Here is a 72089-nt window from a genome sequence, read left to right as displayed (position 1 = left end):
AGCTGCAACTCGGTTTTACAGTGAAAACTGCAGGAACTTCAAACCGGCACTAGGAAACAGACTGAGAAACCAGAGTAAAAGTTTCTCCTGCAAGCCGTTCCCTTTGTGCTAGTTGAACGAACGTCTCTCCACATGCTCAGTTCTGAGAAATAAGTGTGTGTGAAAGCCGTCCTTCACCTAGCTTGTTGGGAACACAAAGTTTCTTTTCACTTGCAAACTCCAATCCATACATATAAATGGGGAGGTACTAGCTCCAACTCGGTTTTACAGTGAAACCTGCAGGAACTTCAAAACGGCACTAGGAAACAGTCTGAGAAAACAGAGTAACAGCTTCTCCTGCAACCTGCTTCCTTTGTGCTAGATGAACGAACGTCTCTCCACATGCTCAGTTCTGAGAGATAAGTGTGTGTGAAAGCCGAACTTCACCTAGCTTATTGGGAACACAAAGTTTCTTTTCAGTTGCAAACTCCACTCCATACATATATAAGGGGAGGTACTAGCACCAATTCTGTTTTACAGTGAAAACTGCAGGAACTTCAAACCGGCACTAGGGAACAGACTGAGAAACCAGAGTAAAAGTTTCTCCTGCAACCCGTTCCCTTTGTGCTAGATGAACGAACGTCTCTCCAAATGCTCAGTTCTGAGAGATAAGTGTGTGTGAAAGCCGTCCTTCACCTAGCTTGTTGGGAACACAAAGTTTCTTTTCACTTGCAAACCCCACTCCACACATATATATGGGCAGGTACTAGCTCCAACTCGGTTTTACAGTGAAAACTGCAGGAACTTCAAACCGGCACTAGGAAACAGACTGAGAAACCAGAGTAAAAGTTTCTCCTGCAAACCGTTCCATTTGTGCTAGATGAACGAACGTCTCTCCACATGCTCAGTTCTGAGAGATAAGTGTGTGTGAAAGTCGTCCTTCAACTAGCTTGTTGGGAACACAAAGTTTGTTTTCAGTTGCAAACTCCACTCGATACATATATATGGGGAGGTACTAGCTCCAACTCGTTTTTACAGTGAAAACTGCAGGAACATCAAACACTCACTAGGAAACAGACTGAGAAACCAGAGTAAAAGTTTCTCCTGCAACCCGTTCCCTTTGTGCTTGATGAACGAACGTCTCTCCACATGCTCAGTTCTGAGAGATAATTGTGTGTGAAAGCCGAACATCACCTAACTTGTTGTGAACACAAAGTTTGTTTTCAGTGGCAAACTCCACTTAATACATATATATGGGGAGGTACTAGCTCAAACTCGGTTTTACAGTGAAAACTGCAGGAACTTCAAACCGGCACTAGGAAGGAGACTGGGAAACCAGAGTAAAAGTTTCAGCTGCAACCCGTTCCCTTTGTGCTAGATGAACGAACGTCTCTCCACATGCTCAGTTCTGAGAGATAAATGTGTGTGAATGCCGTCCTTCACCTTGCTTGTTTTGAACACAAAGTTTCTATTCAGTTGAAAACTCCACTCCATACATATATATGGGGAGGTACTTGCTCCAACTCGGTTTTACAGTGAAAACTGCAGGAACTTCAAAACGGCACTAGGAAACAGACTGAGAAACCAGAGTAAAAGTTTCTCCTGCAACCTGTTCCCTTTGTGCTAGATGAACGAACGTCTCTCCACATGCTCAGTTCTAAGAGATAAGTGTGTGTGAAAGCCGTGCTTCACTTAGCTTGTTGGGAACACAAAGTTTCTTTTCACTTGCAAACTCCACTCCATAGATATATATGGGGAGGTACAAGCTCCAACTCGGTTTTACAGTGAAAACTGCAGGAACTTCAAAGCGGCAACAGGAAACAGACTGAGAAACAAGAGTAAAAGTTTCTTCTGCAACCCGTTCCCTTTGTGCTAGATGAACGAACGTCTCTCCACATGCTCAGTTCTGAGAGATAAGTGTGTGTGAATGCCGTCCTTCACCTTGCTTGTTTTGAACACAAAGTTTCTTTTCAGTTGCAAACTCCACTCCATACATATATATGGGGAGGTACTAGCTCCAACTCGGTTTTACAGTGAAAACTGCAGGAACTTCAAACCGGCACTAGGAAACAGACTGAGAAACCAGAGTAAAAGTTTCCCCTGCAACCCGTTCCCTTTGTGCTTGATGAACGAACGTCTCTCCACATGCTCAGTTCTGAGAGATAAGTGTGTGTGAAAGCCGAACTTCACCTAGCTTATTGGGGACACAAAGTTTCTTTTCAGTTGCAAACTCCACTCCATACATATATATGGGGAGGTACTAGCTCAAACTCGGTTTTACATTGAAAACTTCAGGAACATCAAAGCGGCACTAGGAAACAGACTGAGAAAGCAGAGTAAAAGTTTCTGTTGCAACCCGTTCCCTTTGTGCTAGATGAACGAACGTCTCCCCACATGCTCAGTTCTGAGAGATAAGTGTGTGTGAAAGTCGTCCTTCAACTAGCTTGTTGGGAACACAAAGTTTGTTTTCAGTTGCAAACTCCACTCGATACATATATATGGGGAGGTACTAGCTCCAACTCGTTTTTACAGTGAAAACTGCAGGAACATCAAACACTCACTAGGAAACAGACTGAGAAACCAGAGTAAAAGTTTCTCCTGCAACCCGTTCCCTTTGTGCTTGATGAACGAACGTCTCTCCACATGCTCAGTTCTGAGAGATAATTGTGTGTGAAGCCGAACATCACCTAACTTGTTGTGAACACAAAGTTTCTTTTCACTTGTAAACTCCACTCCATACATATATATGGGGAGGTACAAGCTCCAACTCGGTTTTACAGTGAAAAGTGCAGTAACTTCAAAACGGCAGTAGGAAACAGACTGAAAACCAGAGTAAAAGTTTGTCCTGCAAACTGTTCCCTTTGTGCTAGATGAACGAACGTCTCTCCACATGCTCAGTTCTGAGAAATTAGTGTTGTGAAAGCCGTCCTTCACCTAGCTTGTTTTGGACACAAAGTTTCTTTTCAGTTGCAAACTCCACTCCATACATATATATGGGGAGGTACAAGCTCCAACTCGGTTTTACAGTGAAAACTGCAGGAACTTCAAACCGGCACTAGGAAACAGACTGAGAAACCAGAGTAAAAGTTTCTCCTGCAACCTGTTTCCTTTGTGTTAGATGAACGAACGTCTCTCCACATGCTCAGTTCTGAGAGATAAGTGTGTGTGAAAGCCGAACTTCACCTAGCTTATTGGGAACACAAAGTTTCTTTTCAGTTGCAAACTCCACTCCATACATATATAAGGGGAGGTACAAGCACCAATTCTGTTTTACAGTGAAAACTGCAGGAACTTCAAACCGGCACTAGGAAACAGACTGAGAAACCAGAGTAAAAGTTTCTCCTGCAACCCGTTCCCTTTGTGCTAGATGAACGAACGTCTCTCCACATGCTCATTTCTGAGAGATATGTGTGTGTGAAAGCCGTCCTTCACCAACCTTTGGGAACACAAAGTTTCCTTTCAGTTGCAAACTCCAATCCATACATATATATGGGGAGGTACTAGCTCCAACTCGGTTACAGTGAAAACTGCAGGAACTTCAAACCGGCACTAGGAAACAGACTGAGAAACCAGAGTAAAAGCTTCTCCTGTAACCCGTTCCCTTTGTGCTAAATGAACGAATATCTCTCCACATGCTCAGTTCTGAGAGATAAGTGTGTGTTAAAGCCGTCCTTCACCTAGCTTGTTGGGAACACAAAGTTTCTTTTCACTTGCAAACTCCACTCCATACATGTATATGGGGAGGTACTAGCTCCAACTCGGTTTTACAGTGAAAACTGCAGGAATTTCAAACCGGAACTAGGAAACAGACTGAGGAACCAGAGTAAAAGCTTCTCCTGTAACACGTTCCCTTTGTGCTAGATGAACGAACGTGTCTCCACATGCTCATTTCTGAGAGATATGTGTGTGTGAAAGCCGTCCTTCACCAACCTTTGGGAACACAAAGTTTCTTTTCAGTTGCAAACTCCAATCCATACATATATATGGGGAGGTACTAGCTCCAACTCGGTTTTACAGTGAAAACTGCAGGAACTTCAAACCGGCACTAGGAAACAGACTGAGAAACCAGAGTAAAAGTTTCTCCTGCAACCCGTTCCATTTGTGCTAGATGAACGAACGTCTCTCCACATGCTCAGTTCTGAGAAATATGTGTGTGTGAAAGTCGTCCTTCAACTAGCTTGTTGGGAACACAAAGTTTCTTTTCACTTGCAAACTCCACTCCATACATATATATGGGGAGGTACTATCTCCAACTCGGTTTTACAGTGAAAACTGCAGGAACTTCAAACCGGCACTAGGAAACAGACTGAGAAACCAGAGTAAAAGTTTCTCCTGCAACCCATTCCCTTTGTGCTAGATGAACGAACGTCTCTCTACATGCTCAGTTCTGAGAGATAAGTGTGTGTGAAAGTCGTCCTTCAACTAGCTTGTTGGGAACACAAAGTTTGTTTTCAGTTGCTAACTCCACTCGATATATATATATGGGGAGGTACTAGCTCCAACTCGTTTTTACAGTGAAAACAGCAGGAATTTCAATCCCTCACTAGGAAACTGACTGAGAAACCAGAGTAAAATTTTATCCTGCAAGCCGTTCCATTTGTGCTAGATGAACGAACGTCTCTCCACATGCTCAGATCTGAGAGATAAGTGTGTGTGAAAGTCGTCCTTCAACTAGCTTGTTGGGAAAACAAAGTTTGTTTCCAGTTGCAAACTCCAATCCATACATATAAACGGGGAGGTACTAGCTCCAATTCGGTTTTACAGTGAAAACTGCAGGAATTTCAAACCGACCCTAGGAAACAGACTGAGAAACCAGAGTAAAAGTTTATCCTGCAACCCGTTCCATTTGTGCTAGATGAACGAACGTCTCTCCACATGCTCAGTTCTGAGATATAAGTTTGTGTGAAAGCCGTCCTTCACCTAGCTTGTTGTGAACACAAAGTTTCTTTTCAATTGAAAATTTCACTCCATACATATATATGGGGAGGTACTAGCTCCAACTCGGTTTTACAGTGAAAACTGCAGGAACTTCAAAGCGGCAACAGGAAACAGAATGAGAAACCAGAGTAAAAGTTTCTCCTGCAACCCGTTCCCTTTGTGCTAGATGAACGAACGTCTCTCCACATGCTCAGTTCTGAGAGATAAGTGTGTGTGAAAGCCGTCCTTCACCTAGCTTGTTGGGAACACCAAGTTTCTTTTCAGTTGCAAACTCCACTCCATACATATATACGGGGAGGTACTAGCTCCAACTCGGTTTTAAAGTGAAAACTGCAGGAACTTCAAACCGGCACTAGGAAACAGACTGAGAAACCAGAGTAAAAGTTTCTCCTGCAACCCGTTCCTTTGTGCTAGATGAACGAACGTCTCTCCACATGCTCAGTTCTGAGAGATAAGTGAGTGTGAAAGCCGTCCTTCACCTAGCTTGTTGGGAACACAAAGTTTCTTTTCAGTTGCAAACTCCACTGCATACATATATATGGGAAGGTACAATCTCCAACACGGTTTTACAGTGAAAACTGCAGGAACTTCAAACCGGCACTAGGAAACAGACTGAGAAACCAGAGTAAAAGTTTCTCCTGCAACCCGTTCCCTTTGTGCTGGATGAACGAACGTCTCTCCACATGCTCAGTTCTGAGAGATAAATGTGTGTGAATGCCGTCCTTCACCTAGCTTGTTGGGAACACAAAGTTTCTTTTCAGTTGCAAACTCCACTGCATACATATATATGGGGAGGTAGTAGCTCCAACTCGGTTTTACATTGAAAACTGCAGGAACATCAAAGCGGCACTAGGAAACAGACTGAGAAAGCAGAGTAAAAGTTTCTGTTGCAACCCGTTCCCTTTGAGCTAGATGAACGAACGTCTCCCCACATGCTCATTTCTGAGAGATATGTGTGTGTGAAAGCCATCATTCACCTAGCATGTTGGGAACACAAAGTTTCTTTTCAGTTGCAAACTCCACTCCATACATATATATGGGGAGGTACAAGCTGCAACTCGATTTTACAGTGAAAACAGCAGGAACTTCAAACCGGCACTAGGAAACAGACTGAGAAACTAGAGTAAAAGTTTCTCCTGCAAGCCGTTCCCTTTGTGCTAGATGAACGAACGTCTCTCCACATGCTCAGTTCTGAGAAATAAGTGTGTGTGAAAGCCGTCCTTCACCTAGCTTGTTGGGAACACAAAGTTTCTTTTCACTTGCAAACTCCACTCCATACAAATATATGGGGAGGTTCTAGCTCCAACTCGGATTTACAGTGAAACCTGCAGGAACTTCAAACCGGCACTAGGAAACAGACTGAGAAACCAGAGTAAAAGTTTCTCCTGCAACCCGTTCCCTTTGTGCTAGATGAACGAACGTCTCTCCACATGCTCAGTTCTGAGAGATAAGTGTGTGTGAAAGCCGTCCTTCACTTGGCTTGTTGGGAACACAAAGTTTCTTTTCAGTTGCAAACTCCATTACATACATATACATGGGGAGGTACAAGCTCCAACTCGGTTTTACAGTGAAAACTGCTGGAACTTCAAACAGGCACTAGGAAAGAGACTGAGAAACCAGAGTAAAAGTTTCTCCTGTAACCCGTTCCCTTTGTGCTAGATGAACGAACGTCTCTCCACATGCTCAGTTCTGAGAGATAAGTGTGTGTGAAAGCCGTAATTCACCTAGCTTGTTTGGAACACAAAGTTTCCATTCACTTGCAAACTCCACTCCATACATATATATGGGGAAGTTCTAGCTCCATCTCGATTTTACAGTGAAAACTGCAGGAACTTCAAAGCGGCAACAGGAAACAGACTGAGAAACCTGAGAAATGTTTCTCCTGCAACCATTTCCCATTGTGCTAGATGAACGAACGTCTCTCCACATGCTCATTTCTGAGAGATAAGTGTGTGTGAAAGCCGTCCTTCACCTAGCTTGTTGGAACACAAAGTTTCTTTTCACTTGCAAACTCCACTCCATACAAATATATGGGGAGGTACTAGCTCCAACTCGGTTTTACAGTGAAACCTGCAGGAACTTCAAAACGGCACTAGGAAACAGACTGAGAAACCAGAGTAACAGTTTCTCCTGCAACCCGTTCCCTTTGTGCTAGATGAACGAACGTCTCTCCACATGCTCAGTTCTGAGAGATAAGTGTGTGTGAAAGCCGTCCTTCACTTGGCTTGTTGGGAACACAAAGTTTCTTTTCAGTTGCAAACTCCATTCCATACATATACATGGGGAGGTACAAGCTCCAACTCGGTTTTACAGTGAAAACTGCTGGAACTTCAAACAGGCACTAGGAAAGAGACTGAGAAACCAGAGTAAAAGTTTCTCCTGTAACCCGTTCCCTTTGTGCTAGATGAACGAACGTCTCTCCACATGCTCAGTTCTGAGAGATAAGTGTGTGTGAAAGCCGTACTTCACCTAGCTTGTTTGGAACACAAAGTTTCCATTCACTTGCAAACTCCACTCCATACATATATATGGGGAAGTTCTAGCTCCAACTCGGTTTTACAGTGAAAACTGCAGGAACTTCAAAGCGGCAACAGGAAACAGACTGAGAAACCTGAGTAAATGTTTCTCCTGCAACCATTTCCCATTGTGCTAGATGAACGAAAGTCTCTCCACATGCTCAGTTCTGAGAGATAAGTGTGTGTGAAAACAGTCCTTTACCTAGCTTGTTGGAACACAAAGTTTCTTTTCACTTGCAAACTCCAATCCATACATATATATGTGGAGGTACTAGCTCCAACTCGGTTTTACAGGGAAAACTGCAGGAACTTTAAAGCGGCAACAGGAAACAGACTGAGAAACCACAGTAAAAGTTTCTCCTGCAAACCGTTCCCTTTGTGCTAGATGAACGAACGTCTCTCCACATGCTCAGTTCTGAGAGATAAGTGTGTGTGAAAGCCGTCCTACACCTAGCTTGTTTTGAACACCAAGTTTCTTTTCAGTTGCAAACTTCACTCCATACATATATATGGGGAGGTACTAGCTCCAACTCGGTTTTACAGTGAAAACTGCAGGAACTTCAAACCGGCACTAGGAAACAGACTGAGAAACCAGAGTAAAAGCTTCTCCTGTAACCCGTTCCCTTTGTGCTAGATGAACGAACGTCTCTCCACATGCTCACTTCTGAGAGATAAGTGTGTGTTAAAGCCGTCCTTCACCTAGCTTGTTGGGAACACAAAGTTTCTTTTCACTTGCAAACTCCACTCCATACATATATATGGGGAGGTACAAGCTCCAACTCGGTTTTACAGTGAAAACTGCAGGAAATTCATACCGGCACTAGGAAACAGACTGAGAAACCAGAGTAAAAGCTTCTCCTGTAACCCGTTCCCTTTGTGCTAGATGAACGAACTTGTCTCCACATGCTCAGTTCTGAGAGATAAGTGTGTGTGAAAGCCGTCCTTCACCTAACTTGTGGGGAACACAAAGTTTCTTTTCAGTTGACAACTCCACTCCATATATATATACGGGGAGGTACTAGCTCAAACTCGGTTTTACAGTGAAAACTGCAGGAACTTCAAACCGGCACTAGGAAACAGACTGAGAAACCAGAGTAAAAGTTTCTCCTGCAACCCGTTCCCTTTGTGCTAGATTAACGAACGTCTCTCCACATGCTCAATTCTGAGAGATAAGTGTGTGTTAAAGCCGTACTTCACCTAGCTTGTTGGGAACACAAAGTTCCTTTTCACTTGCAAACTCCACTCCATACATATATACGGGGAAGTTCTAGCTCCAACTCTGATTTACAGTGAAAACTGCAGGAACTTCCAACCGGCACTAGGAAACAGACTTAGAATCCAGAGTAAAAATTTCTCCTGCAACCCGTTCCCTTTGTGCTAGATGAACGAACGTCTCTCCACATGCTCAGTTCTGAGAGATAAGTGTGTGTGAAAGCCGTCCTTCACCTAGTTTGTTGGGAACACAAAGTTTCTTTTCAGTTACAAAACCCATTCCATACATATATATCGGGAGGTACTATCTCCAACTCGGTTTTACAGTGAAAACTGCAGGAACTTCAAATCGGCACTAGGAAACATACTGAGAAACCAGAGTAAAAGCTTCTCCTGTAACCCGTTCCCTTTGTGCTAGATGAACGAACGTCTCTCCACATGCTCAGTTCTGAGAGATAAGTGTGTGTGAAAGCCGTCCTTCACCTAGCTTGTTGGGAACACAAAGTTTCTTTTCACTTGCAAACTCCACTCCATACATATATATGGGGAGGTACAAGCTCCAACTCGGTTTTACAGTGAAAACTGCAGGAAATTCATACCGGCACTAGGAAACAGACTGAGAAACCAGAGTAAAAGCTTCTCCTGTAACCTGTTCCCTTTGTGCTAGATGAACGAACTTGTCTCCACATGCTCAGTTCTGAGAGATAAGTGTGTGTGAAAGCCGTCCTTCACCTAGCTTGTGGGGAACACAAACTTTCTTTTCAGTTGCAAACTCCACTCCATATATATATACGGGGAGGTACTAGCTCAAACTCGGTTTTACAGTGAAAACTGCAGGAACTTCAAACCGGCACTAGGAAACAGACTGAGAAACCAGAGTAAACGTTTCTCCTGCAACCCGTTCCCTTTGTGCTAGATTAACGAACGTCTCTCCACATGCTCAGTTCTGAGAGATAAGTGTGTGTTAAAGCCGTCCTTCTCCTAGCTTGTTGGGAACACAAAGTTTCTTTTCACTTGCAAACTCCACTCCATACATATATACGGGGAGGTTCTAGCTCCAACTCTGATTTACAGTGAAAACTGCAGGAACTTCCAACCGGCACTTGGAAACAGACTTAGTATCCAGAGTAAAAATTTCTCCTGCAACCCGTTCCTTTTGTGCTAGATGAACGAACGTCTCTCCACATGCTCAGTTCTGAGAGACAAGTGTGTGTGAAAGCCGTCCTTCACCTAGTTTGTTGGGATCACAAAGTTTCTTTTCAGTTGCAACCTCCACTCCATACATATATATGGGGAGGTACTATCTCCAACTCGGTTTTACAGTGAAAACTGCAGGAACTTCAAACCGGCACTAGGAAACAGACTGAGAAACCAGAGTAAAAGTTTCTCCTGCAAACCGTTCACTTTGTGCTAGATGAACGAACGTCTCTCCACATGCTCAGTTCTGAGAGATAAGTGTGTGTGAAAGCCGTCCTTCACTTGGCTGGTTGGGAACACAAAGTTTCTTTTCAGTTGCAAACTCCATTCCATACATATACATGGGGAGGTACAAGCTCCAACTCGGTTTTACAGTGAAAAATGCTGGAACTTCAAACAGGCACTAGGAAAGAGACTGAGAAACCAGAGTAAAAGTTTCTCCTGTAACCCGTTCCCTTTGTGCTAGATGAAAGAACGTCTCTCCACATGCTCAGTTCTGAGAGATAAGTGTGTGTGAAAGCCGTACTTCACCTAGCTTGTTTGGAACACAAAGTTTCCATTCACTTGCAAACTCCACTCCATACATATATATGGGGAAGTTCTAGCTCCAACTCGGTTTTACAGTGAAAACTGCAGGAAATTCAAAGCGGCAACAGGAAACAGACTAATATACCTGAGTAAATGTTTCTCCTGCAACCATTTCCCATTGTGCTAGATGAACGAACGTCTCTCCACATGCTCAGTTCTGAGAGATAAGTGTGTGTGAAAGCCGTCCTTCACCTAGCTTGTTTTGAACACAAAGTTTCTTTTCAGTTGCAAACTTCACTCCATACATATATATGGGTAGGTACTAGCTCCAACTCGGTTTTACAGTGAAAACTGCAGGAACTTCAAACCGGCACTAGGAAACAGACTGAGAAACCAGAGTAAAAGCTTCTCCTGTAACCCGTTCCTTTGTGCTAGATGAACGAACGTGTCTCCACATGCTCAGTTCTGAGACATAAGTGTGTGTGAAAGCCGTCCTTCACCTAGCTTGTTGGGAACACAAAGTTTCTTTTCACTTGCAAACTCCACTCCACACATATATACGGGGAGGTTGTAGCTCCAACTCTGATTTACAGTGAAAACTGCAGGAAATTCCAACCGGCACTAGGAAACATACTTAGAATCCAGAGTAAAATTTCTCCTGCAACCCGTTCCCTTTGTGCTAGATGAACGAACGTCTCTCCACATGCTCAGTTCTGAGAGATAAGTGTGTGTGAAAGCCGTCCTTCACCTAGTTTGTTGGGAACACAAAGTTTCTTTTCAGTTGCAAACTCCACTCCATACATATATATGGGGAGGTAGTAGCTCCAACTCGATTTTACAGTGAAAACTGCAGGAACTTCAAACCGGCACTAGGAAACAGACTGAGAAACCAGAGTAAAAGTTTCTCCTGCAAACCGTTCCCTTTGTGCTAGATGAACGAACGTCTCTCCACATGCTCAGTTCTGAGAGATAAGTGTGTGTGAAAGCCGTCCTTCACCTAGCTTGTTGGGAACACAAAGTTTCTTTTCAGTTGCAAACTCCACTCCATACATATATATGGGGAGGTACTAGCTCCAACTCGGTTTTACAGTGAAAACTGCAGGAAGTTCAAACCCGCACTAGGAAACAGACTGAGAAACCAGAGTAAAAGTTTCTCCTGCAACCCGTTCCTTTTGTGCTAGATGAATGAACGTCTCTCCACATGCTCAGTTCTGAGATATAAGTGTGTGTGAAAGCCGTCCTTCACCTAGCTTGTTGGGAACACAAAGTTTCTTTTCACTTGCAAACTCCACTCCATACATATATATGGGGAGGTTCTAGCTCCAACTCGGTTTTACAGTGAAAACTGCAGAAACTTCAAAGCGGCAACAGGAAACAGACTGAGAAACCAGAGTAAATGTTTCTCCTGCAACCCTTTCCCATTTTGCTAGATGAACGAACGTTTCTCCACATGCTCAGTTCTAAGAGATAAGTGTGTGTGAAAGCCGTCCTTCACCTAGCTTGTTGGGAACACAAAGTTTCTTTTCACTTGCAAACTCCACTCCATACATATATATGGGGAGGTACTAGCTCCAACTCGATATTACAGTGAAAACTGCAGGAACTTCAAAGCCGCAACAGGAAACAGACTGAGATACCAGAGTAAAAGTTTATCCTGCAACCTGTTCCCTTTGTGCTAGATGAAAGAACGTCTCTCCACATGCTCAGTTCTGAGAGATAAGTGTGTGTGAAAGTCGTCCTTCAACTAGCTTGTTGGGAACCCAAAGTTTGTTTTCAGTAGCAAACTCCACTCGATACATATATATGGGGAGGTACTAGCTCCTACTCGGCTTTACAGTGAAAACAGCAGGAACTTCAAAGCGACAACAGGAAACACACTGAGAAACGAGAGTAAATGTTTCCCCTGCAACCCGTTCCCTTTGTTCTAGATGAACGAACGTCTCTCCACATGCTCAGTTCTGAGAGATAAGTGTGTGTGAAAACCGTCCTTCACCTAGCTTGTTGGAACACAAAGTTTCTTTTCACTTGCAAACTCCACTCCATATATATATATGGGGAGGTACTAGCTCCAACTCTGTTTTACAGTGAAAACTGCAGGAAGTTCAAAGCGGCAACATGAAACAGACTGAGAAACCAGAGTAAAAGTTTCTCCTGCAACCCGTTCCCTTTGTGCTAGATGAACGAACGTCTCTCCACATGCTCAGTTCTGAGAGATAAGTGTGTGTGAAAGCCGTCCTTCACCTAGCTTGTTGGGAACACAAAGTTTCTTTTCAGTGGCAAACTCCATTCAATACATATATATGGGGAGGTACTAGCTCCAACTCGGTTTTTCAGTGAAAACTGCAGGAACTTCAAACCGGCACTAGGAAATAGACTGAGAAACCAGAGTAAAAGTTTCTCCTGTAAACCGTTCCCTTTGTGCTAGATGAACGAAAGTCTCTCCACATGCTCAGTTCTGAGATATAAGTGTGTGTGAAAGCCGTCCTTCACATAGCTTGTTGGGAACACAAAGTATCTTTTCACTTGCAAACTCCACTCCATACATATATATGGGGAGGTTCTAGCTCCAACTCTGTTTTACAGTGAAAACTGCAGGAACTTCAATGCGGCAACAGGAAACAGACTGAGAATCCAGAGTAAATGATTCTCCTGCAACCCTTTCCCATTGTGCTAGATGAACGAACGTCTCTCCACATGCTCAGTTCTAAGAGATAAGTGTGTGTTAAAGCCGTCCTTCACCTAGCTTGTTGGGAACACAAAGTTACTTTTCACTTGCAAACTCCACTCCATACATATATATGGAGAGGTACTAGCTCCAACTCGGTTTTACAGTGAAAACTGCAGGAACTTCAAAGCAGCAACAGGAAACAGACTGAGAAACCAGAGTAAAAGTTTATCCTGCAACCTGTTCCCTTTGTGCTAGATGAACGAACGTCTCTCCACATGCTCAGTTCTGAGAGATAAGTGTGTGTGAAAGCCATCCTTCACCTAGCTTGTTGGGAACACAAAGTTTCTTTTCAGTTGCAAACTCCACTCCATACATGTATATGGGGAGGTACTAGCTCCAACTCGGTTTTACAGTGAAAACTGCAGGAACTTCAAACCCGCACTAGGAAACAGCCTGAGAAACCAGAGTAAAAGTTTCTCCTGCAACCCGTTCCATTTGTGCTAGATGAACGAACGTCTCTCCACATGCTCAGTTCTGAAGAGATAAGTGTGTGTGAAAGTCGTCCTTCAACTAGCTTGTTGGGAACACAAAGTTTGATTTCAGTTGCAAACTCCACTCGATACATATATATGGGGAGGTACTAGCTCCAACTCGGTTTTACAGTGAAAACTGCAGGAACTTCAAAGCGGCAACTTGAAACACACTGAAAAACCAGAGTGATTGTTTCTCCTGCAACCCGTTCCCTTTGTGCTAGATGAACGAACGTCTCTCCACATGCTCAGTTCTGAGAGATAATTGTGTGTGAAATCCGTCCTTCACCTAGCTTGTTGGAACACAAAGTTTCTTTTCACTTGCAAACTCCACTCCATACATATATATGGGGAAGTACTAACTCCAACTCGGTTTTACAGTGAAAACTGCAGGAACTTCAAACCGGCACTAGGAAACAGACTGAGAAAACAGAGTAAAAGTTTCTCCTGCAACTCGTTCCCTTTGTGCTAGATGAACGAACGTCTCTCCAGATGCTCATTTCTGAGAGATAAGTGTGTGTGAAAGCCGAACTTCACCTAGCTTGTTGGGAACACAAAGTTTCTTTTCAGTAGCAAACTCCACTCCATACATATATACGGGGAGGTACTAGCTCCAACTCGGTTTTACAGTGAAAACTGCAGGAACTTCCAACCGGCACTATGAAACAGACTGAGAAACCAGAGTAAAAGTTTCTCCTGCAACCCGTTCCCTTTGTGCTAGATGAACGAACGTCTCTCCACATGCTCAGTTCTGAGAGATAAGTGTGTGTGAATGTCGTCCTTCAACTAGCTTGTTGGGAACACAAAGTTTGTTTTCAGTTGCAAACTCCACTCGATACATATATATGGGGAGGTACTAGCTCCAACTCGTTTTTACAGTGAAAACTGCAGGAACTTCAAACCCTCAGTAGGAAACAGACTGAGAAACCAGAGTAAAAGTTTCTCCTGCAACCCGTTCCCTTTGTGCTAGATGAACGAACGTCTCTCCACATGCTCAGTTCTGAGAGATTAGTGTGTGTGAAAGCCGACCTTCACGTAGCTTGTTGTGAACACAAAGTTTCTTTTCACTTGCAAACTCCACTCCATACATATATATGGGGAGGTACTAGCTCCAACTCGGTTTTACAGTGAAAACTGCAGGAACTTCAAAGCAGCAACAGGAAACAGACTGAGAAACCAGAGTAAAAGTTTATCCTGCAAACAATTCCCTTTGTGCTAGATGAACGAACGTCTCTCCACATGCTCAGTTCTGAGAGATAAGTGTGTGTGAAAGCCGTCCTTCACCTAGCTTGTTGGGAACACAAAGTTTCTTTTCAGTTGCAAACTCCACTCCATACATGTATATGGGGAGGTACTAGCTCCAACTCGGTTTTACAGTGAAAACTGCAGGAACTTCAAACCGGCACTAGGAAACAGACTGAGAAACCAGAGTAAAAGTTTCTCCTGCAACCCGTTCCATTTGTGCTAGATGAACGAACGTCTCTCCACATGCTCAGTTCTGAGAGATAATTGTGTGTGAAATCCGTCCTTCACCTAGCTTGTTGGAACACAAAGTTTCTTTTCACTTGCAAACTCCACTCCATACATATATATGGGGAAGTACTAACTCCAACTCGGTTTTACAGTGAAAACTGCAGGAACTTCAAACCGGCACTAGGAAACAGACTGAGAAACCAGAGTAAAAGTTTCTCCTGCAACCTGTTCCCTTTGTGCTAGATGAACGAACGTCTCTCCACATGCTCAGTTCTGAGAGATAAATGTGTGTGAATGCCGTCCTTCACATAGCTTGTTTTGAACACAAAGTTTCTTTTCAGTTGCAAACTCCACTCCATACATATATATGGGGAGGAACTAGCTCCAACTCGGTTTTACAGTGAAAACTGCAGGAACTTCAAACCGGCACTAGGAAACAGACTGAGAAACCAGAGTAAAAGTTTCTCCTGCAACCTGTTCCATTTGTGCTAGATGAAGAAACGTCTCTCCACATGCTCAGTTCTGAGAGATAAGTGTGTGTGAAAGCCGTCCTTCACCTAGCTTGTTGGGAACACCAAGTTTCTTTTTAGTTGCAAACTTCACTCCATACATATATATGGGGAGGTACTAGCTCCAACTCGATTTTACAGTGAAAACTGCATGAACTTCAAAGCGGCAACAGGAAACAGACTGAGAAACCAGAGTAATAGTTTCACCTACAACCCGTTCCCTTTGTGCTAGATGAACGAACGTCTCTCCACATGCTCAGTTCTGAGAGAAAAGTGTGTGTGAAAGTCGTCCTTCAAATAGCTTGTTGGGAACACAAAGTTTGTTTTCAGTTGCAAACTCCACTCGACACATATATATGGGGAGGTACTATCTCCAACTCGGTTTTTCAGTGAAAACTGCAGGAACTTCAAACCGGCACTAGGAAATAGACTGAGAAACCAGAGTAAAAGTTTCTCCTGTAAACCGTTCCCTTTGTGCTAGATGAACGAAAGTCTCTCCACATGCTCAGTTCTGAGATATAAGTGTGTGTGAAAGCCGTCCTTCACCTAGCTTGTTGGGAACACAAAGTTTCTTTTCACTTGCAAACTCCACTCCATACATATATATGGGGAGGTTCTAGCTCCAACTCGGTTTTACAGTGAAAACTGCAGGAACTTCAAAGCGGCAACAGGAAACAGACTGAGAAACCAGAGTAAATGTTTCTCCTGCAACCCTTTCCCATTTTGCTAGATGAACGAACGTTTCTCCACATGCTCAGTTCTAAGAGATAAGTGTGTGTGAAAGCCGTCCTTCATCTAGCTTGTTGGGAACACAAAGTTTCTTTTCACTTGCAAACTCCACTCCATACATATATATGGGGAGGTACTAGCTCCAACTCGATATTACAGTGAAAACTGCAGGAACTTCAAAGCCGCAACCGGAAACAGACTGAGATACCAGAGTAAAAGTTTATCCTGCAACCTGTTCCCTTTGTGCTAGATGAAAGAACGTCTCTCCACATGCTCAGTTCTGAGAGATAAGTGTGTGTGAAAGTCGTCCTTCAACTAGCTTGTTGGGAACCCAAAGTTTGTTTTCAGTAGCAAACTCCACTCGATACATATATATGGGGAGGTACTAGCTCCTACTCGGCTTTACAGTGAAAACAGCAGGAACTTCAAAGCGACAACAGGAAACACACTGAGAAACGAGAGTAAATGTTTCCCCTGCAACCCGTTCCCTTTGTTCTAGATGAACGAACGTCTCTCCACATGCTCAGTTCTGAGAGATAAGTGTGTGTGAAAACCGTCCTTCACCTAGCTTGTTGGAACACAAAGTTTCTTTTCACTTGCAAACTCCACTCCATATATATATATGGGGAGGTACTAGCTCCAACTCTGTTTTACAGTGAAAACTGCAGGAAGTTCAAAGCGGCAACATGAAACAGACTGAGAAACCAGAGTAAAAGTTTCTCCTGCAACCCGTTCCCTTTGTGCTAGATGAACGAACGTCTCTCCACATGCTCAGTTCTGAGAGATAAGTGTGTGTGAAAGCCGTCCTTCACCTAGCTTGTTGGGAACACAAAGTTTCTTTTCAGTGGCAAACTCCATTCAATACATATATATGGGGAGGTACTAGCTCCAACTCGGTTTTTCAGTGAAAACTGCAGGAACTTCAAACCGGCACTAGGAAATAGACTGAGAAACCAGAGTAAAAGTTTCTCCTGTAAACCGTTCCCTTTGTGCTAGATGAACGAAAGTCTCTCCACATGCTCAGTTCTGAGATATAAGTGTGTGTGAAAGCCGTCCTTCACATAGCTTGTTGGGAACACAAAGTATCTTTTCACTTGCAAACTCCACTCCATACATATATATGGGGAGGTTCTAGCTCCAACTCTGTTTTACAGTGAAAACTGCAGGAACTTCAATGCGGCAACAGGAAACAGACTGAGAATCCAGAGTAAATGATTCTCCTGCAACCCTTTCCCATTGTGCTAGATGAACGAACGTCTCTCCACATGCTCAGTTCTAAGAGATAAGTGTGTGTTAAAGCCGTCCTTCACCTAGCTTGTTGGGAACACAAAGTTACTTTTCACTTGCAAACTCCACTCCATACATATATATGGAGAGGTACTAGCTCCAACTCGGTTTTACAGTGAAAACTGCAGGAAATTCAAAGCAGCAACAGGAAACAGACTGAGAAACCAGAGTAAAAGTTTATCCTGCAACCTGTTCCCTTTGTGCTAGATGAACGAACGTCTCTCCACATGCTCAGTTCTGAGAGATAAGTGTGTGTGAAAGCCATCCTTCACCTAGCTTGTTGGGAACACAAAGTTTCTTTTCAGTTGCAAACTCCACTCCATACATGTATATGGGGAGGTACTAGCTCCAACTCGGTTTTACAGTGAAAACTGCAGGAACTTCAAACCCGCACTAGGAAACAGCCTGAGAAACCAGAGTAAAAGTTTCTCCTGCAACCCGTTCCAGTTGTGCTAGATGAACGAACGTCTCTCCACATGCTCAGTTCTGAAGAGATAAGTGTGTGTGAAAGTCGTCCTTCAACTAGCTTGTTGGGAACACAAAGTTTGATTTCAGTTGCAAACTCCACTCGATACATATATATGGGGAGGTACTAGCTCCAACTCGGTTTTACAGTGAAAACTGCAGGAACTTCAAAGCGGCAACTTGAAACACACTGAAAAACCAGAGTGATTGTTTCCCCTGCAACCCGTTCCCTTTGTGCTAGATGAACGAACGTCTCTCCACATGCTCAGTTCTGAGAGATAATTGTGTGTGAAATCCGTCCTTCACCTAGCTTGTTGGAACACAAAGTTTCTTTTCACTTGCAAACTCCACTCCATACATATATATGGGGAAGTACTAACTCCAACTCGGTTTTACAGTGAAAACTGCAGGAACTTCAAACCGGCACTAGGAAACAGACTGAGAAAACAGAGTAAAAGTTTCTCCTGCAACTCGTTCCCTTTGTGCTAGATGAACGAACGTCTCTCCAGATGCTCATTTCTGAGAGATAAGTGTGTGTGAAAGCCGAACTTCACCTAGCTTGTTGGGAACACAAAGTTTCTTTTCAGTTGCAAACTCCACTCCATACATATATACGGGGAGGTACTAGCTCCAACTCGGTTTTACAGTGAAAACTGCAGGAACTTCAAACCGGCACTATGAAACAGACTGAGAAACCAGAGTAAAAGTTTCTCCTGCAACCCGTTCCCTTTGTGCTAGATGAACGAACGTCTCTCCACATGCTCAGTTCTGAGAGATAAGTGTGTGTGAAAGTCGTCCTTCAACTAGCTTGTTGGGAACACAAAGTTTGTTTTCAGTTGCAAACTCCACTCGATACATATATATGGGGAGGTACTAGCTCCAACTCGTTTTTACAGTGAAAACTGCAGGAACTTCAAACCCTCACTAGGAAACAGACTGAGAAACCAGAGTAAAAGTTTCTCCTGCAACCCGTTCCCTTTGTGCTAGATGAACGAACGTCTCTCCACATGCTCAGTTCTGAGAGATTAGTGTGTGTGAAAGCCGACCTTCACGTAGCTTGTTGTGAACACAAAGTTTCTTTTCACTTGCAATCTCCACTCCATACATATATATGGGGAGGTACTAGCTCCAACTCGGTTTTACAGTGAAAACTGCAGGAACTTCAAAGCAGCAACAGGAAACAGACTGAGAAACCAGAGTAAAAGTTTATCCTGCAAACAATTCCCTTTGTGCTAGATGAACGAACGTCTCTCCACATGCTCAGTTCTGAGAGATAAGTGTGTGTGAAAGCCGTCCTTCACCTAGCTTGTTGGGAACACAAAGTTTCTTTTCAGTTGCAAACTCCACTCCATACATGTATATGGGGAGGTACTAGCTCCAACTCGGTTTTACAGTGAAAACTGCAGGAACTTCAAACCGGCACTAGGAAACAGACTGAGAAACCAGAGTAAAAGTTTCTCCTGCAACCCGTTCCATTTGTGCTAGATGAACGAACGTCTCTCCACATGCTCAGTTCTGAGAGATAATTGTGTGTGAAATCCGTCCTTCACCTAGCTTGTTGGAACACAAAGTTTCTTTTCACTTGCAAACTCCACTCCATACATATATATGGGGAAGTACTAACTCCAACTCGGTTTTACAGTGAAAACTGCAGGAACTTCAAACCGGCACTAGGAAACAGACTGAGAAACCAGAGTAAAAGTTTCTCCTGCAACCTGTTCCCTTTGTGCTAGATGAACGAACGTCTCTCCACATGCTCAGTTCTGAGAGATAAATGTGTGTGAATGCCGTCCTTCACATAGCTTGTTTTGAACACAAAGTTTCTTTTCAGTTGCAAACTCCACTCCATACATATATATGGGGAGGAACTAGCTCCAACTCGGTTTTACAGTGAAAACTGCAGGAACTTCAAACCGGCACTAGGAAACAGACTGAGAAACCAGAGTAAAAGTTTCTCCTGCAACCTGTTCCATTTGTGCTAGATGAAGAAACGTCTCTCCACATGCTCAGTTCTGAGAGATAAGTGTGTGTGAAAGCCGTCCTTCACCTAGCTTGTTGGGAACACCAAGTTTCTTTTTAGTTGCAAACTTCACTCCATACATATATATGGGGAGGTACTAGCTCCAACTCGATTTTACAGTGAAAACTGCAGGAACTTCAAAGCGGCAACAGGAAACAGACTGAGAAACCAGAGTAATAGTTTCACCTACAACCCGTTCCCTTTGTGCTAGATGAACGAACGTCTCTCCACATGCTCAGTTCTGAGAGAAAAGTGTGTGTGAAAGTCGTCCTTCAAATAGCTTGTTGGGAACACAAAGTTTGTTTTCAGTTGCAAACTCCACTCGACACATATATATGGGGAGGTACTATCTCCAACTCGGTTTTACAGTGAAAACTGCAGGAACTTCAAAGCAGCAACAGGAAACAGAATGAGAAACCAGAGTAAAAGTTTATCCTGCAAACAATTCCATTTGTGCTAGATGAACGAACGTCTCTCCACATGCTCAGTTCTGAGAGATAAGTGTGTGTGAAAGCCGTCCTTCACCTAGCTTTTTGGGAACACAAAGTTTCTTTTCAGTTGCAAACTCCACTCCATACATGTATATGGGGAGGTAATAGCTCCAACTCGGTTTTACAGTGAAAACTGCAGGAACTTCAAACCGGCACTAGGAAACAGACTGAGAAACCAGAGTAAAAGTTTCTCCTGCAACCCGTTCCATTTGTGCTAGATGAACGAACGTCTCTCAACATGCTCAGTTTTGAGAGATAATTGTGTGTGAAATCCGTCCTTCACCTAGCTTGTTGGAACACAAAGTTTCTTTTCACTTGCAAACTCCACTCAATACATATATATGGGGAAGTACTAACTCCAACTCGGTTTTACAGTGAAAACTGCAGGAACTTCAAACCGGCACTAGGAAACAGACTGAGAAACCAGAGTAAAAGTTTCTCCTGCAACCTGTTCCCTTTGTGCTAGATGAACGAACGTCTCTCCACATGCTCATTTCTGAGAGATAATTGTGTGTGAATGCCGTCCTTCACATAGCTTGTTTTGAACACAAAGTTTCTTTTCAGTTGCAAACTACACTCCATACATATATATGGGGAGGAACTAGCTCCAACTCGGTTTTACAGTGAAAACTGCAGAACTTCAAACCGGCACTAGGAAACAGATTGAGAAACCAGAGTAAAAGTTTCTCCTGCAACCTGTTCCATTTGTGCTAGATGAACAAACGTCTCTCCACATGCTCAGTTCTGAGAGATAAGTGTGTGTGAAAGCCGTCCTTCACCTAGCTTGTTGGGAACAAGAAGTTTCTTTTTAGTTGCAAACTTCACTCCATACATATATATGGGGAGGTACTAGCTCCAACTCGGTTTTACAGTGAAAACTGCAGGAACTTCAAAGCGGCAACAGGAAACAGACTGAGAAACCAGAGTAATAGTTTCACCTACAACCCGTTCCCTTTGTGCTAGATGAACGAACGTCTCTCCACATGCTCAGTTCTGAGAGAAAAGTGTGTGTGAAAGTCGTCCTTCACCTAGCTTGTTTTGAACACAAAGTTTCTTTTCAGTTGCAAACTCCACTCCATAGATATATATGGGGAGGTACTAGCTCCAACTCGGTTTTACAGTGAAAACTGCAGGAACATCAAACCGGCACTAGGAATCAGACTGAGAAACCAGAGTAAAAGTTTCTGTTGCAACCCGTTCCCTTTGTGCTAGATGAACGAAAGTCTCCCCACATTCTCTGTTCTGAGAGATATTTGTGTGTGAAAGCCGTCCTTCACCTAGCTTGTTGGGAACACAAAGTTTCTTTTCACTTGCAAACTCCACTCCATACATATATATGGGGAGGTACTAGCTCCACTCGGTTTTACAGTGAAACCTGCAGGAACTTCAAAACGGCACTAGGAAACAGACTGAGAAACCAGAGTAACAGTTTCTCCTGCAAACCGTTCCCTTTGTGCTAGATGAACGAACGTCTCTCCACATGCTCAGTTCTGAGAGATAAGTGTGTGTGAAAGCCGTCCTTCACCTAGCTTGTTGGGAACACAAAGTTTCTTTTCAGTTGCAAACTCCATTCCATACATATATATGTGGAGGTACTAGCTCCAACTCGGTTTTACAGTGAAAACTGCAGGAACTTCAAACCGGCACTAGGAAAGAGACTGAGAAACCAGAGTAAAAGTTTCTCCTGTAACACGTTCCCTTTGTGCTAGATGAACGAACGTCTCTCCACATGCTCAGTTCTGAGAGATAAGTGTGTGTGAAAGCCGTCCTTCACCTAGCTTGTTGGGAACACAAAGTTTCTTTTCAGTTGCAAACTCCACTCCATACATGTATATGGGGAGGTACTAGCTCCAACTCGGTTTTACAGTGAAAACTGCAGGAACTTCAAACCGGCACTAGGAAACAGACTGAGAAACCAGAGTAAAAGTTTCTCCTGCAACCCTTTCCATTTGTGCTAGATGAACGAACGTCTCTCAACATGCTCAGTTCTGAGAGATAATTGTGTGTGAAATCCGTCCTTCACCTAGCTTGTTGGAACACAAAGTTTCTTTTCACTTGCAAACTCCACTCCATACATATATATGGGAAAGTACTAACTCCAACTCGGTTTTACAGTGAAAACTGCAGGAACTTCAAACCGGCACTAGGAAAGAGACTGAGAAACCAGAGTAAAAGTTTCTCCTGCAACCTGTTCCCTTTGTGCTAGATGAACGAACGTCTCTCCACATGCTCAGTTCTGAGAGATAAATGTGTGTGAATGCCGTCCTTCACATAGCTTGTTTTGAACACAAAGTTTCTTTTCAGTTGCAAACACCACTCCATACATATATATGGGGAGGAACTAGCTCCAACTCGGTTTTACAGTGAAAACTGCAGGAACTTCAAACCGGCACTAGGAAACAGACTGAGAAACCAGAGTAAAAGTTTCTCCTGCAACCTGTTCCATTTGTGCTAGATGAACAAACGTCTCTCCACATGCTCAGTTCTGAGAGATAAGTGTGTGTGAAAGCCGTCCTTCACCTAGCTTGTTGGGAACAAGAAGTTTCTTTTTAGTTGCAAACTTCACTCCATACATATATATGGGGAGGTAATAGCTCCAACTCGGTTTTACAGTGAAAACTGCAGGAACTTCAAAGCGGCAACAGGAAACAGACTGAGAAACCAGAGTAATAGTTTCACCTACAACCCGTTCCCTTTGTGCTAGATGAACGAACGTCTCTCCAGATGCTCAGTTCTGAGAGAAAAGTGTGTGTGAAAGTCGTCCTTCAAATAGCTTGTTGGGAACACAAAGTTTGTTTTCAGTTGCAAACTCCACTCGATACATATATATGGGGAGGTACAAGATCCAACTCGTTTTTACAGTGAAAACTGCAGGAACGTCAAACCCTCACTAGGAAACAGACTGAGAAACCAGAGTAAAAGTTTCTCCTGCAACCCGTTCCCATTGTGCTAGATGAACGTACGTCTCTCAACATGCTCAGTTCTGAGAGATAAATGTGTGTGAATTCCGTCCTTCACCTAGCTTGTTTTGAACACAAAGTTTCTTTTCAGTTGCAAACTCCACTCCATAGATATATATGGGGAGGTACTAGCTCCAACTCGGTTTTACAGTGAAAACTGCAGAAACATCAAACCGGCACTAGGAATCAGACTGAGAAACCAGAGTAAAAGTTTCTGTTGCAACCCGTTCCCTTTGTGCTAAATGAACGAACGTCTCCCCACATTCTCTGTTCTGAGAGATATTTGTGTGTGAAAGCCGTCCTTCACCTAGCTTGTTGGGAACACAAAGTTTCTTTTCACTTGCAAACTCCACTCCATACATATATATGTGGAGGTACTAGCTCCAACTCGGTTTTACAGTGAAAACTGCAGGAACTTCAAACCGGCACTAGGAAAGAGACTGAGAAACCAGAGTAAAAGTTTCTCCTGTAACACGTTCCCTTTGTGCTAGATGAACGAACGTCTCTCCACATGCTCAGTTCTGAGAGAAAAGTGTGTGTGAAAGTCGTCCTTCAAATAGCTTGTTGGGAACACAAAGTTTGTTTTCAGTTGCAAACTCCACTCGATACATATATATGGGGAGGTACAATCTCCAACTCGTTTTTACAGTGAAAACTGCAGGAACTTCAAACACTCACTAGGAAACAGACTGAGAAACCAGAGTAAAAGTTTCTCCTACAACCCGTTCCCATTGTGCTAGATGAACGAACGTCTCTCCACATGCTCAGTTCTGAGAGATAAATGTGTGTGAATTCCGTCCTTCACCTAGCTTGTTTTGAACACAAAGTTTCTTTTCAGTTGCAAACTCCACTCCATAGATATATATAGGGAGGTACTAGCTCCAACTCGGTTTTACAGTGAAAACTGCAGGAACATCAAACCGGCACTAGGAATCAGACTGAGAAACCAGAGTAAAAGTTTCTGTTGCAACCCGTTCCCTTTGTGCTAGATGAACGAACGTCTCCCCACATTCTCTGTTCTGAGAGATATTTGTGTGTGAAAGCCGTCCTTCACCTAGCTTGTTGGGAACACAAAGTTTCTTTTCACTTGCAAACTCCACTCCATACATATATATGGGGAGGTACTAGCTCCACTCGGTTTTACAGTGAAACCTGCAGGAACTTCAAAACGGCACTAGGAAACAGACTGAGAAACCAGAGTAACAGTTTCTCCTGCAACCCGTTCCCTTTGTGCTAGATGAACGAACGTCTCTCCACATGCTCAGTTCTGAGAGATAAGTGTGTGTGAAAGCCGTCCTTCACCTAGCTTGTTGGGAACACAAAGTTTCTTTTCAGTTGCAAACTCCATTCCATACATATATATGTGGAGGTACTAGCTCCAACTCGGTTTTACAGTGAAAACTGCAGGAACTTCAAACCGGCACTAGGAAAGAGACTGAGAAACCAGAGTAAAAGTTTCTCCTGTAACACGTTCCCTTTGTGCTAGATGAACGAACGTCTCTCCACATGCTCAGTTCTGAGATATAAGTGTGTGTGAAAGCCGTCCTTCACCTAGCTTGTTGGGAACACAAAGTTTCTTTTTACTTGCAAACTCCAATCCAAACATATATATGGGGAGGTTCTAGCTCCAACTCGGTTTTACAGTGAAAATTGCAGGAACTTCAAAGCGGCAACAGGAAACAGACTGAGACACCACAGTAAATGTTTCTCCTGCAACTCTTTCCCATTGTGCTAGATGAACGAACGTCTCTTCACATGCTCAGTTCTAAGAGATAAGTGTGTGTGAAAGCCGTACTTCACCTAGCTTTTTGGGAACAACAAGTTTCTTTTCACTAGCAAACTCCACTCCATACATATATATGGGGAAGTACTAGCTCCAACTCGGTTTTACAGTGAAAACTGCAGGAACTTCAAAGCGGCAACAGGTAACAGACTGAGAAACCAGAGTAAAAGTTTATTCTGCAAACTGATCCCTTTGTGCTAGATGAACGAACGTCTCTCCACATGCTCAGTTCTGAGAGATAAGTGTGTGTGAAAGCCGTCCTTCACCTAGGTTTTTGGGAACACAAAGTTTCTTTTCTGTTGCAAACTCCACTCCATACATATATATGTGGAGGTACTAGCTCCAACTCGGTTTTACAGTGAAAACTGCAGGAACTTCAAACCCGCACTAGGAAACAGACTGAGAAACCAGAGTAAAAGTTTCTCCTGCAACCCGTTCCCTTTGTGCTAGATGAACGAACGTCTATCCACATGCTCAGTTCTGAGAGATAAGTGTGTGTGAAATTCGTACTTCAACTAGCTTGTTGGGAACACAAAGTTTGTTTTCAGTTGCAAACTCCACTCGATACATATATATGGGGAAGTACTAGCTCCAACTCGAATTTAGAGTGAAAACTGCTGGAAATTCAACCCGGCACTAGGAAACAGACTGAGAAACCAGAGTAAATGTTTCTCCTGCAACCCGTTCCCTTTGTGCTAGATGAACGAACTTCTCTCCACATGCTCAGTTCTGAGAGATAAGTGTGTGTGAAAGCCTTCCTTCACCTAGCTTGTTGGGAACACAAAGTTTGTTTTCAGTTGCAAACTCCACTCCATAAATATATATGGGAAGGTACTAGCTCCAACTCGGTTTTACAGTGAAAACTGCAGGAAATTCAAACCGGCACTAGGAAACAGACTGAGAAACCAGAGTAAAAGTTTATCCTGCAACCCGTTCCATTTGTGCTAGATGAACAAACGTCTCTCCACATGCTAACTTCTGAGAGATAAGTGTGTGTGAAAGCCGTCTTTCAGCTAGCTTGTTGGGAACACAAAGTTTCTTTTTAGTTGCAAACTCCACTCCATACATATATATGGGGAGGTACTAGCTCCAACTCGGTTTTACAGTGAAAACTGCAGGAACTTCAAAGCGGCAACAGGAAACAGACTGAGAAACCAGAGTAATAGTTTCACCTGCAACCCGTTCCCTTTGTGCTAGATGAACGAACGTCTCTCCACATGCTCAGTTCTGAGAGATAAATGTGTGTGAATGCCGTCCTTAACCTAGCTTGTTTTGAACAAAAAGTTTCTTTTCAGTTGCAAACTCCACTCCATACATATATATGGGGAGGTACTAGCTCCAACTCTGTTTTACAGTGAAAACTGCAGGAACATCAAACCGGCACTAGGAAACAGACTGAGAAACCAGAGTAAAAGTTTCTGTTGCAACCCGTTCCCTTTGTGCTAGATGAACGAACATCTAACCACATGCTCTGTTCTGAGAGATATTTGTGTGTGAAAGCCGTCCTTCACCTAGCTTGTTGGGAACACAAAGTTTCTTTTCACTTGCAAACTCCACTCCATACATATATATGGGGAGGTACTAGCTCCAACTCGGTTTTACTGTGAAACCTGCAGGAACTTCAAAACGGCACTAGGAAACAGACTGAGAAACCAGAGTAACAGTTTCTCCTGCAACCCGTTCCTTTTGTGCTAGATGAACGAACGTCTCTCCACATGCTCAGTTCTGAGAGATAAGTGTGTGTGAAAGCCGTCCTTCACCTAGCTTGTTGGGAACACAAAGTTTCTTTTCAGTTGAAAACTCCATTCCATACATATATGTGGAGGTACTAGCTCCAACTCGGTTTTACAGTGAAAACTGCAGGAACTTCAAACCGGCACTAGGAAAGAGACTGAGAAACCAGAGTAAAAGTTTCTCCTGTAACACATTCCCTTTGTGCTAGATGAACGAACGTCTCTCCACATGCTCAGTTCTGAGATATAAGTGTGTGTGAAAGCCGTCCTTCACCTAGCTTGTTGGGAACACAAAGTTTCTTTTCAGTTGCAAACTCCACTCCATACATATATATGGGGAGGTTCTAGCTCCAACTCGGTTTTACAGTGAAAACTGCAGGAACTTCAAAGCGGCAACAGGAAACAGACTGAGAAACCACAGTAAATGTTTCTCCTGCAACTCTTTCCCATTGTGCTAGATGAACGAACGTCTCTCCACATGCTCAGTTCTAAGAGACAAGTGTGTGTGAAAGCCGTCCTTCACCTAGCTTGTTGGGAAAACAAAGTTTCTTTTCACTAGCAAACTCCACTCCATACATATATATGGGGAGGTACTAGCTCCAACTCGGTTTTACAGTGAAATCTGCAGGAACTTCAAACCCGCACTAGGAAAGAGACTGAGAAACCAGAGTAAAAGTTTCTCCTGCAACCCGTTCCCTTTGTGCTAGATGAACGAACGTCTATCCACATGCTCAATTCTGAGAGATAAGTGTGTGTGAAAGCCGACCTTCAGCTAGCTTGTTGTGAACACAAAGTTTCTTTTCACTTGCAAACTCCATTCCATACATATATATGGGGAGGTACAAGCTCCAACTCGGTTTTACAGTGAAAACTGCAGGAACTACAAACCGGCACTAGGAAACAGACTGAGAAACCAGAGTAAAAGTTTCTCCTGCAACCCGTTCCCTTTGTGCTAGATGAACGAACGTCTCTCCACATGCTCAGTTCTGAGAGATAAATGTGTGTGAATGCCGTCCTTCACCTATCTTGTTTTGAACACAAAGTTTCTTTTCAGTGGCAAACCCCACTCCATATATATATATGGGGAGGTACTAGCTCCAACTCGGTTTTACAGTGAAAACTGCAGGAACATCAAACCGGCACTAGGAAACAGACTGAGAAACCAGAGTAAAAGTTTCTGTTGCAACCCGTTCCATTTGTGCTAGATGAACGAACGTCTCCCCACATGCACTGTTCTGAGAGATATGTGTGAGTGAAAGCCGTCCTTCACCTAGCTTGTTGGGAACACAAAGTTTCTTTTCACTAGCAAACTCCACTCCATACATATATATGGGGAGGTTCTAGCTCCAACTCGGTTTTACAGTGAAAACTGCAGGAAATTCAAAGCGGCAACAGGAAACAGACTGAGAAACCAGAGTAAAAGTTTATCCTGCAACCTGTTCCCTTTGTGCTAGATGAACGAACGTCTCTCCATATGCTCATTTCTGAGAGATAAGAGTGTGTGAAAGCCGTCCTTCACCTAGCTTGTTGGGAACCCAAAGATTCTTTTCAGTTGCAAACTCCACTCCATACATATATATGGGGAGGTACTAGCTCCAAATCGGTTTTACAGTGAAAACTGCAGGAACTTCAAAGCGGCAAAAGGGAAACACACTGAGAAACCAGAGCAAATGTTTCTCCTGCAACCAGTTCCCTTTGTGCTAGATGAACTAACGTCTCTCCACATGCTCAGTTCTGAGAGATAAGTGTGTGTGAAAGCCGTCCTTCACCTAGCTTGTTGGAACACAAAGTTTCTTTTCACATGCAAACTCCACTCCATACATATATATGGGGAGGTACTAGCTCCAACTCGGTTTTACTGTGAAACCTGCAGGAACTTCAAAACGGCACTAGGAAACAGACTGAGAAACCAGAGTAACAGTTTCTCCTGCAACCCGTTCCCTTTGTGCTAGATGAACGAACGTCTCTCCACATGCTCAGTTCTGAGAGATAAGTGTGTGTGAAAGCCGTCCTTCACCTGGCTTGTTGGGAACACAAAGTTTCTTTTCAGTTGAAAACTCCATTCCATACATATATATGTGGAGGTACTAGCTCCAACTCGGTTTTACAGTGAAAACTGCAGGAACTTCAAACCGGCACTAGGAAAGAAACTGAGAAACCAGAGTAAAAGTTTCTCCTGTAACACGTTCCCTTTGTGCTAGATGAACGAACGTCTATCCACATGCTCAGTTCTGAGATATAAGTGTGTGTGAAAGCCGTCCTTCACCTAGCTTGTTGGGAACACAAAGTTTCTTTTCAGTTGCAAACTCCACTCCATACATATATATGGGGAGGTTCTAGCTCCAACTCGGTTTTACAGTGAAAACTGCAGGAACTTCAAAGCGGCAACAGGAAACAGACTGAGAAACCACAGTAAATGTTTCTCCTGCAACTCTTTCCCATTGTGCTAGATGAACGAAAGTCTCTCCACATGCTCAGTTCTAAGAGACAAGTGTGTGTGAAAGCCGTCCTTCACCTAGCTTGTTGGGAACACAAAGATTCTTTTCACTAGCAAACTCCACTCCATACATATATATGGGGAGGTAATAGCTCCAACTAAGTTTTACAGTGAAATCTGCAGGAACTTCAAACCCGCAGTAGGAAAGAGACTGAGAAACCAGAGTAAAAGTTTCTCCTGCAACCCGTTCCCTTTGTGCTAGATGAACGAACGTCTATCCACATGCTCAGTTCTGAGAGATAAGTGTGTGTGAAAGCCGACCTTCAGCTAGCTTGTTGTGAACACAAAGTTTCTTTTCACTTGCAAACTCCATTCCATACATATATATGGGGAGGTACAAGCTCCAACTCGGTTTTACAGTGAAAACTGCAGGAACTTCAAACCGGCACTAGGAAACAGACTGAGAAACCAGAGTAAAAGTTTCTCCTGCAACCTTTTCCATTTGTGCTAGATGAACGAACGTCTCTCCACATGCTCAGTTCTGAGAGATAAATGTGTGTGAATGCCGTCCTTCAACTATCTTGTTTTGAACACAAAGTTTCTTTTCAGTGGCAAACTCCACTCCATATATATATATGGGGAGGTACTAGCTCCAACTCGGTTTTACAGTGAAAAATGCAGGAACATCAAACCGGCACTAGGAAACAGACTGAGAAACCAGAGTAAAAGTTTCTGTTGCAACCCGTTCCATTTGTGCTAGATGAACGAAAGTCTCTCCACATGCTCAGTTCTGAGAGATAAGTGAGTGTGAAAGTCGACCTTCAACTAGCTTGTTGGGAAAACAAAGTTTCTTTTCACTTGCAAAGTCCACTCCATACATATATATGGGGAGGTGCTAGCTCCAATTCGGTTTTACAGTGAAAACTCCAGGAACTTCAAAGCGGCAACAGGAAACAGACTGAGAAACCAGAGCAAATGTTTCTCCTGCAACCAGTTCCCTTTGTGCTAGATGAACTAACGTCTCTCCACATGCTCAGTTCTGAGAGATAAGTGTGTGTGAAAGCCGTCCTTCACCTAGCTTGTTGGGAACACAAAGTTTCTTTTCACATGCAAACTCCACTCCATACATATATATGGGGAGGTACTAGCTCCAACTCGGTTTTACAGTGAAATCTGCAGGAACTTCAAACCCGCACTAGGAAAGAGACTGAGAAACCAGAGTAAAAGTTTCTCCTGCAACCCGTTCCCTTTGTGCTAGATGAACGAACGTCTATCCACATGCTCAATTCTGAGAGATAAGTGTGTGTGAAAGCCGACCTTCAGCTAGCTTGTTGTGAACACAAAGTTTCTTTTCACTTGCAAACTCCATTCCATACATATATATGGGGAGGTACAAGCTCCAACTCGGTTTTACAGTGAAAACTGCAGGAACTTCAAACCGGCACTACGAAACAGACTGAGAAACCAGAGTAAAAGTTTCTCCTGCAACCTTTTCCATTTGTGCTAGATGAACGAACGTCTCTCCACATGCTCAGTTCTGAGAGATAAATGTGTGTGAATGCCGTCCTTCACCTATCTTGTTTTGAACACAAAGTTTCTTTTCAGTGGCAAACTCCACTCCATATATATATATGGGGAGGTATTAGCTCCAACTCGGTTTTACAGTGAAAACTGCAGGAACATCAAACCGGCACTAGGAAACAGACTGAGAAACCAGAGTAAAAGTTTCTGTTGCAACCCGTTCCATTTGTGCTAGATGAACGAACGTCTCCCCACATGCACTGTTCTGAGAGATATGTGTGAGTGAAAGCCGTCCTTCACCTAGCTTGTTGGGAACACAAAGTTTCTTTTCACTAGCAAACTCAACTCCATACATATATATGGGGAGGTTCTAGCTCCAACTCGGTTTTACAGTGAAAACTGCAGGAACTTCAAAGCGGCAACAGGAAACAGACTGAGAAACCAGAGTAAAAGTTTATCCTGCAACCTGTTCCCTTTGTGCTAGATGAACGAACGTCTCTCCACATGCTCATTTCTGAGAGGTAAGAGTGTGTGAAAGCCGTCCTTCACCTAGCTTGTTGGGAACACAAAGATTGTTTTCAGTTGCAAACTCCACTCCATACATATATATGGGGAGGTACTAGCTCCAAATCGGTTTTACAGTGAAAACTGCAGGAACTTCAAACCTGCACTAGGAAACACACTGAGAATCCAGAGTAAAAGTTTCTCCTGCAACCCGTTCCATTTGTGCTAGATGAACGAAAGTCTCTCCACATGCTCAGTTCTGAGACATAAGTGAGTGTGAAAGTCGTCCTTCAACTAGCTTGTTGGGAACACAAAGTTTCTTTTCAGTTGCAAACTCCACTCGATACATATATATGGGGAGGTGCTAGTTCCAATTCGGTTTTACAATGAAATCTGCAGGAACTTCAAAGCGGCAAAAGGGAAACACACTGAGAAACCAGAGCAAATGTTTCTCCTGCAACCAGTTCCCTTTGTGCTAGATGAACTAACGTCTCTCCACATGCTCAGTTCTGAGAGATAAGTGTGTGTGAAAGCCGTCCTTCACCTAGCTTGTTGGAACACAAAGTTTCTTTTCACATGCAAACTCCACTCCATACATATATATGGGGAGGTACTAGCTCCAAGTCGGTTTTACTGTGAAACCTGCAGGAACTTCAAAACGGCACTAGGAAACAGACTGAGAAACCAGAGTAACAGTTTCTCCTGCAACCCGTTCCCTTTGTGCTAGATGAACGAACGTCTCTCCACATGCTCAGTTCTGAGAGATAAGTGTGTGTGAAAGCCGTCCTTCACCTGGCTTGTTGGGAACACAAAGTTTCTTTTCAGTTGAAAACTCCATTCCATACATATATATGTGGAGGTACTAGCTCCAACTCGCTTTTACAGTGAAAACTGCAGGAACTTCAAACCGGCACTAGGAAAGAGACTGAGAAACCAGAGTAAAAGTTTCTCCTGTAACACGTTCCCTTTGTGCTAGATGAACGAACGTCTATCCACATGCTCAGTTCTTAGATATAAGTGTGTGTGAAAGCCGTCCTTCACCTAGCTTGTTGGGAACACAAAGTTTCTTTTCAGTTGCAAACTCCACTCCATACATATATATGGGGAGGTTCTAGGTCCAACTCGGTTTTACAGTGAAAACTGCAGGAACTTCAAAGCGGCAACAGGAAAAAGACTGAGAAACCACAGTAAATGTTTCTCCTGCAACTCTTTCCCATTGTGCTAGATGAACGAACGTCTCTCCACATGCTCAGTTCTAAGAGACAAGTGTGTGTGAAAGCCGTCCTTCACCTAGCTTGTTGGGAACACAAAGTTTCTTTTCACTAGCAAACTCCACTCCATACATATATATGGGGAGGTACTAGCTCCAACTCGGTTTTACAGTGAAATCTGCAGGAACTTCAAACCCGCACTAGGAAAGAGACTGAGAATCCAGAGTAAAAGTTTTTCCTGCAACCCGTTCCCTTTGTGCTAGATGAACGAACGTCTATCCACATGCTCAGTTCTGAGAGATAAGTGTGTGTGAAAGCCGACCTTCAGCTAGCTTGTTGTGAACACAAAGTTTCTTTTCACTTGCAAACTCCATTCCATACATATATATGGGGAGGTACAAGCTCCAACTCGGTTTTACAGTGAAAACTGCAGGAACTTCAAACCGGCACTAGGAAACAGACTGAGAAACCAGAGTAAAAGTTTCTCCTGCAACCTTTTCCATTTGTGCTAGATGAACGAACGTCTCTCCACATGCTCAGTTCTGAGAGATAAATGTGTGTGAATGCCGTCCTTCAACTATCTTGTTTTGAACACAAAGTTTCTTTTCAGTGGCAAACTCCACTCCATATATATATATGGGGAGGTACTAGCTCCAACTCGGTTTTACAGTGAAAAATGCAGGAACATCAAACCGGCACTAGGAAACAGACTGAGAAACCAGAGTAAAAGTTTCTGTTGCAACCCGTTCCATTTGCGCTAGATGAACGAAAATCTCTCCACATGCTCAGTTCTGAGAGATAAGTGAGTGTGAAAGTCGTCCTTCAACTAGCTTGTTGGGAACACAAAGATTCTTTTCAGTTGCAATCTCCACTCGATACATATATATGGGGAGGTGCTAGCTCCAATTCGGTTTTACAATGAAATCTGCAGGAACTTCAAAGCGGCAAAAGGGAAACACACTGAGAAACCAGAGCAAATGTTTCTCCTGCAACCAGTTCCCTTTGTGCTAGATGAACTAACGTCTCTCCACATGCTCAGTTCTGAGAGATAAGTGTGTGTGAAAGCCGTCCTTCACCTAGCTTGTTGGAACACAAAGTTTCTTTTCACATGCAATCTCCACTCCATACATATATATGAGGAGGTACTAGCTCCAACTCGGTTTTACAGTGAAAACTGCAGGAACTTCAAAGCGGCAACAGGAAACAGACTGAGAAATCAGAGTAAAAGTTTCTCCTGCAACCCGTTCCCTTTCTGCTAGATGAACGAAAGTCTCTCCACATGCTCAGTTCTGAGAGATAAGTGTGTGTGAAAGCCGTCATTCACTTAGCTTGTTGGGAACACAAAGTTTCTTTTCAGTTGCAAACTCCACTCCATACATATATATGGAGAGGTACTAGCTCCAACTCGGTTTTACAGTGAAAACTGCAGGAATTTCAAACCGGCACTAGGAAACAGACTGAGAAACCAGAGTAAAAGTTTCTGCTGCAACACATTCCCTTTGTGCTAGATGAACGAACGTCTCTCCACATGCTCATTTCTGAGAGATAAGTGTGTGTGAAAGCCGCACTTCACCTAGCTTGTTGGGAACAAAAAGATTCTTTTCACTTGCAAACTATACTCGATACATATATATGGGGAGGTACTAGCTCCAACTCGGTTTTACAGTGAAAACTGCAGGAACTTCAAACCGGCACTAGGAAACAGACTGAGAAACCAGAGTAAAAGCTTCTCCTGTAACCCGTTCCCTTTGTGCTAGATGAACGAACGTCTCTCCACATGCTCAGTTCTGAGAGATAAGTGTGTGTGAAAGCCGTCCTTCACCTAGCTTGTTGGGAACACAAAGTTTCTTTTCAGTTGCAAACTCCACTCTATACATATATATGGGGAGGTACTAGCTCCAACTCGGTTTTACAGTGAAAACTGCAGGAACTTCAAACCGGCACTAGGAAACAGACTGAGAAACCAGAGTAAAAGTTTCTGCTGCAATCCGTTCCATTTGTGCTAGATGAACGAACGTCTCTCCACATGCTCAGTTCTGAGAGATAAGTGTGTGTGAAAGTCGTCCTTCAACTAGCTTGTTGGGAACACAAAGTTTGTTTTCAGTTGCAAACTCCACTCGATACATATATAAGGGGAGGTACTAGCTCCAACTCGGTTTTACAGTGAAAACTGCAGGAACTTCAAATCGGCAACCGGAAACACACTGAGAAACCAGAGTCAATGTTTCTCCTGCAACCCGATCCCTTTGTGCCAGATGAACGAACGTCTCTCCACATGCTCAGTTCTGAGAGATAAGTGTGTGTGAAAGCCGTCCTTCACGTAGCTTGTTGGAACACAAAGTTTCTTTTCAATTGCAAACTCCACTCCATACATATATATGGGGAGGTACTAGCTCCAACTCGGTTTTACAGTGAAAACTGCAGGAACTTCTAACCGGCAACAGGAAACAGACTGAGAAACCACAGTAATAGTTTCTACTGCAACCCGTTCCCTTTGTGCTAGATGAACGAACGTCTCTCCACATGCTCAGTTCTGAGAGATAAGTGTGTGTGAAAGCCGTCCTTCACCTAGCTTGTTGGGAACACAAAGTTTGTTTTCAGTTGCAAACTCCACTCCATACATATATATGGGGAGGTACTAGTTCCAAGTCGGTTTTACAGTGAAAACGGCAGGAAATTCAAACCGGCACTAGGAAACAGTCTGAGAAACCAGAGTAAAAGCTTCACATGTAACCCGTTCCCTTTGTGCTGGATGAACGAACGTCTCTCCACATGCTCATTTCTGAGAGATAAGTGTGTGTGAAAGCCGTCCTTCACTTAGCTTGTGGGTAACACAAAGTTTCTTTTCAGTTGCAAACTCCAATCCATACATATAAATGGGGAGGTACTAGCTCCAACTCGGTTTTACAGTGAAAACTGCAGGAACTTCAAACCGACACTAGGAAACAGACTGAGAAACCAGAGTAAAAGTTTATCCTGCAACCCGTTCCCTTTGTGCTAGATGAATGAACGTCTCTCCACATGCTCAGTTCTGAGAGATAAATGTGTGTGAATGCCGTCCTTCACCTAGCTTGTTGGGAACACAAAGTTTCTTTTCAGTTGCAAACTCCACTCCATACATATATATGGGGAGGTACTATCTCCAACTCGGTTTTACAGTGAAAACTGCAGGAACTTCAAAGCGGCAACAGGAAACACACTGAGAAACCAGAGTAAAAGTTTACCCTGCAAAACGTTCCCTTTGTCCTAGATGAACGAACGTCTCTCCACATGCTCAGTTCTGAGATATAAGTGTGTGTGAAAGCCGTCCTTCACCTAGCTTGTTGGGAACACAAAGTTCCTTTTCAGTTGCAAACTCCACTCCATACATATATATGGGTAGGTTCTACCTCCAACTCGATTTTACACTGAAAACTGCAGGAACTTCAAACCGGCACTAGGCAACAGACTGAGAAACCAGAGTAAAAGTTTCTCCTGCAACCCGTTCCCTTTGTGCTAGATGAACGAACGTCTCTCCACATGATCAGTTCTGAGAGAAAAGTGTTTGTGAAAGCCGTCCTTCACCTAGCTTTTTGGGAACACAAAGTTTCTTTTCAGTTGCAAACTCCACTCCATACATATATATGGGGAGGTACTAGCTCCAACTCGGTTTTACAGTGAAAACTGCAGGAACTTCAAACCGGCACTAGGAAAGAGACTGAGAAACCAGAGTAAAAGTTTCTCTTGTAACAAGTTCCCTTTGTGCTAGATGAACGAACGTCTCTCCACATGCTCAGTTCTGAGAGATAAGTGTGTTTGAAAGCCGTACTTCACCTAGCTTGTTGGGAACACAAAATTTCTTTTCAGTTGCAAACTCCACTCCATACATATATATGGGGAAGAACTAGCTCCAACTCGGTTTTACAGTGAATACTGCAGGAACTTCAAAGCGGCAACAGGAAACACACTGAGAAACCAGAGTAAAAGTTTCTCCTGCAACGCGTTCCCTTTGTGCTAGAGGAACGAACGTCTCTCCACATGCTCAGTTCTGAGATATAAGTTTGTGTGAAAGCCGTCCTTCACCTAGCTTGATGGGAACACAAAGTTTCTTTTCAGTTGCAAACTCCACTCCATACATATATATGGGGAGGTTCAAGCTCCAAATCGGTTTTAAATTGAAAACTGCAGGAACTTCAAACCGGCACTAGGAAACAGACAGAGAAACCAGAGTAAAAGTTTCTCCTGCAACCCGTTCCCTTTGAGCTAGATGAACGAAAGTCTCTCCACATGCTCAGTTCTGAGAGATAAGTGTGTGTGAAAGCCATCCTTCAACTAGCTTGTTTGGAACACAAAGTTTCTTTTCAGTTGCAAACTCCACTCCATACATATATATGGGGAGGTACTAGCTCCAACTCGATTTTACAGTGAAAACTGCAGGAACTTCAAACCGGCAGTAGGAAACAGACTGAGAAACCAGAGTAAAAGTTTCTACTGCAACCCGTTCCAATTGTGCTAGATGAATGAACGTCTCTCAAAGAGCTCAGTTCTGAGAGATAAATGTGTGTGAATGCCGTCCTTCAACTAGCTTGTTGGGAACACAAAGTTTCTTTTCAGTTGCAAACTCCACTCCATACATATATATGGGGAGGTACTAGCTCCAACTCGGTTTTACAGTGAAAACTGCAGGAACTTCAAAGCGGCAACAGGAAACACACTGAGAAACCAGAGTAAAAGTTTCCCCTGCAACCCGTTCCCTTTATCCTAGATGAACGAACGTCTCTCCACATGCTCAGTTCTGAGATATAAGTGTGTGTGAAAGCCGTCCTTCACCTAGCTTGTTGGGAACACAAAGTTCCTTTTCATTTGCAAACTCCACTCCATACATATATATGGGGAGGTTCTAGCTCCAACTCGATTTTACACTGAAAACTGCAGGAACTTCAAACCGGCACTAGTCAACAGACTGAGAAACCAGAGTAAAAGTTTCTCCTGCAACCCGTTCCCTTTGTGCTAGATGAACGAACGTCTCTCCACATGATCAGTTCTGAGAGATAAGTGAGTGTGAAAGTCGTCCTTCAACTAGCTTGTTGGGAACACAAAGTTTCTTTTCAGTTGCAAACTCCACTCGATACATATATATGGGGAGGTGCTAGCTCCAATTCGGTTTTACAATGAAATCTGCAGGAACTTCAAAGCGGCAAAAGGGAAACACACTGAGAAACCAGAGCAAATGTTTCTCCTGCAACCAGTTCCCTTTGTGCTAGATGAACTAACGTCTCTCCACATGCTCAGTTCTGAGAGATAAGTGTGTGTGAAAGCCGTCCTTCACCTAGCTTGTTGGAACACAAAGTTTCTTTTCACATGCAAACTCCACTCCATACATATATATGAGGAGGTACTAGCTCCAACTCGGTTTTACAGTGAAAACTGCAGGAACTTCAAAGCGGCAACAGGAAACAGACTGAGAAATCAGAGTAAAAGTTTCTCCTGCAACCCGTTCCATTTCTGCTAGATGAACGAAAGTCTCTCCACATGCTCAGTTCTGAGAGATAAGTGTGTGTGAAAGCCGTCATTCACTTAGCTTGTTGGGAACACAAAGTTTCTTTTCAGTTGCAAACTCCACTCCATACATATATATGGGGAGGTACTAGCTCCAACTCGGTTTTACAGTGAAAACTGCAGGAATTTCAAACCGGCACTAGGAAACAGACTGAGAAACCAGAGTAAAAGTTTCTGCTGCAACACATTCCCTTTGTGCTAGATGAACGAACGTCTCTCCACATGCTCATTTCTGAGAGATAAGTGTGTGTGAAAGCCGCACTTCACCTAGCTTGTTGGGAACAAAAAGATTCTTTTCACTTGCAAACTCCACTCGATACATATATATGGGGAGGTACTAGCTCCAACTCGGTTTTACAGTGAAAACTGCATGAACTTCAAACCGGCACTAGGAAACTGACTGAGAAACCAGTGTAAATGTTTCCCCTGCAACCCGTTCCTTTTGTGCTAGATGAACGAACGTCTCTCCACATGCTCAGTTCTGAGAGATAAGTGTGTGTGAAAGCCGTCCTTCACCTAGCTTGTTGGGAACACAAAGTTTGTTTTCAGTTGCAAACTCCACTCCATACATATATATGGTAAGGTACTAGTTCCAAGTCGGTTTTACAGTGAAAACGGCAGGAAATTCAAACCGGCACTAGGAAACAGTCTGAGAAACCAGAGTAAAAGCTTCACATGTAACCCGTTCCCTTTGTGCTGGATGAACGAACGTCTCTCCACATGCTCATTTCTGAGAGATAAGTGTGTGTGAAAGCCGTCCTTCACTTAGCTTGTGGGGAACACAAAGTTTCTTTTCAGTTGCAAACTCCAATCCATACATATAAATGGGGAGGTACTAGCTCCAACTCGGTTTTACAGTGAAAACTGCAGGAACTTCAAACCGACACTAGGAAACAGACTGAGAAACTAGAGTAAAAGTTTATCCTGCAACCCGTTCCCATTGTGCTAGATGAATGAACGTCTCTCCACATGCTCAGTTCTGAGAGATAAATGTGTGTGAATGCCGTCCTTCACCTAGCTTGTTGGGAACACAAAGTTTCTTTTTAGTTGCAAACTCCACTCCATACATATATATGGGGAGGTACTATCTCCAACTCGATTTTACAGTGAAAACTGCAGGAACTTCAAAGCGGCAACAGGAAACACACTGAGAAACCAGAGTAAAAGTTTACCCTGCAACCCGTTCCCTTTGTCCTAGATGAACGAACGTCTCTCCACATGCTCAGTTCTGAGAGATAAGTGTGTGTGAAAGCCGTCCTTCACCTAGCTTGTTGGAACACAAAGTTTCTTTTCACATGCAAACTCCACTCCATACATATATATGAGGAGGTACTAGCTCCAACTCGGTTTTACAGTGAAAACTGCAGGAACTTCAAAGCGGCAACAGGAAACAGACTGAGAAATCAGAGTAAAAGTTTCTCCTGCAACCCGTTCCATTTCTGCTAGATGAACGAAAGTCTCTCCACATGCTCAGTTCTGAGAGATAAGTGTGTGTGAAAGCCGTCATTCACTTAGCTTGTTGGGAACACAAAGTTTCTTTTCAGTTGCAAACTCCACTCCATACATATATATGGGGAGGTACTAGCTCCAACTCGGTTTTACAGTGAAAACTGCAGGAATTTCAAACCGGCACTAGGAAACAGACTGAGAAACCAGAGTAAAAGTTTCTGCTGCAACACATTCCCTTTGTGCTAGATGAACGAACGTCTCTCCACATGCTCATTTCTGAGAGATAAGTGTGTGTGAAAGCCGCACTTCACCTAGCTTGTTGGGAACAAAAAGATTCTTTTCACTTGCAAACTCCACTCGATACATATATATGGGGAGGTACTAGCTCCAACTCGGTTTTACAGTGAAAACTGCATGAACTTCAAACCGGCACTAGGAAACTGACTGAGAAACCAGTGTAAATGTTTCCCCTGCAACCCGTTCCTTTTGTGCTAGATGAACGAACGTCTCTCCACATGCTCAGTTCTGAGAGATAAGTGTGTGTGAAAGCCGTCCTTCACCTAGCTTGTTGGGAACACAAAGTTTGTTTTCAGTTGCAAACTCCACTCCATACATATATATGGTAAGGTACTAGTTCCAAGTCGGTTTTACAGTGAAAACGGCAGGAAATTCAAACCGGCACTAGGAAACAGTCTGAGAAACCAGAGTAAAAGCTTCACATGTAACCCGTTCCCTTTGTGCTGGATGAACGAACGTCTCTCCACATGCTCATTTCTGAGAGATAAGTGTGTGTGAAAGCCGTCCTTCACTTAGCTTGTGGGGAACACAAAGTTTCTTTTCAGTTGCAAACTCCAATCCATACATATAAATGGGGAGGTACTAGCTCCAACTCGGTTTTACAGTGAAAACTGCAGGAACTTCAAACCGACACTAGGAAACAGACTGAGAAACTAGAGTAAAAGTTTATCCTGCAACCCGTTCCCATTGTGCTAGATGAATGAACGTCTCTCCACATGCTCAGTTCTGAGAGATAAATGTGTGTGAATGCCGTCCTTCACCTAGCTTGTTGGGAACACAAAGTTTCTTTTTAGTTGCAAACTCCACTCCATACATATATATGGGGAGGTACTATCTCCAACTCGATTTTACAGTGAAAACTGCAGGAACTTCAAAGCGGCAACAGGAAACACACTGAGAAACCAGAGTAAAAGTTTACCCTGCAACCCGTTCCCTTTGTCCTAGATGAACGAACGTCTCTCCACATGCTCAGTTCTGAGATATAAGTGTGTGTGAAAGCCGTCCTTCACCTAGCTTCTTGGGAACACAAAGTTCCTTTTCAGTTGCAAACTCCACTCCATACATATATATGGGTAGGTTCTAGCTCCAACTCGATTTTACACTGAAAACTGCAGGAACTTCAAACCGGCACTAGGCAACAGACTGAGAAACCAGAGTAACAGTTTCTCCTGCAACCCGTTCCCTTTGTGCTAGATGAACGAACGTCTCTCCACATGCTCAGTTCTGAGAGATAAGTGTGTGTGAAAGCCGTCCTTCACCTGGCTTGTTGGGAACACAAAGTTTCTTTTCAGTTGCAAACTCCACTCCATACATATATATGGGGAGGTACAATCTCCAACTCGTTTTTACAGTGAAAACTGCAGGAACTTCAATCCGGCACTAGGAAACAGACTGAGAAACCAGAGTAAAAGCTTCTCATGTAACCCGTTCCTTTTGTGCTAGATGAACGAAAGTCTCTCCACATGCTCAGTTCTGAGAGATAAGTGTGTGTGAAAGCCGTCCTTCACATAGCTTGTTGGGAAAGCAAAGTTTCTTTTCAGTTGCAAACTCCACTGCATACATATATATGGGGAGGTACAATCTCCAACTCGTTTTTAGAGTGAAAACTGCAGGAACTTCTATCCGGCACTAGGAAACAGACTGAGAAACCAGAGTAAAAGCTTCTCATGTAACCCGTTCCTTTTGTGCTAGATGAACGAAAGTCTCTCCACATGCTCAGTTCTGAGAGATAAGTGTGTGTGAAAGCCGTCCTTCTCCTAGCTTCTTGGGAACACAGAGTTTCTTTTCACTTGCAAACTCCACTCCATACATATATATGGGGAGGTACTAGCTCCAACTCGGTTTTACAGTGAAAACTGCAGGAACTTCAAACTGGCACTAGGAAACAAACTGAGAATCCAGAGTAATAGTTTCTCCTGCAACCCGTTCCCTTTGTGCTAGATGAACGAAAGTCTCTCCACATGCTCAGTTCTGAGAGATAAGTGTGTGTGAAAGCCGTCCTTCACCTAGCTTGTTGGGAACACAAAGTTTCTTTTCAGTTGCAAAATCCACTCCATACATATATATGGGGAGGTACTAGCTCCAACTCGGTTTTACAGTGAAAATTGCAGGAACTTCAAAACGGCACTATGAAACAGACTGAGAAACCAGAGTAAAAGTTTCTCCTGCAACCCGTTCCCTTTGTGCTAGATGACGAACGTCTTTCCACATGCTCAGTTCTGAGAGATAAGTGTGTGTGAAAGCCGTCCTTCACCTAGCATATTGGGAACACAATGTTTCTTTTCAGTTGCAAACTCCACTCCACACATATATATGGGGAGGTACTAGCTCCAACTCAGTTTTACAGTGAAAACTGCAGGAACTTCAAAACGGCACTAGGAAACAGACTGAGAAACCAGAGTAAAAGTTTCTCCTGCAAACCTTTCCCTTCGTGCTAGATGAACGAACGTCTCTCCACATGCTCAGTTCTGAGAGATAAGTGTGTGTGAAAGCCGTCCTTCACCTAGCTTCTTGGGAACACAAAGTTTCTTTTCACTTGCAAACTACACTCCATACATATATAAGAGGAGGTACTAGCTCCAACTCGATTTTACAGTGGAAACTGCAGGAACTTCCAACCGGCACTAGGAAACAGACTGAGAAACCAGAGTAAAAGTTTCTGTTGCAACCGTTCCCTTTGTGCTAGATGAACGAACGTCTCTCCACATGCTCAGTTCTGAGAGATAAGTGTGTGTGAAATCCGCCCTTCAACTAGCTTCTTGGGAACACAAAGTTTCTTTTCAGTTGTAAACTCCACTCCATACATATATGTGGGGATGTACTAGCTCCAACTCGGTTTTTGCAGTGAAAACTGCAGGAACTTCAAACCGGCACTAGGAAACAAACTGAGAAACCAGAGTAAAAGTTTCTGTTGCAACCTGTTCCCTTTCTGCTAGATGAACGAACGTCCCTCCACATGCTCAGTTCTGAGAGATAAGTGTGTGTGAAAGCCGTCCTTCACCTAGCTTGTTGGGAACACAAAGTTTCTTTTCAGTTGCAAACTCCAATCCATACATATATATGGGGAGGTACTAGCTCCAACTCGGTTTTACATTGAAAACTGCGGGAAATTCCAAGAGGCATTAGGAAACAGACTGAGTAACCAGAGTAAAAGTTTCTCCTGCAACCCTTTCCCATTGTGCTAGATGAACGAACGTCTCTCCACATGCTCAGTTCTGAGAGATATGTGTGTGTGAAAGCCGTACTTCACCTAGCTTCTTGGGAACACAAAGTTTCTTTTCAGTTGCATACTCCAAACCATACATATATATGGGGATGTACTAGCTCCAACTCGGTTTTACAGTGAAAACGGCAGGAACATCAAACCGGCACTAGGAAACAGACTGAGAAACCAGAGTAAAAGTTTCTGTTGCAACCTGTTCCCTTTCTGCTAGATGAACGAACGTCCCTCCACATGCTCAGTTCTGAGAGATAAGTGTGTGTGAAAGCCGTCCTTCACCTAGCTTGTTGGGAACACAAAGTTTCTTTTCAGTTGCAAACTCCAATCCATACATATTTATGGGGAGGTACTAGCTAGAACTCGTTTTACAGTGAAAACTGCGGGAAATTCCAAGAGGCATTAGGAAACAGACTGAGTAACCAGAGTAAAAGTTTCTCCTGCAACCCTTTCCCTTTGTGCTAGATGAACGAACGTCTCTCCACATGCTCAGTTCTGAGAGATATGTGTGTGTGAAAGCCGTACTTCACCTAGCTTCTTGGGAACACAAAGTTTCTTTTCAGTTGCATACTCCAATCCATACATATATATGGGGATGTACTAGCTCCAACTCGGTTTTACAGTGAAAACGGCAGGAACATCAAACCGGCACTAGGAAACAGATTGAGAAACCAGAGTAAAATTTTCTCCTGCAACCCGTTCCCATTGTGCATGATGAATGAACGTCTCTCAACATGCTCAGTTCTGAGAGATAAGTGTGTGTGAAAGCCGTCCTCAAATAGCTTGTTGGGAACACAAAATTTCTTTTCAGTTGCAAACTCCACTCCATACATATATATGGGGAGGTACTAGCTCCAACTCGGTTTTACAGTGAAAACAGCAGTAAATTCAAACCGGCAGTAGGAAACAGACTGAGAAACCAGAGTAAAAGCTTCTCCTACAACCCGTTCCATTTCTGCTAGATGAGAGAACGTCTCTCCACATGCTCCGTTCTGAGAGATAATTGTGTGTGAAAGCCATCCTTCACCTAGATTGTTGATAACACAAACTTTGTTTTCAGTTGCAAACTCCACTCCATACATATATATATGGGTAGGTACTAGCTCCAACTCGGTTTTACAGTGAAAACTGCAGGAACTTCAAACCGGCAGTAGGAAACAGACTGAGAACTCAGAGTAAAAGTTTTTCCTGCAACTCGTTCAATTTGTGCTAGATGAACAAACGTCTCTCCACATGCTCATTTCTGAGAGATAAGTGTGTGTGAAAGCAGTCCTTCAATTAGCTTGTTGGGAACACAAAGTTTCTTTTCAGTTGCAAACTCCACTCCACACATATATATGGGGTGGTTCTAGCTGCAACTCGGTTTTACAGTGAAAACTGCAGGAACTTCAAACCGGCACTAGGAAACAGACTGAGAAACCAGAGTAATAGTTTCTCCTGCAACCAGTTCCCTTTGTGCAAGATGACCGAACGTCTCTCCACATGCTCATTTCTGAGAGATATGTGTGTGTGAAAGCCGTCCTTCACCTAGCTTGTTGGGAACACAAAGTTTCTTTTCAGTTGCAAACTCCAATCCATACATATATACGGGTATGTACTAGCTCCAACACGGTTTTACAGTGAAAACTGCAGGAACTTCAAACCGGCACTAGGAAACAGACTGAGAAACCAGAGTAAAAGTTCCCTGCAACCTGTTCCCTTTGTGCTAGTTGATGAACGTCTCTCCACATGCTAAGTTCTGAGAGATAAGTGTGTGTGAAAGCCGTCCTTCACCAAGCTTGTTGGGAACACAAAGTTTCTTTTCAGTTGCAAACTCCACTCCACACATATATATGGGGAGGTACTAGCTCCAACTCGGTTTTACACTGAAAACTGCAGGAACTTCAAAGCGGCAACAGGAAACAGACTGAGAAACCAGAGTAAATGTTTCTCCTGCAACCCGTTCCATTTGTGCTAGATGAAGGAACGTCTCTCCACATGCTCAGTTCTGAGAGATAAGTGTGTGTGAAAGCAGTCCTTCACCTAGCTTGTTGGTACACAATGTTTCTTTTCACTTGCAAACTCCACTCCATACATATATATGGGGAGGTACTAGCTCCAACTCGGTTTTACAGTGAAAACAGCAGGAACTTCAAAGCGGCAACAGGAAACAGACTGAGAAACCAGAGAAAAGTTTCTCCTGCAACCCGTTCCCTTTGAGCTAGATGAACGAACGTCTCTCCGCATGCACAGTTCTGAGAGATAAGTGTATGTGAAAGCCATCCTTCACCTAGCTTGTTGGGAACACAAAGTTACTTTTCAGTTGCAAACTCCACTCCATACATATATATGGGGAGGTACAATCTCCAACTCGTTTTTACAGTGAAAACTGCAGGAACTTCAATCCGGCACTAGGAAACAGACTGAGAAAACAGAGTAAAAGCTTCTCATGTAACCCGTTCCTTTTGTGCTAAATGAACGAAAGTCTCTCCACATGCTCAGTTCTGAGAGATAAGTGTGTGTGAAAGCCGTCCTTCACCTAGCTTGTTGGGAAAACAAAGTTTCTTTTCAGTTGCAAACTCCACTCCATACATATATATGGGGAGGTACTAGATCCAACTCGGTTTTACACTGAGAACTGCAGGAACTTCAAAGCGGCAAGGGGAAACAGACTGAGAAACCAGAGTAAAAGTTTCTCCTGCAACCCCTTCCCTTTGTGCTAGATGAACGAACGTCTCTCCACATGCTCAGTTCTGAGAAATAAGTGTGTGTGAAAGCCGTCCTTCTCCTAGCTTCTTGGGAACACAGAGTTTCTTTTCACTTGCAAACTCCACTCCATACATATATATGGGGAGGTACTAGCTCCAACCCTGTTTTACAGTGAAAACTGCAGGAACTTCAAACCGGCACTAGGAAACAGACTGAGAGACCAGAGAAAAAGTTTAACCTGCAAACCGTTCCCTTTATGCTAGATAAACGAACGTCTCTCCACATGCTCAGTTCTGAGAGATAAGTGTGTGTGAAAGCCGTACTTCACTTAGCTTGTTGGGAACACAAAGTTTCTTTTCACTTGCAAACTCCACTCCATACATATACATGGGGAGGAACTAGCTCCAACTCGGTTTTACAATGAAAACTGCAGGAACTTCAAACCGGCAACAGGAAACAGACTGAGAAACCAGAGTAAAATTTTCTCCTGCAACACGCTCCCTTTGTGCTAGATGAATGAACGTCTCTCCACATGCTCATTACTGAGAGATAAGTGTGTGTGAAAGCCGTCCTTCAACTATCTTGTTGGGAACACTAAGTTTCTTTACAGTTGCAATCTCCACACCATACATATATATGAGGAGGTACTAGCTCCAACTCGGTTTTATAGTGAAAAATGCAGGAACTTCAAACCGGCACTAGGAAACAGACTGAGAAACCAGAGTAAAAGTTTCTCCTGCAACCCGTTCCCTTTGTGCTAGATGACGAACGTCTCTCCACATGCTAAGTTCTGAGAGATAAGTGTGTGTGAATGCCGTCCTTCACCTAGCATATTGGGAACACAATGTTTCTTTTCAGTTGCAAACTCCACTCCACACATATATATGGGGAGGTACTAGCTCCAACTCGGTTTTACAGTGAAAACTGCAGGAACTTCAAACCGGCACTAGGAAACAGACTGAGAGACCAGAGTAAAAGTTTAACCTGCAAACCGTTCCCTTTATGCTAGATAAACGAACGTCTCTCCACATGCTCAGTTCTGAGAGATAAGTGTGTGTGAAAGCCGTCCTTCACCTAGCTTGTTGTCAACACAAAGTTTCTTTTCAGTTGCAAACTCCACTCCATACATATATATGGGGATTTGCTAGCTCCAACTCGGTTTTACAGTGAAAACTGCAGGAACTTCAAACCGACACTAGGAAAGAGACTGAGAAACCAGAGAAAAAGTTTCTCCTGTAACCCGTTCCCTTTGTGCTAGATGAACGAACGTCTCTCCACATGCTAATTTCTGAGAGATAAGTGTGTGTGAAAGCCGTCCTTCACATAGCTTGTTGGGAACACAAAGTTTCTTTTCACTTGCAAACTCCACTCCACACATATATATGGGGAGGTACTAGCTCCAACTCGGTTTTACACTGAAAACTGCAGGAACTTCAAAGCGGCAACAGGAAACAGACTGAGAAACCAGAGTAAATGTTTCTCCTGCAACCCGTTCCATTTGTGCTAGATGAAGGAACGTCTCTTCCCATGCTCAGTTCTGAGAGATAAGTGTGTGTGAAAGCCGTCCTTCACCTAGCTTGTTGGTACACAATGTTTCGTTTCACTTGCAAACTCCACTCCTTACATATATGTGGGGAGGTACTAGCTCCAACTCGGTTTTACAGTGAAAACAGCAGGAACTTCAAAGCGGCAACAGGAAACAGACTGAGAGACCAGAGTAAAAGTTTCTCCTTCAACCCGTTCAATTTGTGCTAGATGAACGAACGTCTCTCCACATGCTCAGTTCTGAGAGATAAGTGTATGTGAAAGCCATCCTTCACCTAGCTTGTTGGGAACACAAAGTTACTTTTCAGTTGCAAACTCCACTCCGTACATATATATGGGGAGGTACAATCTCCAACTCGTTTTTACAGTGAAAACTGCAGGAACTTCTATCCGGCACTAGGAAACAGACTGAGAAACCAGAGTAAAAGCTTCTCATGTAACCCGTTCCTTTTGTGCTAGATGAACGAAAGTCTCTCCACATGCTCAGTTCTGAGAGATAAGTGTGTGTGAAAGCCGTCCTTCACCTAGCTTGTTGGGAAAACAAAATTTCTTTTCAGTTGCATACTCCACTCCATACATATCTATGGGGAGGTACTAGCTCCAACTCGGTTTTACACTGAGAACTGCAGTAACTTCAAAGCGGCAACGGGAAACAGACTGAGAAACCAGAGTAAAAGTTTCTCCTGCAACCCCTTCCCTTTGTGCTAGATGAACGAACGTCTCTCCACATGCTCAGTTCTGAGAGATAAGTGTGTGTGAAAGCTGTCCTTCTCCTAGCTTCTTGGGAACACAGAGTTTCTTTTCACTTGCAAACTCCACTCCATACATATATATGGGGAGGTACTAGCTCCAATTCTGTTTTACAGTGAAAACTGCAGGAACTTCAAACCGGCACTAGGAAACAGACTGAGAGACCAGAGTAAAAGTTTAACCTGCAAACCGTTCCCTTTATGCTAGATAAACGAACGTCTCTCCACATGCTCAGTTCTGAGAGATAAGTGTGTGTGAAAGCCGTACTTCACTTATCTTGTTGGGAACACAAAGTTTCTTTTCACTTGCAAACTCCACTCCATACATATACATGGGGAGGTACTAGCTCCAACTCGGTTTTACAATGAAAACTGCAGGAACTTCAAACCGGCAACAGGAAACAGACTGAGAAACCAGAGAAAATTTTCTCCTGCAACCCGCTCCCTTTGTGCTAGATGAACGAACGTCTCTCCACATGCTCATTTCTGAGAGATAAGTGTGTGTGAAAGCCGTCCTTCAACTAGCTTGTTCGGAACACAAAGTTTCTTTACAGTTGCAATCTCCACACCATACATATATATGAGGAGGTACTAGCTCCAACTCGGTTTTATAGTGAAAAATGCAGGAACTTCAAACCGGCACTAGGAAACAGACTGAGAAACCAGAGTAAAAGTTTCTCCTGCAACCCGTTCCCTTTGTGCTAGATGACGAACGTCTCTCCACATGCTAAGTTCTGAGAGATAAGTGTGTGTGAATGCCGTCCTTCTCCTAGCATATTGGGAACACAATGTTTCTTTTCACTTGCAAACTCCACTCCACACATATATATGGGGAGGTACTAGCTCCAACTCGGTTTTACAGTGAAAACTGCAGGAACTTCAAACCGGCACTAGGAAACAGACTGAGAAACCAGAGTAATAGTTTCTCCTGCAACCCGTTCCCTTTGTGCTGGATGAACGAAAGTCTCTCCACATGCTCAGTTCTGAGAGATAAGTGTGTGTGAAAGCCGTCCTTCACCTAGCTTGTTGGGAACACAAAGTTTCTTTTCAGTTGCAAAATCCACTCCATACATATATATGGGGAGGTACTAGCTCCAACTCGGTTTTACAGTGAAAATTGCAGGAACTTCAAAACGGCACTAGGAAACAGACTGAGAAACCAGAGTAAAAGTTTCTCCTGCAACCCGTTCCCTTTGTGCTAGATGACGAACGTCTCTCCACATGCTCAGTTCTGAGAGATAAGTGTGTGTGGAAGCCGTCCTTCACCTAGCATATTGGGAACACAATGTATCTTTTCAGTTGCAAACTCCACTCCACACATATATATGGGGAGGTACTAGCTCCAACTCAGTTTTACAGTGAAAACTGCAGGAACTTCAAAACGGCAACAGGAAACAGACTGAGAAACCAGAGTAAATGTTTCTCCTGCAACCCTTTCCCTTCGTGCTAGATGAACGAACGTCTCTCCACATGCTCAGTTCTGAGAGATAAGTGTGTGTGAAAGCCGTCCTTCACCTAGCTTCTTGGGAACACAAAGTTTCTTTTCACTTGCAAACTACAGTCATTACATATATAAGAGGAGGTACTAGCTCCAACTCGATTTTACAGTGGAAACTGCAGGAACGTCAAACCGGCACTAGGAAACAGACTGAGAAACCAGAGTAAATGTTTCTGTTGCAACCGTTCCCTTTGTGCTAGATGAACGAACGTCTCTCCACATGCTCAGTTCTGAGAGATAAGTGTGTGTGAAATCCGCCCTTCAACTAGCTTCTTGGGAACACAAAGTTTCTTTTCAGATGTAAACTCCACTCCATACATATATATGGGGAGGTACTAGCTCCAACTCGGTTTTTGCAGTGAAAACTGCAGGAACTTCAAACCGGCACTAGGAAACAGACTGAGAAACCAGAGTAAAAGTTTCTGTTGCAACCTGTTCCCTTTCTGCTAGATGAACGAACGTCCCTCCACATGCTCAGTTCTGAGAGATAAGTGTGTGTGAAAGCCGTCCTTCACCTAGCTTGTTGGGAACACAAAGTTTCTTTTCAGTTGCAAACTCCAATCCATACATATATATGGGGAGGTACTAGCTCCAACTCGGTTTTACAGTGAAAACTGCGGGAAATTCCAAGAGGCATTAGGAAACAGACTGAGTAACCAGAGTAAAAGTTTCTCCTGCAAGCCTTTCCCTTTGTGCTAGATGAACGAACGTCTCTCCACATGCTCAGTTCTGAGAGATATGTGTGTGTGAAAGCCGTACTTCACCTAGCTTCTTGGGAACACAAAGTTTCTTTTAAGTTGCATACTCCAATCCATACATATATATGGGGATGTACTAGCTCCAACTCGGTTTTACAGTGAAAACGGCCGGAACATCAAACCGGCACTAGGAAACAGACTGAGAAACCAGAGTAAAATTTTCTCCTGCAACCCGTTCCCATTGTGCATGATGAATGAACGTCTCTCCACATGCTCAGTTCTGAGAGATAAGTGTGTGTGAAAGCCGTCCTCAAATAGCTTGTTGGGAACACAAAATTTCTTTTCAGTTGCAAACTCCACTCCATACATATATATGGGGAGGTACTAGCTCAAACTCGGTTTTACAGTGAAAACAGCAGTAAATTCAAACCAGCAGTAGGAAACAGACTGAGAAACCAGAGTAAAAGTTTCTCCTACAACCCGTTCCATTTCTGCTAGATGAGAGAACGTCTCTCCACATGCTCCGTTCTGAGAGATAATTGTGTGTGAAAGCCATCCTTCACCTAGCTTGTTGATAACACAAACTTTGTTTTCAGTTGCAAACTCCACTCCATACATATATATATGGGTAGGTACTAGCTCCAACTCGGTTTTACAGTGAAAACTGCAGGAACTTCAAACCGGCAGTAGGAAACAGACTGAGAACTCAGAGTAAAAGTTTTTCCTGCAACTCGTTCAATTTGTGCTAGATGAACGAACGTCTCTCCACATGCTCAGTTCTGAGAGATAAGTGGGTGTGAAAGCAGTCCTTCACCTAGCTTGTTGGGAACACAAAGTTTCTTTTCAGTTGCAAACTCCACTCCACACACATATATGGGGAGGTTCTAGCTGCAACTCGGTTTTACAGTGAAAACTGCAGGAACTTCAAACCGGAACTAGGAAACAGACTGAGAAACCAGAGTAATAGTTTCTCCTGCAACCAGTTCCCTTTGTGCAAGATGACCGAAAGTCTCTCCACATGTTCAGTTCTGAGAGATATGTGTGTGTGAAAGCCGTCCTTCAACTAGCTTGTTGGGAACACAAAGTTTCTTTTCAGTTGCAAACTCCACTCCACACATATATATGGGGAGGTACTAGCTCCAACTCGGTTTTACAGTGAAAACTGCAGGAACTTCAAGCCGGCACTAGGAAACAGACTGAGAAACCAGAGTAAAAGTTCCCTGCAACCCGTTCCCTTTGTGCTAGTTGATGAACGTCTCTCCACATGCTCAGTTCTGAGAGATAAGTGTGTGTGAAAGCCGTCCTTCACCAAGCTTGTTGGGAACACAAAGTTTCTTTTCAGTTGCAAACTCCACTCCACACATATATATGGGGAGGTACTAGCTCCAACTCGGTTTTACACTGAAAACTGCAGGAACTTCAAAGCGGCAACAGGAAACAGACTGAGAAACCAGAGTAAATGTTTCTCCTGCAACCCGTTCCATTTGTGCTAGATGAAGGAACGTCTCTTCCCATGCTCAGTTCTGAGAGATAAGTGTGTGTGAAAGCCGTCCTTCAACTAGCTTGTTGGTACACAATGTTTCGTTTCACTTGCAAACTCCACTCCTTACATATATGTGGGGAGGTACTAGCTCCAACTCGGTTTTACAGTGAAAACAGCAGGAACTTCAAAGCGGCAACAGGAAACAGACTGAGAGACCAGAGTAAAAGTTTCTCCTTCAACCCGTTCAATTTGTGCTAGATGAACGAACGTCTCTCCACATGCTCAGTTCTGAGAGATAAGTGTATGTGAAAGCCATCCTTCACCTAGCTTGTTGGGAACACAAAGTTACTTTTCAGTTGCAAACTCCACTCCGTACATATATATGGGGAGGTACAATCTCCAACTCGTTTTTACAGTGAAAACTGCAGGAACTTCTATCCGGCACTAGGAAACAGACTGAGAAACCAGAGTAAAAGCTTCTCATGTAACCCGTTCCTTTTTTGCTAGATGAACGAAAGTCTCTCCACATGCTCAGTTCTGAGAGATAAGTGTGTGTGAAAGCCGTCCTTCACCTAGCTTGTTGGGAAAACAAAATTTCTTTTCAGTTGCATACTCCACTCCATACATATCTATGGGGAGGTACTAGCTCCAACTCGGTTTTACACTGAGAACTGCAGTAACTTCAAAGCGGCAACGGGAAACAGACTGAGAAACCAGAGTAAAAGTTTCTCCTGCAACCCCTTCCCTTTGTGCTAGATGAACGAACGTCTCTCCACATGCTCAGTTCTGAGAGATAAGTGTGTGTGAAAGCTGTCCTTCTCCTAGCTTCTTGGGAACACAGAGTTTCTTTTCACTTGCAAACTCCACTCCATACATATATATGGGGAGGTACTAGCTCCAATTCTGTTTTACAGTGAAAACTGCAGGAACTTCAAACCGGCACTAGGAAACAGACTGAGAGACCAGAGTAAAAGTTTAACCTGCAAACCGTTCCCTTTATGCTAGATAAACGAACGTCTCTCCACATGCTCAGTTCTGAGAGATAAGTGTGTGTGAAAGCCGTACTTCACTTATCTTGTTGGGAACACAAAGTTTCTTTTCACTTGCAAACTCCACTCCATACATATACATGGGGAGGTACTAGCTCCAACTCGGTTTTACAATGAAAACTGCAGGAACTTCAAACCGGCAACAGGAAACAGACTGAGAAACCAGAGAAAATTTTCTCCTGCAACCCGCTCCCTTTGTGCTAGATGAACGAACGTCTATCCACATGCTCATTTCTGAGAGATAAGTGTGTGTGAAAGCCGTCCTTCAACTAGCTTGTTCGGAACACAAAGTTTCTTTACAGTTGCAATCTCCACACCATACATATATATGAGGAGGTACTAGCTCCAACTCGGTTTTATAGTGAAAAATGCAGGAACTTCAAACCGGCACTAGGAAACAGACTGAGAAACCAGAGTAAAAGTTTCTCCTGCAACCCGTTCCCTTTGTGCTAGATGACGAACGTCTCTCCACATGCTAAGTTCTGAGAGATAAGTGTGTGTGAATGCCGTCCTTCTCCTAGCATATTGGGAACACAATGTTTCTTTTCACTTGCAAACTCCACTCCACACATATATATGGGGAGGTACTAGCTCCAACTCGGTTTTACAGTGAAAACTGCAGGAACTTCAAACCGGCACTAGGAAACAGACTGAGAAACCAGAGTAATAGTTTCTCCTGCAACCCGTTCCCTTTGTGCTGGATGAACGAAAGTCTCTCCACATGCTCAGTTCTGAGAGATAAGTGTGTGTGAAAGCCGTCCTTCACCTAGCTTGTTGGGAACACAAAGTTTCTTTTCAGTTGCAAAATCCACTCCATACATATATATGGGGAGGTACTAGCTCCAACTCGGTTTTACAGTGAAAATTGCAGGAACTTCAAAACGGCACTAGGAAACAGACTGAGAAACCAGAGTAAAAGTTTCTCCTGCAACCCGTTCCCTTTGTGCTAGATGACGAACGTCTCTCCACATGCTCAGTTCTGAGAGATAAGTGTGTGTGGAAGCCGTCCTTCACCTAGCATATTGGGAACACAATGTATCTTTTCAGTTGCAAACTCCACTCCACACATATATATGGGGAGGTACTAGCTCCAACTCAGTTTTACAGTGAAAACTGCAGGAACTTCAAAACGGCAACAGGAAACAGACTGAGAAACCAGAGTAAATGTTTCTCCTGCAACCCTTTCCCTTCGTGCTAGATGAACGAACGTCTCTCCACATGCTCAGTTCTGAGAGATAAGTGTGTGTGAAAGCCGTCCTTCACCTAGCTTCTTGGGAACACAAAGTTTCTTTTCACTTGCAAACTACAGTCCATACATATATAAGAGGAGGTACTAGCTCCAACTCGATTTTACAGTGGAAACTGCAGGAACGTCAAACCGGCACTAGGAAACAGACTGAGAAACCAGAGTAAATGTTTCTGTTGCAACCGTTCCCTTTGTGCTAGATGAACGAACGTCTCTCCACATGCTCAGTTCTGAGAGATAAGTGTGTGTGAAATCCGCCCTTCAACTAGCTTCTTGGGAACACAAAGTTTCTTTTCAGATGTAAACTCCACTCCATACATATATATGGGGAGGTACTAGCTCCAACTCGGTTTTTGCAGTGAAAACTGCAGGAACTTCAAACCGGCACTAGGAAACAGACTGAGAAACCAGAGTAAAAGTTTCTGTTGCAACCTGTTCCCTTTCTGCTAGATGAACGAACGTCCCTCCACATGCTCAGTTCTGAGAGATAAGTGTGTGTGAAAGCCGTCCTTCACCTAGCTTGTTGGGAACACAAAGTTTCTTTTCAGTTGCAAACTCCAATCCATACATATATATGGGGAGGTACTAGCTCCAACTCGGTTTTACAGTGAAAACTGCGGGAAATTCCAAGAGGCATTAGGAAACAGACTGAGTAACCAGAGTAAAAGTTTCTCCTGCAAGCCTTTCCCTTTGTGCTAGATGAACGAACGTCTCTCCACATGCTCAGTTCTGAGAGATATGTGTGTGTGAAAGCCGTACTTCACCTAGCTTCTTGGGAACACAAAGTTTCTTTTAAGTTGCATACTCCAATCCATACATATATATGGGGATGTACTAGCTCCAACTCGGTTTTACAGTGAAAACGGCCGGAACATCAAACCGGCACTAGGAAACAGACTGAGAAACCAGAGTAAAATTTTCTCCTGCAACCCGTTCCCATTGTGCATGATGAATGAACGTCTCTCCACATGCTCAGTTCTGAGAGATAAGTGTGTGTGAAAGCCGTCCTCAAATAGCTTGTTGGGAACACAAAATTTCTTTTCAGTTGCAAACTCCACTCCATACATATATATGGGGAGGTACTAGCTCAAACTCGGTTTTACAGTGAAAACAGCAGTAAATTCAAACCAGCAGTAGGAAACAGACTGAGAAACCAGAGTAAAAGTTTCTCCTACAACCCGTTCCATTTCTGCTAGATGAGAGAACGTCTCTCCACATGCTCCGTTCTGAGAGATAATTGTGTGTGAAAGCCATCCTTCACCTAGCTTGTTGATAACACAAACTTTGTTTTCAGTTGCAAACTCCACTCCATACATATATATATGGGTAGGTACTAGCTCCAACTCGGTTTTACAGTGAAAACTGCAGGAACTTCAAACCGGCAGTAGGAAACAGACTGAGAACTCAGAGTAAAAGTTTTTCCTGCAACTCGTTCAATTTGTGCTAGATGAACGAACGTCTCTCCACATGCTCAGTTCTGAGAGATAAGTGGGTGTGAAAGCAGTCCTTCACCTAGCTTGTTGGGAACACAAAGTTTCTTTTCAGTTGCAAACTCCACTCCACACACATATATGGGGAGGTTCTAGCTGCAACTCGGTTTTACAGTGAAAACTGCAGGAACTTCAAACCGGAACTAGGAAACAGACTGAGAAACCAGAGTAATAGTTTCTCCTGCAACCAGTTCCCTTTGTGCAAGATGACCGAAAGTCTCTCCACATGTTCAGTTCTGAGAGATATGTGTGTGTGAAAGCCGTCCTTCAACTAGCTTGTTGGGAACACAAAGTTTCTTTTCAGTTGCAAACTCCACTCCACACATATATATGGGGAGGTACTAGCTCCAACTCGGTTTTACAGTGAAAACTGCAGGAACTTCAAGCCGGCACTAGGAAACAGACTGAGAAACCAGAGTAAAAGTTCCCTGCAACCCGTTCCCTTTGTGCTAGTTGATGAACGTCTCTCCACATGCTCAGTTCTGAGAGATAAGTGTGTGTGAAAGCCGTCCTTCACCAAGCTTGTTGGGAACACAAAGTTTCTTTTCAGTTGCAAACTCCACTCCACACATATATATGGGGAGGTACAAGCTCCAACTCGGTTTTACAGTGAAAACTGCAGGAACTTCAAGCCGGCACTAGGAAACAGACTGAGAAACCAGAGTAATAGTTTCTCCTGCAACACGTTCCCTTTTTGCTAGATGAAAAAACGTCTCCCCACATTCTCAGTTCTGAGAGAAAAGTGTGTGTGAAAGCCGCATTCACCTAGCTTGTTGGGAACACAAAGTTTCTTTTCAGTTGCAAACTCCAATCCATACATATATATGGGTAGGTACTAGCTCCAACTAGGTTTTACAGTGAAAACTGCAGGAACTTCAAACCGGCACTAGGAAACAGACTGAGAAACCAGAGTAAAAGATTCTCCTGCAAACCTTTCCTTTTGTGCTAGATGAACGAACTTCTCTCCACATGCTCAGTTCTGAGAGATAAATGTGTGTGAAAGCCGTCCTTCAACTAGCTTGTTGGGAACACAAAGTTTCTTTTCAGTTGCAATCACCACTCCATACATATATATGAGGAGGTACTATCTCCAACTCGTTTTTACAGTGAAAACTGCGGGAACTTCCAACAGGCATTAGGAAACAGACTGAGAAACCAGAGAAAAAGTTCCTCCTGCAACCCGTTCCCTCTGTGCTAGATGAACGAACGTCTCTCCACATGCTCAGTTCTGAGAGATACGTGTGTGTGTAAGCCGTACTTCACCTATCTTGTTGGGAACACAAAGTTTCTTTTCAGTTGCAAACTCCAATCCATACATAAATATGGGGAGGTACTAGCTCCAACTCAGTGTTACAGTGAAAACTGCGGGAAATTCCAACAGGCACTAGGAAACAGACTGAGAAACCAGAGTAAAAGTTTCTCCTGCAACCTTTTCCCTTTGTTCTAGATGAACGAACGTCTCTCCACATGCTCAGTTCTGAGAGATATGTGTGTGTGAAAGCCGTCCTTCACCTAGCTTCTTGGGAACACAAAGTTTCTTTTCAGTTGCATACTCCAATCCATACATATATTTGGGGATGTACTAGCTCCAACTCGGTTTTACAGTGAAAACGGCAGGAACATCTAAACCGGCACTAGGAAACAGAGTGAGAAACCAGAGTAAAATTTTCTCCTGCAACACGTTCCCTTTGTGCTAGATGAACGAACGTCTCTCCACATGCTCAGTTCTGAGAGATAAGTGTGTGTGGAAGCCGTACTTCACCTAGCTTGTTGGGAACACAAAGTTTCTTTTCAGTTGCAAACTTCAATCCATACATATATATGGGGAGGTACTAGCTCCAACTCGGTTTTACAGTGAAAACTGCAGGAACTTCAAACCGGCACTAGGAAACAGACTGAGAAACCAGAGTAATAGTTTCTCCTGCAACCCGTTCCCTTTGTGCTGGATGAACGAAAGTCTCTCCACATGCTCAGTTCTGAGAGATAAGTGTGTGTGAAAGCCGTCCTTCACCTAGCTTGTTGGGAACACAAAGTTTCTTTTCAGTTGCAAAATCCACTCCATACATATATATGGGGAGGTACTAGCTCCAACTCGGTTTTACAGTGAAAATTGCAGGAACTTCAAAACGGCACTAGGAAACAGACTGAGAAACCAGAGTAAAAGTTTCTCCTGCAACCCGTTCCCTTTGTGCTAGATGACGAACGTCTCTCCACATGCTCAGTTCTGAGAGATAAGTGTGTGTGGAAGCCGTCCTTCACCTAGCATATTGGGAAAACAATGTATCTTTTCAGTTGCAAACTCCACTCCACACATATATATGGGGAGGTACTAGCTCCAACTCAGTTTTACAGTGAAAACTGCAGGAACTTCAAAACGGCAACAGGAAACAGACTGAGAAACCAGAGTAAATGTTTCTCCTGCAACCCTTTCCCTTCGTGCTAGATGAACGAACGTCTCTCCACATGCTCAGTTCTGAGAGATAAGTGTGTGTGAAAGCCGTCCTTCACCTAGCTTCTTGGGAACACAAAGTTTCTTTTCACTTGCAAACTACAGTCCATACATATATAAGAGGAGGTACTAGCTCCAACTCGATTTTACAGTGGAAACTGCAGGAACGTCAAACCGGCACTAGGAAACAGACTGAGAAACCAGAGTAAATGTTTCTGTTGCAACCGTTCCCTTTGTGCTAGATGAACGAACGTCTCTCCACATGCTCAGTTCTGAGAGATAAGTGTGTGTGAAATCCGCCCTTCAACTAGCTTCTTGGGAACACAAAGTTTCTTTTCAGATGTAAACTCCACTCCATACATATATATGGGGAGGTACTAGCTCCAACTCGGTTTTTGCAGTGAAAACTGCAGGAACTTCAAACCGGCACTAGGAAACAGACTGAGAAACCAGAGTAAAAGTTTCTGTTGCAACCTGTTCCCTTTCTGCTAGATGAACGAACGTCCCTCCACATGCTCAGTTCTGAGAGATAAGTGTGTGTGAAAGCCGTCCTTCACCTAGCTTGTTGGGAACACAAAGTTTCTTTTCAGTTGCAAACTCCAATCCATACATATATATGGGGAGGTACTAGCTCCAACTCGGTTTTACAGTGAAAACTGCGGGAAATTCCAAGAGGCATTAGGAAACAGACTGAGTAACCAGAGTAAAAGTTTCTCCTGCAAGCCTTTCCCTTTGTGCTAGATGAACGAACGTCTCTCCACATGCTCAGTTCTGAGAGATATGTGTGTGTGAAAGCCGTACTTCACCTAGCTTCTTGGGAACACAAAGTTTCTTTTAAGTTGCATACTCCAATCCATACATATATATGGGGATGTACTAGCTCCAACTCGGTTTTACAGTGAAAACGGCCGGAACATCAAACCGGCACTAGGAAACAGACTGAGAAACCAGAGTAAAATTTTCTCCTGCAACCCGTTCCCATTGTGCATGATGAATGAACGTCTCTCCACATGCTCAGTTCTGAGAGATAAGTGTGTGTGAAAGCCGTCCTCAAATAGCTTGTTGGGAACACAAAATTTCTTTTCAGTTGCAAACTCCACTCCATACATATATATGGGGAGGTACTAGCTCAAACTCGGTTTTACAGTGAAAACAGCAGTAAATTCAAACCAGCAGTAGGAAACAGACTGAGAAACCAGAGTAAAAGTTTCTCCTACAACCCGTTCCATTTCTGCTAGATGAGAGAACGTCTCTCCACATGCTCCGTTCTGAGAGATAATTGTGTGTGAAAGCCATCCTTCACCTAGCTTGTTGATAACACAAACTTTGTTTTCAGTTGCAAACTCCACTCCATACATATATATATGGGTAGGTACTAGCTCCAACTCGGTTTTACAGTGAAAACTGCAGGAACTTCAAACCGGCAGTAGGAAACAGACTGAGAACTCAGAGTAAAAGTTTTTCCTGCAACTCGTTCAATTTGTGCTAGATGAACGAACGTCTCTCCACATGCTCAGTTCTGAGAGATAAGTGGGTGTGAAAGCAGTCCTTCACCTAGCTTGTTGGGAACACAAAGTTTCTTTTCAGTTGCAAACTCCACTCCACACACATATATGGGGAGGTTCTAGCTGCAACTCGGTTTTACAGTGAAAACTGCAGGAACTTCAAACCGGAACTAGGAAACAGACTGAGAAACCAGAGTAATAGTTTCTCCTGCAACCAGTTCCCTTTGTGCAAGATGACCGAAAGTCTCTCCACATGTTCAGTTCTGAGAGATATGTGTGTGTGAAAGCCGTCCTTCAACTAGCTTTTTGGGAACACAAAGTTTCTTTTCAGTTGCAAACTCCACTCCACACATATATATGGGGAGGTACTAGCTCCAACTCGGTTTTACAGTGAAAACTGCAGGAACTTCAAGCCGGCACTAGGAAACAGACTGAGAAACCAGAGTAAAAGTTCCCTGCAACCCGTTCCCTTTGTGCTAGTTGATGAACGTCTCTCCACATGCTCAGTTCTGAGAGATAAGTGTGTGTGAAAGCCGTCCTTCACCAAGCTTGTTGGGAACACAAAGTTTCTTTTCAGTTGCAAACTCCACTCCACACATATATATGGGGAGGTACAAGCTCCAACTCGGTTTTACAGTGAAAACTGCAGGAACTTCAAGCCGGCACTAGGAAACAGACTGAGAAACCAGAGTAATAGTTTCTCCTGCAACACGTTCCCTTTTTGCTAGATGAAAAAACGTCTCCCCACATTCTCAGTTCTGAGAGAAAAGTGTGTGTGAAAGCCGCATTCACCTAGCTTGTTGGGAACACAAAGTTTCTTTTCAGTTGCAAACTCCAATCCATACATATATATGGGTAGGTACTAGCTCCAACTAGGTTTTACAGTGAAAACTGCAGGAACTTCAAACCGGCACTAGGAAACAGACTGAGAAACCAGAGTAAAAGATTCTCCTGCAAACCTTTCCTTTTGTGCTAGATGAACGAACTTCTCTCCACATGCTCAGTTCTGAGAGATAAATGTGTGTGAAAGCCGTCCTTCAACTAGCTTGTTGGGAACACAAAGTTTCTTTTCAGTTGCAATCACCACTCCATACATATATATGAGGAGGTACTATCTCCAACTCGTTTTTACAGTGAAAACTGCGGGAACTTCCAACAGGCATTAGGAAACAGACTGAGAAACCAGAGAAAAAGTTCCTCCTGCAACCCGTTCCCTCTGTGCTAGATGAACGAACGTCTCTCCACATGCTCAGTTCTGAGAGATACGTGTGTGTGTAAGCCGTACTTCACCTATCTTGTTGGGAACACAAAGTTTCTTTTCAGTTGCAAACTCCAATCCATACATAAATATGGGGAGGTACTAGCTCCAACTCAGTGTTACACTGAAAACTGCGGGAAATTCCAACAGGCACTAGGAAACAGACTGAGAAACCAGAGTAAAAGTTTCTCCTGCAACCTTTTCCCTTTGTTCTAGATGAACGAACGTCTCTCCACATGCTCAGTTCTGAGAGATATGTGTGTGTGAAAGCCGTCCTTCACCTAGCTTCTTGGGAACACAAAGTTTCTTTTCAGTTGCATACTCCAATCCATACATATATTTGGGGATGTACTAGCTCCAACTCGGTTTTACAGTGAAAACGGCAGGAACATCTAAACCGGCACTAGGAAACAGAGTGAGAAACCAGAGTAAAATTTTCTCCTGCAACACGTTCCCTTTGTGCTAGATGAACGAACGTCTCTCCACATGCTCAGTTCTGAGAGATAAGTGTGTGTGGAAGCCGTACTTCACCTAGCTTGTTGGGAACACAAAGTTTCTTTTCAGTTGCAAACTTCAATCCATACATATATATGGGGAGGTACTAGCTCCAACTCGGTTTTACAGTGAAAACTGCGGGAAATTCCAAGAGGCATTAGGAAACAGACTGAGTAACCAGAGTAAAAGTTTCCCCTGCAACCCTTTCCCTTTGTGCTAGATGAACGAATGTCTCTCCACATGCTCAGTTCTGAGAGATATTTGTGTGTGAATGCCGTCCTTCACCTAGCTTCTTGGGAACACAAAGTTTCTTTTCAGTTGCATAATACAATCCATACATATATATGGGGATGTACTAGCTCCAACTCGGTTTTACAGTGAAAACGGCAGGAACATCAAACCGGCACTAGGAAACAGACTGAGAATCCAGAGTAAAATTATCTCCTGCAACCCGTTCCCTTTGTGCATGATGAAAGAACGTCTCTCCACATGCTCAGTTCTGAGAGATAAGTGTGTGTGAAAGCCGTCCTCACATAGCTTGTTGGGAACACAAAATTTCTTTCCAGTTGCAAACTCCACTCCATACATATATATGGGGAGGTACTAGCTCCAACTCGGTTTTAAAGTGTAAACAGCAGTAAATTCAAACCGGCACTAGGAAACAGACTGAGAACCCAGAGTAAAAGTTTCTCCTGCAACCCGTTCCATTTCTGCTAGATGAGAGAACGTCTCTCCACATGCTCCGTTCTGAGAGGTAATTTTGTGTGAAAGCCATTCTTCACCTAGCTTGTTGATAACACAAACTTTGTTTTCAGTTGCAAACTCCACTCCATACATATATATGGGGAGGTACTAGCTCCAACTCGGTTTTACAGTGAAAACTGCAGGAACTTCAAACCGGCAGTAGGAAACAGAATGAGAAACCAGAGTAAAAGTTTTTCCTGCAACCCGCTCCTTTTGTGCTAGATGAACGAACATCTCTCCTCATGCTCATATCTGAGAGATATGTGTGTGTGAAAGCCGTACTTCACTTAGCTTGTTGGGAACAAAAAGATTCTTTTTAGTTGGAAACTCCACTCCATACATATATAAGGGGAGGTACTAGCTCCAACTCGGTTTTACAGTGAAAACTGAAGGAACTTCAAACCGGCAGTAGGAAACAGACTGAGAATCCAGAGTAAAAGTTTCTGTTGCAACCCGTTCCCTTTGTGCTAGATGAACGAACGTCTCTCCACATGCTCAGTTCTGAGAGATAAGTGTGTGTGAATGCCGTCCTTCACCTAGCTTGTTGGGAACACAAAGTTTCTTTTCAGTTGCAAACTCCAATCCATACATATATATGGGGAGGTACTAGCTCCAACTCGGTTTTACAGTGAAAACTGCGGGAAATTCCAAGAGGCATTAGGAAACAGACTGAGTAACCAGAGTAAAAGTTTCTCCTGCAACCCTTTCCCTTTGTGCTAGATGAACGAACGTCTCTCCACATGCTCAGTTCTCAGAGATATGTGTGTGTGAAAGCCGTACTTCACCTAGCTTCTTGGGAACACAAAGTTTCTTTTCAGTTGCATACTCCAATCCATACATATATATGGGATGTACTAGCTCCAACTCGGTTTTACAGTGAAAACGGCAGGAACATCAAACCGGCACTAGGAAACAGACTGAGAAACCAGAGTAAAATTTTCTCCTGCAACCCGTTCCCATTGTGCATGATGAATGAACGTCTCTCCACATGCTCAGTTCTGAGAGATAAGTGTGTGTGAAAGCCGTCTTCAAATAGCTTGTTGGGAACACAAAATTTCTTTTCAGTTGCAAACTCCACTCCATACATATATATGGGGAGGTACTAGCTCCAACTCGGTTTTACAGTGAAAACAGTAGTAAATTCAAACCGGCAGTAGGAAACAGACTGAGAAACCAGAGTAAAAGTTTCTCCTACAACCCGTTCCATTTCTGATAGATGAGAGAACGTCTCTCCACATGCTCCGTTCTGAGAGATAATTGTGTGTGAAAGCCATACTTCACCTAGCTTGTTGATAACACAAACTTTGTTTTCAGTTGCAAACTCCACTCCATACATATATATATGTGTAGGTACTAGCTCCAACTCGGTTTTACAGTGAAAAATGCAGGAAATTCAAACCGGCAGTATTAAACAGACTGAGAACTCAGAGTAAAAGTTTTTCCTGCAACTCGTTCAATTTGTGCTAGATGAACGAACGTCTCTCCACATGCTCAGTTCTGAGAGATAAGTGTGTGTGAAAGCAGTCCTTCACCTAGCTTGTTGGGAACAAAAAGATTCTTTTTAGTTGGAAACTCCACTCCATACATATATAAGGGGAGGTACTAGCTCCAACTCGGTTTTACAGTGAAAACTGAAGGAACTTCAAACCGGCAGTAGGAAACAGACTGAGAATCCAGAGTAAAAGTTTCTGTTGCAACCCGTTCCCTTTGTGCTAGATGAACGAACGTCTCTCCACATGCTCAGTTCTGAGAGATAAGTGTGTGTGAAAGCCGTCCTTCACCTAGCTTGTTGGGAACACAAAGTTTCTTTTCAGTTGCCAAATCCAATCCATACATATATATGGGGAGGTACTAGCTCCAACTCGGTTTTACAGTGAAAACTGCAGGAAATTCCAAGAGGCATTAGGAAACAGACTGAGTAACCAGAGTAAAAGTTTCTCCTGCAACCCTTTCCCTTTGTGCTAGATGAACGAACGTCTCTCCACATGCTCAGTTCTCAGAGATATGTGTGTGTGAAAGCCGTACTTCACCTAGCTTCTTGGGAACACAAAGTTTCTTTTCAGTTGCATACTCCAATCCATACATATATATGGGGATGTACTAGCTCCAACTCTGTTTTACAGTGAAAACGGCAGGAACATCAAACCGGCACTAGGAAATAGACTGAGAAACCAGAGTAAAATTTTCTCCTGCAACCCGTTCCCATTGTGCATGATGAATGAACGTCTCTCCACATGCTAAGTTCTGAGAGATAAGTGTGTGTGAAAGCCGTCCTCAAATAGCTTGTTGGGAACACAAAATTTCTTTTCAGTTGCAAACTCCACTCCATACATATATATGGGGAGGTACTAGCTCCAACTCGGTTTTACAGTGAAAACAGCAGTAAATTCAAACCGGCAGTAGGAAACAGACTGAGAAACCAGAGTAAAAGTTTCTCCTACAACCCGTTCCATTTCTGCTAGATGAGAGAATCTCTCTCCACATGCTCCGTTCTGAGAGATAATTGTGTGTGAAAGCCATCCTTCACCTAGCTTGTTGATAACACAAACTTTGTTTTCAGTTGCAAACTCCACTCCATACATATATATATGGGTAGGTACTAGCTCCAACTCGGTTTTACAGTGAAAAATGCAGGAACTTCAAACCGGCAGTAGGAAACAGACTGAGAACTCAGAGTAAAAGTTTTTCCTGCAACTCGTTCAATTTGTGCTAGATGAACGAACGTCTCTCCACATGCTCAGTTCTGAGAGATAAGTGTGTGTGAAAGCAGTCCTTCACCTAGCTTGTTGGGAACACAAAGTTTCTTTTCAGTTGCAAACTCCACTCCACACATATATATGGGGAGGTTCTAGCTGCAACTCGGTTTTACAGTGAAAACTGCAGGAACTTCAAACCCTCACTAGGAAACAGACTGAGAAACCAGAGTAAAAGTTTCTCCTGCAACCAGTTCCCTTTGTGCAAGATGACCGAACGTCTCTCCACATGCTCAGATCTGAGAGATAAGTGTGTGTGAAAGCCGTCCTTCACCTAGCTTGTTGGGAACACAAAGTTTCTTTTCAGTTGCAAACTCCACTCCATACATATATACGGGTATGTACTAGATCCAACACTGTTTTACAGTGAAAACTGCAGGAACTTCAAACCGGCACTAGGAAACAGACTGAGAAACCAGAGTAAAAGTCCCCTGCAACCAGTTCCCTTGTGCTAGTTGATGAACGTCTCTCCACATGCTCAGTTCTGAGAGATAAGTGTGTGTGAAAGCCGTCCTTCAACAAGCTTGTTTGGAACACAAAGTTTCTTTTCAGTTGCAAACTCCACTCCACACATATATATGGGGAGGTACTAGCTCCAACTCGGTTTTACAGTGAAAACTGCAGGAACTTCAAGCCGGCACTAGGAAACAGACTGAGAAACCAGAGTAATAGTTTCTCCTGCAACACGTTCCCTTTTTGCTAGATGAACGAACGTCTCTCCACATGCTCAGTTCTGAGAGATAAGTGTGTGTGGAAGCCGTACTTCACCTAGCTTGTTGGGAACACAAAGTTTCTTTTCAGTTGCAAACTCCACTCCATACAAATATATGGGGAGGTACTAGCTCCAACTCGGTTTTAAAGTGTAAACAGCAGTAAATTCAAACCGGCACTAGGAAACAGACTGAGAACCCAGAGTAAAAGTTTCTCCTGCAACCCGTTCCATTTCTGCTAGATGAGAGAACGTCTCTCCACATGCTCAGTTCTGAGAGGTAATTTTGTGTGAAAGCCATTCTTCACCTAGCTTGTTGATAACACAAACTTTGTTTTCAGTTGCAAACTCCACTCCATACAAATATATGGGGAGGTACTAGCTCCAACTCGGTTTTACAGTGAAAACTGCAGGAACTTCAAACCGGCAGTAGGAAACAGAATGAGAAACCAGAGTAAAAGTTTTTCCTGCAACCCGCTCCCTTTGTGCTAGATGAACGAACATCTCTCCTCATGCTCATATCTGAGAGATATGTGTGTGTGAAAGCCGTACTTCACCTAGCTTGTTGGGAACACAAAGTTTCTTTTCAGTTGAAAACTCCAATCCATACATATATATGGGTAGGTACTAGCTCCAACTAGGTTTTACAGTGAAAACTGCAGGAACTTCAAACCGGCACTAGGAAACAGACTGAGAAACCAGAGTAAAAGTTTCTCCTGCAAACCGTTCCTTTTGTGCTAGATGAACGAACTTCTCTCCACATGCTCAGTTCTGAGAGATAAATGTGTGTGAAAGCCGTCCTTCAACTAGCTTGTTGGGAACACAAAGTTTCTTTTCAGTTACAATCACCACTCCATACATATATATGGGGAGGTACTATCTCCAACTCGTTATTACAGTGAAAACTGCGGGAACTTCCAACAGGCATTAGGAAACAGACTGAGAAACCAGAGAAAAAGTTCCTTCTGCAACCCGTTCCCTTGATGCTAGATGAACGAACGTCTCTCCACATGCTCAGTTCTGAGAGATAAGTGTGTGTGAAAGCCGTCCTCACATAGCTTGTTGGGAACACAAAATTTCTTTCCAGTTGCAAACTCCACTCCATACATATATATGGGGAGGTACTAGCTCCAACTCGGTTTTAAAGTGTAAACAGCAGTAAATTCAAACCGGCACTAGGAAACAGACTGAGAACCCAGAGTAAAAGTTTCTCCTGCAACCCGTTCCATTTCTGCTAGATGAGAGAACGTCTCTCCACATGCTCCGTTCTGAGAGGTAATTTTGTGTGAAAGCCATTCTTCACCTAGCTTGTTGATAACACAAACTTTGTTTTCAGTTGCAAACTCCACTCCATACTAATATATGGGGAGGTACTAGCTCCAACTCGGTTTTACAGTGAAAACTGCAGGAACTTCAAACCGGCAGTAGGAAACAGAATGAGAAACCAGAGTAAAAGTTTTTCCTGCAACCCGCTCCCTTTGTGCTAGATGAACGAACGTCTCTCCACATGCTCAGTTCTGAGAGATAAGTGAGTGTGGAAGCCGTACTTCACCTAGCTTGTTGGGAACACAAAGTTTCTTTTCAGTTGCAAACTCCAATCCATACATATATATGGGGAGGTACTAGCTCCAACTCGGTTTTACAGTGAAAACTGCGGGAAATTCCAAGAGGCATTAGGAAACAGACTGAGTAACCAGAGTAAAAGTTTCCCCTGCAACCCTTTCCCTTTGTGCTAGATGAACGAACGTCTCTCCAAATGCTCAGTTCTGAGAGATATGTGTGTGTGAAAGCCGTCCTTCACCTACCTTCTTGGGAACACAAAGTTTCTTTTCAGTTGCATAATCCAATCCATACATATATATGGGGATGTACTAGCTCAAACTCGGTTTTACAGTGAAAACGGCAGGAACATCAAACCGGCACTAGGAAACAGACTGTGAAACCAGAGTAAAATTTTCTCCTGCAACCCGTTCCCTTTGTGCATGATGAAAGAACGTCTCTCCACATGCTCAGTTCTGAGTGATAAGTGTGTGTGAAAGCCGTCCTCACATAGCTTGTTGGGAACACAAAATTTCTTTCCAGTTGCAAACTCCACTCCATACATATATATGGGGAGGTACTAGCTCCAACTCGGTTTTAAAGTGTAAACAGCAGTAAATTCAAACCGGCACTAGGAAACAGACTGAGAAACCAGAGTAAAAGTTTCTCCTGCAAACCGTTCCTTTTGTGCTAGATGAACGAACTTCTCTCCACATGCTCAGTTCTGAGAGATAAATGTGTGTGAAAGCCGTCCTTCAACTAGCTTGTTGGGAACACAAAGTTTCTTTTCAGTTGCAATCACCACTCCATACATATATATGGGGAGGTACTATCTCCAACTATTTATTACAGTGAAAACTGCGGGAACTTCCAACAGGCATTAGGAAACAGACTGAGAAACCAGAGAAAAAGTTCCTCCTGCAACCCGTTCCCTTTGTGCTAGATGAACGAACGTCTCTCCACATGCTCAGTTCTGAGAGATAAGTGTGTGTGAAAGCCGTCCTCACATAGCTTGTTGGGAACACAAAATTTCTTTCCAGTTGCAAACTCCACTCCATACATATATATGGGGAGGTACTATCTCCAACTCGTTATTACAGTGAAAACTGCGGGAATTTCCAACAGGCATAAGGAAACAGACTGAGAAACCAGAGAAAAAGTTCCTCCTGCAACCCGTTCCCTTTGTGCTAGATGAACGAACGTCTCTCCACATGCTCAGTTCTGAGAGATATGTGTGTGTGAAAGCCGTCCTCACATAGCTTGTTGGGAACACAAAATTTCTTTCCAGTTGCAAACTCCACTCCATACATATATATGGGGAGGTACTAGCTCCAACTCGGTTTTAAAGTGTAAACAGCAGTAAATTCAAACCGGCACTAGGAAACAGACTGAGAACACAGAGTAAAAGTTTCTCCTGCAACCCGTTCCATTTCTGCTAGATGAGAGAACGTCTCTCCACATGCTCCGTTCTGAGAGGTAATTTTGTGTGAAAGCCATTCTTCACCTAGCTTGTTGATAACACAAACTTTGTTTTCAGTTGCAAACTCCACTCCATACAAATATATGGGGAGGTACTAGCTCCAACTCGGTTTTACAGTGAAAACTGCAGGAACTTCAAACCGGCAGTAGGAAACAGAATGAGAAACCAGAGTAAAAGTTTTTCCTGCAACCCGCTCCCTTTGTGCTAGATGAACGAACATCTCTCCTCATGCTCATATCTGAGAGATATGTGTGTGTGAAAGCCGTACTTCACCTAGCTTGTTGGGAACACAAAGTTTCTTTTCAGTTGCAAACTCCAATCCATACATATATATGGGTAGGTACTATCTCCAACTCGTTTTTACAGTGAAAACTGCGGGAACTTCCAACAGGCATTAGGAAACAGACTGAGAAACCAGAGAAAAAGTTCCTCCTGCAACACGTTCCCTTTGTGCTAGATGAACGAACGTCTCTCCACATGCTCAGTTCTGAGAGATATGTGTGTGTGAAAGCCTTCCCTCACCTAGCTTCTTGGGAACACAAAGTTTCTTTTCAGTTGCATACTCCAATCCATACATATATTTGGGGATGTACTAGCTCCAACTCGGTTTTACAGTGAAAACGGCAGGAACATCTAAACCGGCACTAGGAAACAGATTGAGAAACCAGAGTAAAATTTTCTCCTGCAACACGTTCCCTTTGTGCTAGATGAACGAACGTCTCTCCACATGCTCAGTTCTGAGAGATAAGTGTGTGTGGAAGCCGTACTTCACCTAGCTTGTTGGGAACACAAAGTTTCTTTTCAGTTGCAAACTCCAATCCATACATATATATGGGGAGGTACTAGCTCCAACTCGGTTTTACAGTGAAAACTGCGGGAAATTCCAAGAGGCATTAGGAAACAGACTGAGTAACCAGAGTAAAAGTTTCCCCTGCAACCCTTTCCTTTTGTGCTAGATGAACGAACGTCTCTCCACATGCTCAGTTCTGAGAGATATGTGTGTGTGAAAGCCGTCCTTCACCTACCTTCTTGGGAACACAAAGTTTCTTTTCAGTTGCAATCACCACTCCATACATATATATGGGGAGGTACTATCTCCAACTCGTTATTACAGTGAAAACTGCGGGAACTTCCAACAGGCATTAGGAAACAGACTGAGAAACCAGAGAAAAAGTTCCTCCTGCAACCCGTTCCCTTTGTGCTAGATGAACGAACGTCTCTCCACATGCTCAGTTCTGAGAGATAAGTGTGTGTGAAAGCCGTCCTCACATAGCTTGTTGGGAACACAAAATTTCTTTCCAGTTGCAAACTCCACTCCATACATATATATGGGGAGGTACTAGCTCCAACTCGGTTTTAAAGTGTAAACAGCAGTAAATTCAAACCGGCACTAGGAAACAGACTGAGAACCCAGAGTAAAAGTTTCTCCTGCAACCCGTTCCATTTCTGCTAGATGAGAGAACGTCTCTCCACATGCTCCGTTCTGAGAGGTAATTTTGTGTGAAAGCCATTCTTCACCTAGCTTGTTGATAACACAAACTTTGTTTTCAGTTGCAAACTCCACTCCATACAAATATATGGGGAGGTACTAGCTCCAACTCGGTTTTACAGTGAAAACTGCAGGAACTTCAAACCGGCAGTAGGAAACAGAATGAGAAACCAGAGTAAAAGTTTTCCCTGCAACCCGCTCCCTTTGTGCTAGATGAACGAACATGTCTCCTCATGCTCATATCTGAGAGATATGTGTGTGTGAAAGCCGTACTTCACCTAGCTTGTTGGGAACACAAAGTTTCTTTTCAGTTGCAAACTGCAATCCATACATATATATGGGTAGGTACTAGCTCCAACTAGGTTTTACAGTGAAAACTGCAGGAACTTCAAACCGGCACTAGGAAACAGACTGAGAAACCAGAGTAAAAGTTTCTCCTGCAAACCGTTCCTTTTGTGCTAGATGAACGAACTTCTCTCCACATGCTCAGTTCTGAGAGATAAATGTGTGTGAAAGCCGTCTTCAACTAGCTTGTTGGGAACACAAAGTTTCTTTTCAGTTGCAATCACCACTCCATACATATATATGGGGAGGTACTATCTCCAACTCGTTATTACAGTGAAAACTGCGGGAACTTCCAACAGGCATTAGGAACCAGACTGAGAAACCAGAGAAAAAGTTCCTCCTGCAACCCGTTCCCTTTGTGCTAGATGAACGAACGTCTCTCCACATGCTCAGTTCTGAGAGATAAGTGTGTGTGAAAGCCGTCCTCACATAGCTTGTTGGGAACACAAAATTTCTTTCCAGTTGCAAACTCCACTCCATACATATATATGGGGAGGTACTAGCTCCAACTCGGTTTTAAAGTGTAAACAGCAGTAAATTCAAACCGGCACTAGGAAACAGACTGAGAACCCAGAGTAAAAGTTTCTCCTGCAACCCGTTCCATTTCTGCTAGATGAGAGAACGTCTCTCCACATGCTCCGTTCTGAGAGGTAATTTTGTGTGAAAGCCATTCTTCACCTAGCTTGTTGATAACACAAACTTTGTTTTCAGTTGCAAACTCCACTCCATACAAATATATGGGGAGGTACTAGCTCCAACTCGGTTTTACAGTGAAAACTGCAGGAACTTCAAACCGGCAGTAGGAAACAGAATGAGAAACCAGAGTAAAAGTTTTTCCTGCAACCCGCTCCCTTTGTGCTAGATGAACGAACATCTCTCCTCATGCTCATATCTGAGAGATATGTGTGTGTGAAAGCCGTACTTCACCTAGCTTGTTGGGAACACAAAGTTTCTTTTCAGTTGCAAACTCCAATCCATACATATATATGGGTAGGTACTAGCTCCAACTAGGTTTTACAGTGAAAACTGCAGGAACTTCAAACCGGCACTAGGAAACAGACTGAGAAACCAGAGTAAATGTTTCTCCTGCAACCCGTTCCCTTTGTGCTAGATGAACGAACGTCTCTCCACATGCTCAGTTCTGAGAGATAAGTGTGTGTGAAAGCCGTCCTCACATAGCTTGTTGGGAACACAAAATTTCTTTCCAGTTGCAAACTCCACTCCATACATATATATGGGGAGGTACTAGCTCCAACTCGGTTTTAAAGTGTAAACAGCAGTAAATTCAAACCGGCACTAGGAAACAGACTGAGAACCCAGAGTAAAAGTTTCTCCTGCAACCCGTTCCATTTCTGCTAGATGAGAGAACGTCTCTCCACATGCTCAGTTCTGAGAGGTAATTTTGTGTGAAAGCCATTCTTCACCTAGCTTGTTGATAACACAAACTTTGTTTTCAGTTGCAAACTCCACTCCATACAAATATATGGGGAGGTACTAGCTCCAACTCGGTTTTACAGTGAAAACTGCAGGAACTTCAAACCGGCAGTAGGAAACAGAATGAGAAACCAGAGTAAAAGTTTTTCCTGCAACCCGCTCCCTTTGTGCTAGATGAACGAACATCTCTCCTCATGCTCATATCTGAGAGATATGTGTGTGTGAAAGCCGTACTTCACCTAGCTTGTTGG

The sequence above is a fragment of the Camelus dromedarius genome, unplaced genomic scaffold (genome assembly GCF_036321535.1).
Source record: "Camelus dromedarius isolate mCamDro1 unplaced genomic scaffold, mCamDro1.pat HAP1_SCAFFOLD_140, whole genome shotgun sequence".
NCBI lineage: Eukaryota > Metazoa > Chordata > Mammalia > Artiodactyla > Camelidae > Camelus > Camelus dromedarius.
This window is presented reverse-complemented; position numbering follows the sequence as displayed.